Source organism: Neophocaena asiaeorientalis, unplaced genomic scaffold (genome assembly GCF_003031525.2).
Source record: "Neophocaena asiaeorientalis asiaeorientalis breed wild unplaced genomic scaffold, Neophocaena_asiaeorientalis_V1.1 scaffold79, whole genome shotgun sequence".
Classification (NCBI taxonomy): domain Eukaryota; kingdom Metazoa; phylum Chordata; class Mammalia; order Artiodactyla; family Phocoenidae; genus Neophocaena; species Neophocaena asiaeorientalis.
In genome coordinates this window covers 2,993,682-3,064,518 of record NW_020175402.1, presented here as the reverse complement: position 1 = coordinate 3,064,518, position 70,837 = coordinate 2,993,682, and the positions used below count along the sequence as shown (strand labels likewise).

Here is a 70,837-nt window from a genome sequence, read left to right as displayed (position 1 = left end):
GGGCTCTTCCTTGCGGTGCGTGGGCTTCTCTCTCGTTGCGTTGAGTAGGCTCCAGAGCGCGTGGGCTCTGTAGTTGCCGCACATGGGCTTAGTTGCCCCATGGCACGTGGGATCTTAGTTCCCTGACCAGGGATTGAACCCGCGTCCCCTGCATTGGAATGCAGATTCTAAACCATTGGACCACCAAGGAAGTCCCCCACTGATGTCGCTTAATCTACTGTATTTCCCCATAGCATTTATCACCTTCTAGTATTTGTTTACCTATTTTTAATGTGTTTATTATCTGTTCCCCACACTAGAATGTAAGCTCCATAAAGTCAGGGCATCTGTCTTTTTTGTACACTGATATAGCCCTAGCACCTAGAACGGTGTCTGGCACATAGTACAAGCTCAAATAAATTTTGCTGAATGAACAAAAGCTTTGCCAGAGGGTCAAAGATGGGGAAGTAACTGGTTTCCACATAACAAGCCAGTTAACCAGATGGGACTATGAAATCACAATGCACATGTTATTACTATTCTAGATGATTCTGATTAGTCATTCTGTTTTATCCTTCCTTCACTGTTTCTGTTCTTTTGCTGCCAATCTTGTAAATGCTGGTTTTCTTTCTGGTTCTGTCATTGACTCTTTTGTCATTTCCCTCAAAAAAGGTGACCTATCTGTCCTCTCTTGGTTTCAATTACCTTTTTGTCTCTCAAACCTGTATATATCAGGCACAGGTCTGCCCTAGACCTATATTTTCAACTTCCTGCTGACATTCGCTTGGATGTCTGTAGGCACCTCAAACTGAATTCATCTACCCGTCTCACCCTCTTTTCCCATTCTCAATGAGTGAACACACATTTCTCCTTATCATCGTTCTTCTCTTCACACTCTATAACCATCACATCTTGCCTTTTCACCTCAGTCAACTTCTTTCTGGCCCCATTGCCTCTTGAATTCAGGCAATTTGGATTATTGTCTGGATCATTGCACTGACCTATTAACCATTTCCCCTGCCTTCAGGGTTGATGTCTCCATCCTATATCCAGAGTGATTTTCCAAGATGATAATCTTGATTCTTTCACTCCCTTGTTTAAAACTCACCGGTGGCTTCTCAGTTGTCCTCCAGATAAAGCCCAAACTAGTTACTGTGACTTACAAAGTCCTTTATGATTTGTCTACTGCTCCCTTCTCCAGACTCATCTGAGTTAATCTGCTCCCTCTCCCCGTGTCTCACTTCTTTTTTTTTTTTTTGCTTTAAGCTTTTATTAAATATCACCTATTTCTGTGATAGCAACATCTATATAAATAACATGAGGCCAATAAAATTGCATAGGATCCTGAAAGTCAAACTAGTCTCTATCTCCCTGGTATTGTCACAACACTAAGAGGCCAAAAGGAGAAGAAACATGGTATCAGGAGCAATTTGTTTTGTACATCTCACATGGTACAGTTTGTAATAGGTTTATGGAAAAGTCAGATTGCCCTTCTTTTTTTTTTTTGCCGTATGCGGGCCTCTCACTGTTGTGGCCTCTCCCATTGCGGAGCACAGGCTCCAGACGCGCAGGCTCAGCGGCCATGGCTCATGGGCCCCCAGGCCCTCCGCGGCATGTGGGATCTTCCCGGACCGGCGCACGAACCCGTGTCCCCGCAGCAGGCGGACTCTCAACCACTGCGCCACCAGGGAAGCCCGCCCTTCTTTATTTTGACATTTGTTTTCTTTTATCAACATAGATGTCGGTTGCTTTTTTTTTATACAGCAGGTTCTTATTAGTCATCAATTTTATACACATCAGTATATACATGTCAATCCCAATCGCCCAATTCATCACACCACCATCCCCACCCCCACAGCATGTCTCACTTCTAAACTGCAGCCACACTGAACTACAGACACTAGTCTGATGATGAACAGGTGAGGTTTCAAAAGTCAGTTTTTTGTCTGTACGTTGGTAAGCCAAAAGAGACTAAGAAGTGACTCAAATGTCATCTCCTCAGGTGAGCCTTTCCTGAGCAGCCTTCCAGAAAACAGCAGAACCCTTGCCACCACCCATCCTACCTTGCTTTATTTTTTCTTCATAGTACCTGACATTGTTATCTATTTTGTTTACATGCTTACTGTCTTTGCCCTCTAAAAAAAAAAAAAAAAAAAGCTCTGTGAGGGCAAAAATCTTGGCCATCTTGTTCACCATTAAAGCCTTAGTGTCTGAACAGTATCTAGCACATTCTTGGAGGTCCATAAATATTTTTTGAATGAATGTATGAGTGAGAGTCTAAGGCTCAATCACCAAAAGCATTTCTACCAATGAGTGAGTCTGGTCTTTGAAATATAACCATTGATTCTATAAGGAAAAGTTCACATTGAAAAATCTGCTGAGGCAGAGAAGGCTCCTCCCTAGAGGTGCAGCGGAGAACTACAGTACTTGGCAGTGAAGGTATTTGCAGACACCATCTCCTGTAAACTCTGATTCTGTGCAGATCAAAATGGGCCTGAAAGCCAAGAAGCCATCCCCAGGGTGGCTCTTTGCTATACCTGGTCTTTAAGTCCTCAAACTGAACTTCAAAAAGCTAATAGGCATCCAGCCTTGCTGCTGATCCTCTAGGTATAGGCTCCATTTCCTCTACCGCTTTTCCTCATTGCTTGTTGATTGCTGTTAATGGTATAGGGGTTTCATTTGTTGCCTATTGTCCCGGTCCTCTAGACTCACTCCTACTGAAAATACATTCACCGCTGTGCTCAAAGACACTTTCCAGAGTAAAATGTATCAGCTTTTATCCATCAGTCATTTTTATCTCAGTTATGAGATTATTTTAGTCTATAGCTTGTTTGGTAAATTTGTTTCATTTTGGGATTGATGAAGAAATGTTTTGGGAATAAAGGAAAATAAAAGCTTAGTTGAATGTATCAATAATAGATCAAGCTGTCAAACTATAAGAAGATTTCTGTTTGTGTTTGCATATATAAATATCTAACGTAAAAGACATAGAAATAGCAACCTGGGGTTTTCTGAACCTCACACTTTCCTAGTCTAATAGTAAGGCTCACTAGATGGCGATCTACCCTTTCAGGATAACATACCTCTTTGGCAGGGACTTGTTTCTAGAAATAAGTAAACTATCACAAAGACATATGGTTTGATTTATTGTTTTTTACTGAGCCCTTACTCTGTGCTCAGCATGGTATTCTTAGATATAGTAAGAGATACAAAGGAAGTTTAAGACAGTCCTCAGAGAGCTTATAGCCAGAAAGATAACAGCAACAGGCAAAGAAGAAAACTGTAGCTGTCTGCTTTCTAGCCCTTAGAAGGTCCCCCACAGATACTATGTTCAGACATTATGTCGGCACATTTTTAAAAGAAGGGCTTGAAGAACAACAGAAGTGTCCATCAGATGGGAGATAGGAGCCATAATTAGGAGAATTCTCTTTCCCATCTATGTTTTCTTGTGTTTCGATGACAGTATCTTTCTTTTATGTAGGGCCTCGAAATAATAGCATTAACCCTTTTGTGGGGCATACTATGTCAGGCTTCATGTTAATGCTTTAAACGCCTTAGATAACTCAATGCTCGCAATAATACCTAGTAGGTTGTTATGGGCTGAATTTTGTCCTCCCAAAATTCAATGTTAGAGTCCTAACCCCGGGTACCTCATAATGTGATTGTACTTGGAGATAGGGTCTTTAAAGAGATAATTAAGTTAAAATGAGGTCATTAGGTGGGCCTTAATCCAATACCATTGGTGCCCTTATGAGAGGAAATTAGGACACAGACACATAAGAAAGAAGAACATGTGGCCATCTGCAAGCCAAGGAGAGAGGTTTCAGAAGAAACCAACCCTGCCAATACCTTGATCTCAGACTTCTAGCCTCCAGAATTCAAGAAAAAAAATGTCTGTTGTTTAAATCAACCAGCCTGTGTTACTTTGTTGGAGCAGCCCTCACAAGCTAATGCAGAGGTATTATCTCCATTCTAGAGATGAGTAAAGTGAGACCGAGGAAGGAGAAGTTAGTTGTCGAAAATCACACAGCCAGCATATAACAGAACTCAAGTTCAGGGTTTGGTTTATCTGCTGAGGGCTGAGATCACAACATTACAAGCGACTTGACACTGAGGGAGGGAATGTAGACAGACCTTATCCTACCGGTCAGTCAGTAAGCAAACAAGCCTCCTCAGTCTGGTCAGTGAATGCCTCCCAGTCTCACCAGGTGAGAGGAAGGGAAAGCCAGAGAGGCCTGGCTCAACTTTCTTCACCTTTGGGCTCAGAACTCTTCTGGCAGTGGTGGCCATAAGTGGTCAGTGATGCAAATCATTCTTGACTTCATTTAAAATGAGCCACAACTCCTGTCATTCTAAGAGATCTTTCTTTTTTCTCTTTATCCCCCATACCCAAATTCCCTAGCTGGGCAGGGTCCTTATCACATTGTCTTGTAAATGTAGGGCTGGGTAGAAAACAGACACAGAGAAGTCAGCAAATATAAATTTGGATCACACACCTTCCCTTTCGGCCTTCAGGAATGCCTGAGGGGTTGTGGTCCAGTGACCCATGGGCAATGGATAAAGACATTTAGGCCAGGTGTAGAGTGTATGAATTATGACTTGACCCATTGCTTACATCCCAAGGAGGGTCACCATGTCATCAACAAATCAGGATTGTCTAACTTAAACGAACCTACAACCCGATGAGTGGGGGTGGTAGAGCCAGCATGTGCACTAATCATATCTAGACACCTACTCCCATGGTAGGACTGCCTGTCAATCCTCCACTCTCCTAAGGTCCAGGCAGCAGCTGGAAAAAGGCTGAGGAGCTTCCACACCTGCAAGGCAACTCATGGACCACCACAGGCACCCAATATAGGTTGAGATGCTATGGGCTTCAACCTCACGCCAAAGAAGTATGTGTAAATGTAAAGTAAATTAATAGAAATGTTAGTCTAGAATAGGTAGATTAGACATTTTATATTGGAAAGTCTTTTGTTATATTAAATAATCCTATAATAAAAAATATAAAATTTTTAAAAGGCTACCTCTGGTTTGTTTCTATTTCTTATATAAAGCCAACTAAGTGAATACAAAACAATTCACTGCACAGACACTCTGTGGTTTGACACCCTAGAGTTGTTCTTTCCTAGAGGCTTAATTTTTATTTCCTGAACATTTAAGAGACACACCTGGACTGTTCTTCCTGCTTCACCCCAAGCTCCTCAAGATGGTGAATCTGGGCAGCCTGATTAAAAAAATGTAGATTCTTGGGCCTCACCCCCAGAGTTGCAATCTCTGTGGAAGGCAGGAATCTGCATTTTGAATAAACATCCCCAGGAAATTCTGATAGGGAATCTTACTTTGGGAAACACCGTTTTGATTTTTCACTAAGAAGACCCTGAGAGCTGATTCTTAAAGCCAGAATCCTCTGCTTTAGACTCTCAGGGTAATTTATGTCCCATTACCAGTTTTCCCCTGGTAAATCTTTTCAGAGCTCCACAAGGAAAGGCCAGTGCTTATTATGTCCTCCAGAGGCTCCTTCTACATATAGTCCAACCCTCACCCTCCCACAGCTTTCTCTTCTTGTGGAGTAACATAATTTCTCCAGGGTGGCTCTGGAGGGACTGGCGGAGCCATCAAAGCCCCCTGTCTCAAACCTCAGAGAAGACTGGGGCCCTCTGACCCAGATAATGGACCCCTCACAGTTGCAGACCACTGCCAAATACCCCCTTCAGTTGTGACTGGAAAACTGTGTCCACCTCTTGGTGAGTATAGAGCCAAATGACACAACAAAGCCAAAGATCAGAAGAAAGGATTTATTACTTGCAGCAAGTAAGGAGAACACACTGGGGATCTTTCCTAAAGCAGCATCTCCCAGAACAGTAAAGTTGGGGAAGTTTTAAGCTGAGGGTATATGCATATTTATGAAGGGGCTTGGACAGTTGACAGAGTCCAAACTTTAGTTGATTGAAGTCACTAAGGGCAGAAAAGGTCAACATCATCGTCCCTTAGGTTCCGGTTGATCTGGTGGTTGAGTGCTTCAGGCTAACCTTTACCACTGAAAGATAACTGGGAGTCTTCACAACTGATATGTTAGCTTTGCTATTGTTATTTCTCTTGTCTGATAGCAGGTAATGTTTCTGCATTCTTTTGTTCCCTTAAAATCATTAATTACTGAGACCTGTTCAAGGGCAAGCATTGTAGCCAGGATTAGATCACAAATGGTTTAGGCCAAAAATGGCTTTTCTTGGCCTTCCCTGGTGGCACAGTGGTTGAGAGTCCGCCTGCCGATGCAGGGGACACGGGTTCGTGCCCCGGTCCGGGAGGATCCCACATGCCGCGGAGCGGCTGGGCCCGTGAGCCATGGCCGCTGAGCCTGCGCGTCCAGAGCCTGTGCTCCGCAACGGGAGAGGCCACAACAGTGAGAGGCCCGCGTACCGCGAAAAAAAAAAAAAAAGTCTTCTCTTATGTCAAGAAAGCCATGCTTCGTCCTGTTTATCCAGGGACTCCCTACCCTATCTCCTTAACATAACCAAAGCCCCTCAAAGTTTGGGGCAATCTGCTGTTGGTCCCTGACAGGGACCATTGCTAGCCGTGGGAAATGCAAGAGATGAGGAACTGTAGGAATAAAGTAGTCCCCAATTTGACCCGCCACAAGCCCAAGCTGCCTCTGGATTTTCCTGATAAGGAGGGGTTACCTGCTATTCTTCAGGACCTAGTTTATCAGGGTCTGGTCTTCTACTAAAGTTTTGGGCATCACTATTGTAAGGCCAACTGGCCCGAGGCAGGGGAACACAATCAGATTCACAGGTTGCATCAGACCGAAATTCTCCGGACCACCCAGTTCCAGAAACTTCCCTGGAGACATTCCGGACCACCCAGTTCCAGGAACTGACCTGGGGACTTTGAACCCAGCCCAGCCTTCCCGCCTTTCGAGGGGCGGGACTAACGGTCCCCCAGGATACCCGAAAAGACCACCAAATAAGGAATACCCTGCGCCCTCCCAGATTCACCACACCCCTTTCCCTTCTTCCCCTATAAAGTCTTGCCCAACCCTCGCCCGAGTGCGACTTCTCTGGCCCCTTTCTCTCGGACCAGTGAACCTCGCCCGGGAGCGCTCCCTAATAAAGCTCACTTGAAGCTTTCCTCTGTTTCGCCGTCCCGTTTGTTAAGATCCGACCTTACAACTATCAGCTCTCTAAGAACTGGTGTCTCAAGTCTGAGCTCCATTTGACAGTCTTGTTTCTGGGAATATTACCCCCAAACTGGGTTTGCCTCTTGGTGGGTGTCAAGCCAATAGACACAACCAAGCCAAAGATTGGGAGAAGGAGGGATTTATTATTACTTGCAGCAAGTAAGGAGAACACCGGGGATCTTTCCCGAAGCAGTGGCTCCCGAAACAGCAAAATTGGGGAAGTTTTTTGTTTGCTTGTTTTTTAATAGGTGAACCAGATATTTGCATGTTTGATCACATAAAGAAAATATCCATATAGTTAAAAAATGTTATCAGTTGTATAGTACAGATGCCATATAACAAATGTCTAGGGGTTCATCTGAAATTCTTTAACACTACGGACAGAATATAAACCCAAGTTAGGGTGAAAGCTGCTCTTTCCGCAAGCACTTATGCACATCTTTTAAGATCGTCTAGGACAAGTTTGTAACAATGATAATAATACCAAGAATAACGATGATGGTGGTAACAGCTCACATTTATTGAGTTTTTAGCATATGTCAGAGCTGTTCTAAGTATTTTACATGAATTTATTTAATCCTTACACCAACCTTATGAAGTTAGAACCGTTACCTTCAAAACTGGGGAAGTTTTAAGCTAAGGGTATGAGGGGGCTTGAGTAGAGGAGACCTCAGCATAGAATTGGGGCAAAGGTTAACAGAGTCCAAGTTTTAGTTGATAAAAGTCAGGAGGATCAACATCCATCCTCCTTGTGGGTGCGGACCTTACTTCCTGCAGAACTCAAAGATATATTATTATATATATCTCTTGAGGAACCAGGACCCTGCCCCAAGGCAGTACTATTGTTTCTTGACTGCTCTTCCCTTGTTTCTGCATTCCCTCCCTTAAGATCATTAATTACTGAGACCTGTTAAAGGGCAAGCATTGCAGCGCATTGCAGCCAGGCTTAGATGACAAAATGGCTTAGGCCAAAATGGGTTCTCTTATGTTGAGAAAGCCATTCCTGGTTCTCTTTCCCCAGGGACCCCCTAACCTAATCTGCTTACAAAGGTTGCCTTGAAGTCCAGGGTCATTTCTCCAGGATATCTGAATCTCTAGAAATATTCTACCACATTGATAGATGGTCCTCTGTGATCACTCTGGTGTGAACTGAAGGCAGATCACTTCCCCCCCTGCCCCCCCATGGACATTTGTGAATCCAAACATGTGTATTGTGTCTGCCATAAACTTCTGACTTGCGATGATGCCATCTTCCTGGGAAAGGGAAGTGTTTGAAGCTTTGATTCACAAAAATTGGGTGGGAAAGAAGGGTTGAGTCCTATTTAGATCTCTTGGGTTGTTATGAAGGTTGCTAAAGAAAATTGGGTTTTATAGATAATTTAGTTAACAGCATATGTTCCAAGGGAAAAGGCCTTATAGTGGGCCAAATAAAAAAATTTGCTCCAGGGACTTCCCAGTGGTTAAGACTCTGTGGTTCCAATGCAGGGGGTGAAGTTCCATCACTGGTTGAGGAATAAGATCCTACATGGCCAAAAGATTAAAAAAAAATCGCTCCATTATGGAAAAAAGAAAATGGATAGACAATCATTGTTTGATCAGGTAAAGAAAAAAGGATTTCTAGGCTCTTGGTAGAAGACGCTCAGACTCTCAGATAGAAGTCAGTTGGGTAGGCGAGCAGCTAGTTTCCAGAATAAGTCTTAATCCCATTAAAATTCATCAGAAACTTGTTTTAAACATTTTATCAGAAATTTTGCTTTTGTTTTTCCTAGAGTAAAGCTGTGAATTAGATCCCACAGACGCATTTTTCCCTAGATCAAGTTTGGGACAATTTATCTTTTACTATGATTAAATAAGTTTATATTTCTAAAATGTTTAGCATAGTCCTTGGTATATACAAAACTTTAGAAGTCTTTGAGAGCGAGAAGAGGAAGAGAAAGAGAGAAGAAAAGGAGAAAGTTATTAGAAGCTACATATCTCTCTTTTTAAGCCTTAGCGCTTAACTCTTGTTAAGAAAAACTTCAAAATTTGGAAATAGGCTAAAAGGAATTATTGCATTTCTTTTTAATATTCTGGGGTATTGCCTAGCAGGTCCCATCAGTGATTATCCAGTTCTTTAGAGGAGTGTACTTTCATTTCATTTATTATTTACTATTGATTAAAACATGTAAAAACTCTGAAAGCCTGGATGTTAATTTGTAGAAGACTGAGAGCAATGCAAATGCGTTTTGTCCAATGGCAATGCAAAAAAATTTTACCAGAAAAGATAGCCACAAAGATTATGGTTTTATTGCCCTTTGGGCATTAATTTGTTTTCCTTTTTTTCCCTGATTTTCAGTCTTTCATTCTCTCTGTTGAGATGATATCCATTGATCTGTATTTTTTGTTTTGTTTTTTCCCCCTGGCCACACCACACAGTGTGCAGGATTTCAGTTCCCCGACCAGGGAATGAACCCAGGCCACAGCTGTGAAAGCCCGGAATCCTAACCACTAGGCCACCATGGAACTCCCATCCATTGATCTGTTTCTAAGTTCACTGATCATTTCCTTGGTTGTATCCAACCTAATGTTGATCACATCCAAAGCGTTTTTGATTGCAGGTACTGTATTTTCAGTTTGGGGATTTCCATTCTTTCTTTTTCTTTTTTTTTTTTTTTATAGTTTCCAAATCTCTCCTGAAATTTCCTATGTCTTCAGTCATTATGTAGATCTTCTCCTGTAGACTCTAACCAACTTATCAATTTTACCTCAAATTCTTTGTCTGCTAGCTCCAATGTCTGGGTCATTTGTGGGTATCTTTATATTGACTGATCTTTCTCTTTATTACAGGTCACAGTTTCCTGTTTTGTTGAACGTCTAATAATTTTATTATATATTTGACATTGTGGACGATATGTCATAGAAACTGTATTCTGTTATCTTCCTCTGAAGAATGTTGTTTTATTCTCTAGCAGGCAGTTAAATTACTGACAGATCACTTTGACAATGCTTTGTTAGGCAGGTACATTTCAGGAATTGGGGTCTCACAAAGAAAGGAGAGAAATAATAGGGCAAAAATAAGTTTTTGAAGAAATACTAGCTAAAAATTTGGTTTAAAAAACAGTACCCAAAGATCCAGGTAGCGCAACAAAACTTAAGGAGGATAAAGTCAAAGAAAACCACACCTAGGTACATCATTATCAAATTGTTGCAAATCAAAAATAAAGAGAAAATATTTAAAGCAGCAAGAGAAAATAGTTGCATTGCAAATAGGGGAGCAATGATAAGAATGACAACTGATTTCTTATTGGATTGGAAGCTAGCAGATGATGGAACTACGTCTTTAAAGGGCTGGAGAAAAAAGAAAAGTCAACCTAGAATTCTGTATCTAGTAAAAATATTTTTCAAAACTGAGGGTGAAATCAAGATATTTTCTGATAAATCAAAGCTGAACCGATTTTTCACCAGCAGATGCTCACCACAAGAAATTCTAAAGGAAATTAAGTAGGTTGGAAAGGAGTGATAACAATTGGAGATTTAGATCTATAGAAAGGAAGGAAAGGGGGCTGAGTTCCCTCCCTGTTGGTTGTTTGGCCTGGGGTGACTCAGCACTGGAACCCACAGGGTCCTTGGTGGGGCTGGTGGTGGACTCCAGGAGGGCTCAGGCCAGGGAGTGCTTCCCAGAACTTCTGCTGCCAGTGTCCTTGTCCTTGCAGTGAGCCACAGCTGACCCCTGCCTCTGCAGGAGACCCTCCAACACTAGCAGGTGATAAGAATGGAGGTGAGCCTGATGATGCTGAACTGGTAAGGCTCAGTAAGAGGCTGGTGGAGAAGGAGGCGCTCAAGGCTGTCCAGCAGTATCTGGAAGAAACACAGAACAAAAGCAAGCCAGGGGATGGGAGCTCTGTGAAAACTGAAGAGGCTGATAAGAATGGCACTGACAGTGGCAATAACAAGAAATGAGACCTGAAGGCAGGCAGGCCCCCGCCGTGAGAAGCATCCGCGAGAAGCATCCCTGCTCCCTCTGCCCAGTCAATGGACTAATCTGCATTGTGCTGTTTGTGTGTCTCTTGTCCAATCTGTGGAGATTGCCTAATGCTTTCATGATTGATGTGTTTGCATTCCTGCAACACAACAGAAGAGAAATGGAGTGCTGGGACTATCAGAGGAAATTAATTTATGAAGGAAGAATGGCACTGCTTTCAGTTGCCCACAGCCGAGGCTGTGGGAGAGAGGAGTTTGTGTTATGCCTCGTGGACTCAAATTAAAGGCCATGGAAGGGGCCTTGCTGTAAATGGAATACTGCCATTTATATTGCTTAGCAGGGCATTTGACTACTTTATCTGAGGCCAAAACATACACAGAGCTAACGAGTGCTACGATTAAAATGATCACTGTTGAAATGATTATCCATATAGTTAGTCCATAATGTTTCATGTTTGTCCTATGTGGGCTGTTCTTGTTTCATGTAAATGATATATTTTTGGTGAAATGCAACCTTTTCTATAAATGTGGGCAGCATTTAAAAGTTTCTTTTTAACCCTCTTTTGATAAGTCGGTGTGCCATATTGAATGTTTTTCATTGGCATTTGCACATAAAATGTATCATATAATTTTTTTCCCATAGGCCAGAAACCTGTTGGAATCCAGGACTTAATTAATGAAGCTTTGTGCGAGAGAGGATGGCTCTGCAGTCCAAAGTGAAACAGATAAAGGAACTTTTATTAAAGCCTGAGACTCAGGCCAAAATTAGGAGGGAGCTTTTTGAAGGAAGATTCATTAACAACAGTAATGAAGGAAATGATGTTGATTTCAGCGCAATTTTGGCTTAAGCTCTACATTGCTATTGTGGTACCAGAGTTTATGAAGTCTTTTCAGCTCATTAAATAGCTCTTTGGTAAATATTGAAGAAGTGTTCTGATAGAGTCTGCACAACAGCAAGCCAACACTGGTAAGGAATTAACAATTTCTTACCAAAGAAAACTTATTCTGCACTGTTATTTTAAAGCTGAATTTGTGTTTTAGAATGTTTATCTCTATAATATCGAGATTCATTTTATAGAAAGGACTGCTTAATTAGCCATAAAATAAATAAAATATACAGACCGTGGAAAATCATTTACAGACCCAAAAAAAAAAATACAGTATTTTAAGGGTAACTTGTCTCCTGTTGACATGATTTTTGTTTTTGTTAAATCAAAAGAAGCATTGTTCACATGTATCTATGCCTAGTGTTACTTTTAGTGAGACTTTGAATGTTTATTGATCACCAGTACTTGAATGAACATTTTTAAATGTCATTATTGCAATCACTGGTTAAGAATGTTTTATAATGTCCATATGTGTTATTTTTCAATGATCAAAATGTAATTTGCTTTTTCATTTCTTAATGAATGTTTGGGATTTTTATTTTCTACTTTTCAGAAGATAAGCCCCAGATCTTACTGTATCCCTCACAATCTGAATTTGTTTGCACTGGTTCATTTCTAAAGAAAATTCTTGAAAAATTTCCCCCCCATATGATAATCACTGGTAACAGCTTTTCTATAGTCAGTGTAAAATTGCTGCTACTAAGAGATCATGATGGAGGGCGAAATTATTAGAGATCAAATATGTAATCATTTCAAAGATAAAATCCAGTTTACTCATGGATTTTAGCTATTTTTTCACCCGGTAAATTTTGCTACATTTATTTATAAATGAGTTTATGCATTTTCATGCCTCCTAATAAATGTATTGTTTTCCTGTAAAAAAAAAAAAAGAGAGGAAGGAAGGAAGAACAATAGGAATGGTAAATAAGTAGATGAATATTTAAAAATACAACTTTTTGTTCTTTTCTTAAATTTCTTAAATGTCAATTGACTTTAAGGCAAAACTAATAACAGTGTAAGTTGGGATTTTTTTTTAACACATGTAGACATAAAATATGTGGCGTAGACATAAAATATGTGGCAACGACACAAAGGACAGTAGGGGGTGTAAGCGGAATTATACCATTGTAAAGATGTCAGTTTTCTCCAAACAGATTTATTTTTATTGTCCATTATCCAATAAAAATCCACACAGAAGTTTTGAGGAACTTGCAAGCTGATTCTATTATTTTTATGAAGACAAATGTCCAAAAATAGCCACTGCTAAAGAGCAGTTTAAGGTGGGAGGCCTTGACCTCCTGTATTAGTTAAGAAAATGCAGTATCTTAAGTGAAGTAAGTCAGGAAGAGAAAGACAAATACCATATGATATCACTTATATGTGGAAACTAAAATATGACACAAATGAACGAATCTATGAAACAGAAACAGACTCACAGACATAGAGAACAGACTTGTGGTTGCCAAGGGGGAAGGGGCATGGGAGAGGGATGGATTGGGAGTTTGGGATTAGCAAATGCAAACTATTATATACAGGATGGATAAACAACGAGGACCTACTGTATAGCACAGGGAACTATATTCAATATACTGTAATAATCCATAATGGAAAAGAATGTAAAAAAGAATGTATATATATGTATAACTGAATCACTTTTCTGTACAGCAGAAATTAACACATTGTAAATCAACTATGCTTCAATAAAAGAAATTTAGAAAAAACAACAAAAAAACCAACAACAAAAAAGCAAACATACTGACAAACTCACCAAAGAAAACAATAGCATAGAAAAAGCCCCACATGTATATGAAAATTTGACATAAGACAGAGGCAGCTTTGTAGATATTAGAGAAAGGATGAGTGACACCGAGGCAACTGGTTATGCATATAGAAAAAATGAAATCGGATTCATACTTCACCCTACACATAAAAGTTCATTCCTAATGATTAAAAACTTTCATGTGAAAGGCAAAACTTAAAAAAAAAAAAAGCTTCGAGAGCATATCTTTAAGGCCTAGGGATAAGAAAGATTTCCTTAAACAAGATACAAAAAACCTGCTAACTATAAGATAAAAATATGAATAAATTTGACTACATTAAGTAAAAAAAGTTTGTTCATCAAAAGATACCACAAAGATGGGACTTCCCTGGCAGTCCAGTGGTTAAGACTCCACACTCCCAATACAGGGGGCATGGGTCTGATCCTTGGTCAGGGAACTAAGATCCCACATGCCACATGGTGTGGCCTAAAAAAAAAAAAAAAAAAGATATCACGAAGGGAGTCGAAAAACAAGTTGTAAACTGGCAAAATGGGAGAAGATATTTGCAACAAAATTATTGAAACCGAGACAAGATTAACATCTAGAATACTGTTACAAACTACCATAAACGAATAAGAAAAAGACACACAACCCAATGCAAAGACGGGCAAAGACTTGAGCCAACATTTCACAGAACTTATCAACATATGACAAGATGCTCAACCTCTCTAGAAATCTAGGAAATGCAAATTAAGATCACAAGGTACCAGTTTACATCTGCTAGACTACTCAAAATTATGAAGTCTAGTGATACAAAGTGTTGAAGATGTGGATTAAACAGAACTCTCATGTACTGCTGGTGGAAGAGGAAATTTTACAAACACTTTAGAAAATAAGTTGGCATTATTGAATAAAATTAAAGGTGTGCAAACCTTATGACCCAGCATTTCTACTCCAAACAATTGTATGCATGTACCAAGAGATATGTATAAAATATTCATAGCAATATCCTTTCTACTGGCAAAAACTTGGAGGTAAACCTAAATGTCCGTCATCAGGGTAATGGGTAGATTGTAACATGTTTCCAAAGTGGAATATTATGCAGAAAGAAACAGAATTAGGTACAGCTACATGCAACAAAATAGATGAAACAGAAATATAAAGTTGAGTGAAAAAAAAAAGAAGTTGCAGAAGACTATGCACAGCTCATTTATGAAAAGCGGAAAAAACTAGCAAAGCTAAGCACGCATTTATGACAAATTTGTTTTTAAAATGAGGAACATTCAGGAAAATGGTTCCCTGGTGCGGGGTGGGTGAGAATAGAGACTATGATAGGGAAAGAACACAGAGGTAGATTATTAAACAGCACTGGTAATGCTCCAACTCGAGTTGAGTTAGAGTGGTTCAGAGCCATTTTTTTAAATGTTACATATTTTATTTGGTATTTTACAAATACAACACAATGTGGGGGAGAAAAACTCCCGGCAATATGGTTAGATCGTTGAACTCGATAGCTGGCATGCAAAAGACAATGGACTCGTATTTTCAAAGTGCTGAAGGCAAAGAACTTTGACACTAGAATTTTATCTCTGGTTTTACTGTCGTTTATTTATTTATTACATGGGCTTAGTTGTTCCGCGGCATGTGAGATCTTCCCAGACCAGGGCTCGAATCCATGTCCCCCGCATTGGCAGGTGGATTCTTAACCACTGTGCCACCAGGGAAGTCCTATACTGTCATTTAAATACTTGAGGAAAATAAATATTTATTCAAGGTCTCAGAAATGTTGCCATGTAAAGACCTTCTTTGAAATCCCTCCTAAAGTAAGCGTAAAGCAAGAAGAGAACTGAATCCAGGAGAAAGCAATGAGATATGGGGAATAAAGGAGAATAAATGAATTAATAAACTTTATTAGTGTCTAAATAGTGATTTCTCCCCCTTCCCTCCCTCTCCCTCCTCAAGAAAAACAAAAAAACAAACAACAACAACAAAAGAACCCAAAGGTTGCAAACGTCAGAACTAAACTCTATGTGCTCTTACCTGGTAATCAGAGAAATGCAAATGAAAAGAACAATTCGATAATATTTTATATCTGTAATAATGCCAAACATTAGAAACGCAAGGTACTTCAAAGGGCCAGGAAGGATATGGAGGAAACAGGATTTTCCACAAATTGTTGATGGAGGTAGGCATAAATTATGTGTGCTTTCTCCCTGGCAGGCCTTTTGGCTGTACTTAGTTGAATTAAGCATATCTATGTTTGTCCTGTGACTCACCAACTCTACTCCTGAGTATACATACCATCCCACTCCCTCCACTCCCCACCCCCAAAATATCAAAAAGGTCTTTCACACAGATTCATAAGATGTAAGTTGCAGAAAGTTTATTTCATGCTGTGTATATAGCTGGAGCTGCAGGCAAACCGTGTGTCCACCGTTAAGGAGACGGATGAGAAAATGTGGCATTTGATGGCACACTATGCAGTGGTCAGAAATAACGAACTGGATTTACATTCAGCAGTACGGTTCGATCTTAAATATGCTTAGTGAGAAAGTAAGAAGCAGAATATCTACTTGATATTTATGTAAATTTATGTACATTCAAAACATTTATTCTTAAATGAACACTGTATATTTTTCAAGACACTTTCATTCATCCCATCATGTATTCAATAGTATTTTTTTTAATACTGGTTGTCTGCCAGGCACCACTCTTGACGTTGGGAATATAGCAGCACACTAAGCAAAATTGTGTTTTTTATAGAACTTATATTCTGCTAGAAGAAGAGAGATGACAAGGACAAATAAATGAGGAACACAGGATGGAGATCGCGGCTGGAGGAGATGTGCTATTTTATACAGGGCGGCTGTGGAAGTTCTCTCTGATAAGGAGACCTGGGGGCAGAAGCCTGTTTTAAGAGGAACAAGACTGGTTATGTGAGGGAAGAGAACTCCGGGCAAAGAGAACAGTATGTGCAAAGGTCCTGAGGTGGGAGAATGTTTGGCATGTTTTAGGACATTAAGGAGGTCAGTGCATGGCCCGAGTCGAGTGAGAGAGGGAGTTACAGGAAGTGAGAGATGTGGTGGGCGAGGTCACACAGGGCTTCGCAGGCTGTGGTAAGTGCTGAGGGTTTTGCTTGGAACAAAATGAGAATCCATTAGATGCTTTTTAGCAGAGGAGTGAAAACATCTGGCTTATTTTTACAGGATCACCATGGTTATTGTGCAGAGGCAAGACTAGAGGCTGGGAGAGCAGTGAGGAGGGATTACAGTGATCCAGGACACGGTGCTGCTAATTTAGAATAGGGTGGTAGGAGAGATGTGAAAGGCAAATCTTTAGAGAAGAAAGAAAAGCTGCCAGGGAGTATCTTCAAGAACTAGGGATGGGAAATATTTCAAACAAGGTATTTTCAGAAGTGTTAACCATAAAAGAAACAAATTACATTTGTTCCTCAAAAGATACCACCAGGGCTTCCCTGGTGGCCCAGTGGTTGAGAGTCCGCCTGCCAATGTAGGGGACGCGGGTTCGTGCCCCGGTCGGGGAAGATCCCACATGCCGCGGAGCGGCTGGGCCCGTGAGCCATGGCCACTGAGCCTGCGCGTCCGGAGCCTGTGCTCCGCGACGGGAGAGGCCGCAACAGTGAGAGGCCCGCGTACTGCAAAAAAAATGATACCACCAAGAGTAGAAAGACAAGTTGCAAACTGGGAGAACAGAGAGAGTTTTAAAAAGAGTGGACAATTTATTAATAAATGGGTGTGAGGGAACAGGAGGAACCTGAGATGTTGCTGAGGGTTCACGGGGAGGGAAAGACTGGGGAAGAGTAAGTTTAGGTGGAAAAAACAGGAGTTTGGTTTAGTCTATGTTTGGGATGCCCATTAGACATCCAAGTGGAGGTATTGAGGAGTCTGTCGGCCATTTATCTAGAATAGAATTCAGGGGAAAGGTCTGAGGATACACTTTTGGGAGTTACAGTAGATAGAAGGTATTTAAATCATGGGGCTAGATGAAGTCATGTAGAGACCATAACAGCAAGAGAGCCTGAGTCCAAGCCCCGAGACACTCCATTATTTAGCAGGAGGGAAGGTGGTGCGGAGCCAGCAAAGAGGCCGAAAAGGAATGGCTGCTGAGGTTGGAAGAGAATCAAGAGAGCATGGGGTTCTGGAGGCCAAGCGGGGAACCATTTCCAGAAGGAAGGAGCAATAGGCTGTGCCCGATTCTGCTGATAAGCTGATAAAACGAGCGAGGAGGACTGAATAGTTTTGGCAAAGATAATTTAATCCAGTGATGGGGTTGAAAGCGTCACTACTAGAGACAGCTTTAGAGAGACCGGGAAAAGAAGTGGGTAAAGCAAGCAGAGACAGCACTTTTTTTTTTTTTTTTGGTGGGGCTGAAGATACAAGGACTTTATTTCATCCCCCCTACTCTCCATTCAAACAGTAATATAGGGCTTCCCTGGTGGCGCAGTGGTTGGGAGTCCCCCTGCCGATGCAGGGGCCACAGGCTCGTGCCCCGGTCCGGGAAGATCCCACATGCCGCGGAGCGGCTGGGCCCGTGAGCCATGGCCGCTGAGCCTGCGCGTCCAGAGCCTGTGCTCCGCAATGGGAGAGGCCACGATAGTGAGAGGCCCGTGTACCGCAAAAAAAACAAAAAACAAAAAACCCAAAAAACCCCAGTAATATAAAAAGAATAGAGACACACACACACAAATCAGGCCATGAGATTAGCAGCTAATCCCCTTCTCCCTGTCACTCCTGGATCCGGTTACGTGATTGAAGTTTAACTGATGTTTATCCTCACCTCCCCCTGCTTCCCCCTCTGTCCAGGGCTCTGGTCTTCGCTGGAGCTTCCACCACCAGGTGGGAGAAGGGAGGCAGACCTTGGAGAAGCCTGTGTGTGGCAGCTTGGTCCTCTGAGAACAGGTGGGGTGGGGACACGGGGTGGGCTGCCATCCCCTCTCTCTCTTCCAGCCTTCTTCGTGGCCCCAGGTAGCCCTCCAACCCAACAACGTGGCCAGCCCATGCCTGATGGCACCGTCCCTCTGGCCTCTCAATTTCGCCTCTACAGCCCCCGTGAGACTGCCAAACCCTGACGGTCCTCGTGCCAAAGACTCCACTTCCCTCAGATACAGCTCTTTCCCTTAGCAGAGCTCTCTGGCCAGGGCGTCCAACCTCCACAGACCCCTGACCTGGAAGAGTTAGAGGCTAGAAGTTTGGGGCAGGGGTGGGGGCAGTTTATCCCACCTGTCACTCGAGCGGACCATCATCAGCATTATGACAACCTGCCCCAGCATCTCCAGGAAGGGACTGCAGTGGTGACACCTCCCTCAACAGCTCAGGCCACGCGGACATGGGATGTAGCTGCTCTGTAGATAAAGCAGTGAGCGGCAGAGCCCAGCCAGGACCCGCCCCGCCTGCACTTTACTGCCCACGCCCCTCTTTGAGCTAGGAGCGTAAGGCTGCACACACCAGCGCCCCTATTGCCAGACTGGGCCAACAAGGCATAGTCCCCGACTTCCTGGGGCACTTCCTGCAGTGGGACAGTCACTGTGGTCAGGATCTCCAGCCCCCGACCCCCCGAAATGAAGCACCATGGCCAGACCACCCGTGAGGTTGGTGCCAGTCGGCAGCCAGATTCAGCTACCCCAATACATGCAGGTGTGAACCTGATTTTTCCCCTTCAGTATTCTGAGGTCTCCTGGGCCCATCTTTGCACCCCGTGCTACCTCCTCTCCTCCTCTGAGACCCCTCCCCCCAACTTCCTTTTCTTCTTCCTATGAGCCCTGCTTCTCCTTCAGAGGATGCTCCTGTCTTCCGCATCAGTGACTTCCATGTGTGACCCAGAGCATGTGCTTATCCTCCCGCCTTGTCTCACAAAGAGAGGCGATAGCTCCACCGAGGACCCACCATCTCGCACACAGGATAGGGCCCTCCCATTGTGCTCCAGACAGTGGTAAGAATGAGCTTCCAGGGCAGGGGGCAGGAGGTTGAGGAAGACATCTCCCAGGAGCCCACCCCAAGCAAAACTGAGTCAAATCTGGAGTGGAAAGCAGTGTCAGGGGACCTGGACTCCTCGGGCATAAGGAAGTGGAAGAAAAATGGAGCTGCAGAGATCAGCACTGTGGCCCCAGTGCACAGGCTGTGCTCATGGTCATGTCCATGTCCTCTGTGGGAGAGGCTGTCATAGCAGTGGCCATGGCTATGGCCATGGGGCAAATCCTCCATGCTCGTGACCGGGGGTGTGCCCACACCAGATGCTCTTGTGAGTGTGGCCATGGGCACAGGCATGACTGTCCTTGGTAGAAATCCACACCTGGGTGCCTGCGGCTGTGACCACAGAAGTTCTCATGCAGGCCTCCATGACCCTCATGTCTGGTCACCAGAAGCCCCAAGGCCACCCAGGTCAGCAGTCCCACAGCCACCCAGTGCGGGTCCCTGGGCCTCAGGCCACCGAGCTTACCAGAGGGACAGAGACAGTGACTCCACTTGACCTTCAGCTCTATACCTGTGTGGGGTCAGCTTTATTCCACTCATGCCCTCTGTCCACTTCTATGGTCGCTCCTCCATTCTGTTCTGTCCCCACCCTCATTGTTCCCAAGACTCTTCCTAAGAGTATTCCGAAGACAGCACTTTTGAAGAATTTTGCTATCAGGGAAAGCAGAGAGGCGGCCCAGTGCCTGAAGGGGCCCGAGTGGTCAATGGAAAGTTTTTGCTTGTTATTTTTAATGAGATAAATTAAATAAATGAAAGGGAGTGTCTATGGTGGAGATAAAAAGTAGGAGTGGCGATTCAGGGTGAAGTGGAAAACGTAAAATAAGAAGGGGCTCATTTGGTCAGAGATGACGGCGCCATGAACTTGGAGAGAATGGTGGAGGGGCCAGGCAGGGAGGAGAAGCAAACACACAGAACAAAACAAAACAAACACCACCCTCTTCTCCCCTCCTTTATAATGCAGAGCAAACTGCCCAATTCACAGATTCTTCCAGTCAAGGTTGTGAATACTGAGACATAAAAGTTTTGTATCTTTTTTACTCCATATGCCTCCGAAGACAAACTGGAAAGCTAGAAAGAATGCCTAAATTGGTTGTTGTATTTCTCTGAGATCAATTAAGGCACTGCAGCACCTTTAAGAACATCTGGGGGCTCAGGTAACATTCATTCAAGCGATTGAGTTGAGGCAGGAAGGGACCCTCTCTGCTGCTATCTGGGCTGTGATCAGGTAGAGGGTTTCATGTCACTAGAGACCTGAAGGTCATTCTTGTTTTTACCTGCTTCTCCCAAACGTGGGCAGACCGTCAAGAGTCCAGGACAGTAGTATCTGCTGAACCACAGTAGTTTGCCTCTTTGCCAGGAAATTTTCTGTATGGGGAATGGGTGTCCTGGGACAAAGGGCTACAGAGCTGATACAATGGCCCCCTGTGTGTTCCCATCCAGTGGGCCGGAGAGGATTCCTGGAGACATTTTTGTTGGGTTACTGCACACCCACAAATAGCTACTTTAAAAAAGGAAAAGAACAAAACTTCACAATTAGAGGGCTATTTACAAAAGGCATTTAAAAATTAACAGACACACAGATGCTCCTGTTACTTTTTGCAATAGACTTGAAACTGTTCTCCCAGCCTCCAGTCTCTCCCACACCAATCCATTCTGCACATTATAGCAAGATTCATCTCCTTAAAGCACAGATCTGATCTGGTCACTTCCACAATCCAGCACCTTCTGTGGCTCCCCATTGCCCTTTATTTATTTATTTATATGGCCGTGTTGGGTCTTTGTTGCTGTACGTGGGCTTTCTCTAGTTGTGGCGAGTGGGGGCTACTCTTCGTTGCGATGCACAGGCTTCTCACTGCGGTGGCTTCTCTTGTTGCGGACCATTGGCTCTAGGTGCACGGGCTCAGCAGCTGTGGCTCGCAGGCTATAGAGCACAGGCTCAGTAGTTGTGGCACACTGGCTTCGTTACTCCGTGGCATGTGGGGTCTTCCCGGACCAGGGATCTAACCCGTGTCCCCTGCATTGGCAGGCGGACTCTCAACCACTGCGCCACCAGGGAAGCCCAAAGCTGTCAGTTTTTAAAAAGGCAAGCCGCAAGCTGACAGAGGACTTATATCCAGAATACATATAAAACTCTGACCAGTCAGTAATGAAAAAGGAAAGAAGCAAATACAAAAAATGGACAAATGGAAAGATAACTTCATAAAAGATGAAACCTAATGAAATTGAAATGGCCAATGAACATACGAAAAAGCAATCAGTTCCATTAATCATCAGGGAATACAAATTAAAACCATAATGAGCACCCACTGCACACACATCAGAATGAGTGAAATGGAAGATTCTGAACATATTCTAGTGTTAGTAAAAGATGGGGGGCAGGTGGTTAATAAAAGATGGGGAGGACTTCCCTAGTGGCGCAGTGGTTGAGAGTCCGCCTGCCGATGCAGGGGACGCTGGTTTGTGCCCCGGTCTGGGAAGATCCCACATGCCGCGGAGTGGCTGGGCCCGTGAGCCATGGCCGCTGAGCCTGCGCATCCAGAGCCTGTGCTCCGCAACGGGAGAGGCCACAACAGTGAGAGGCCCGCGTACCGCAAAAAAAAAAAAAAAATCCTACCCATTCTTCCAGGTCCTTTTTAAATACTCCCTCATTAACATTCACAAAGTCACAAAGTCTCTGGGATAAGGGTAATTGGTGGCGACTTTACTTCTTCTTTGATTTCACAGCACTTTGGGATCCTGTGATCACTTGCCTGGAAGCATGTGCATGGAAAGAGCAAGAGCTTTGGGGACCTGGGTTCTAGTGCCAGCCACTTCCCATGTGGGTGGCCACGAGCAAGTCCCCCACAGCCATATAGTACTTAGCTACAAGCAACAGGAAGTGACCCTTGATTTCAACAGAAAAGGGAATCAGGTAGTTGCTAGAATTCCTGGAAGGCTAGAACCAGGCTCAGAGATATGGTGCCAGGTGTGATGCTTAAAATCCTACTACAGAACCAGTTTGGTACAGATACCATGGCTGATGTTGCCGGGCACAACTCACGTAGTCAACTCCAATGGGCACTGGGTCTGGACTCAAGAATGCCCCTGCCACTGCTGCTAGAATCCCTGATGTGGCTGCCTCTTGAAGTGGAGGGTGCCAACACACCTGCCACCAGAGCAGATCCTGCAGTTCCTAACCCTTGAGGTTGCCAACTTCTGGATTCCAAGTCTGCAGCACAGGTGTCTGATTGGCAGAGCCTAGGTCATGTGACCTCCCCCTAGCTGCAAGAGACTCCGAGAAAATGAGTGTCTGGCCTTTCCAGTTTTTATAGCAGGAGGTGGTCCTGTCTTTTAAAGTAGAGGACTTCCCAAACACAGGAATGGTCACTGCTGGGGCTCAGAGTAGCCTGCCCAAGATACGCCATGATGGCATATTGATTATTTTGAATTAAAGTTACTTGAGAAACAGCTAGTAGAAAAAAAAAATGATATTAAAGAAAACCTCTCTGACCCCCCTGTTTCTCCCTGATAGTGGGAAATAAATCTCCCATGTGAAGGTATCCTCCTTATACCAGGAGGATAGAAAGCATCCTTATCACCAGAGTTAGGGAATTCAAGGCTAAGAAATCTGTATAAAGAAACATTGTTACTTCTTCATTCATCTGCTACACCAAGCACGAGCCCCTTTGTTCCATTGAATCTTCGCAAATAATTGCTTCTTTGTCTAAAAATTATGTTGCATAAACAGCCTTCTTTGGTCACTTCAGGGGTCCCATTTCTATGAGACCTCCATGAATATAAATTTATTTTTTTCTCCTGTTAATCTGTTTTATGTATGTATATATATATATATATATATATATATTTTTTTTTTTTTTTTTTTGCAGTACGCGGGCCTCTCCCTGTTGTGGCCTCTCCCGTTGCGGAGCACAGGCTCCGGACGCGCAGGCTCAGCGGCCGTGGCTCATGGGCCCAGCCGCTCCATGGCACGTGGGTTCTTCCCAGACCGGGGCACGAACCCGTGTCCCCTGCATCGGCAGGCGGACTCTCAACCACTGCGCCACCAGGGAAGCCCTGTCTTATGTATATTTAATAATTAGACCAGTCAAATGAACTCAACATCACCAAAAGAAGGACACATGTCCATGACATCACCCACAGACAAGCTACCTCCCTGCACCTGTTTCCTCATCCAAAAAACAGAAATAATGATCGCTCTATGCAGGGGAGCTGTAATGGTGAAAGGAGCTGGTGGGTGGGAAGGACCCATCCTATGCCTGGCTCACAGCAGGAGCTTAGTTAATGGTAAACATCATTATTGGTGATTTGGGCTCCATTCTAATGTCTCCTGCACTGCCCGGGGTCCCCAAACCTTGGCTTCTCAGCCTGCTGTGAAATGGGATTCTCTGCATGATATTTCATCAAGTTAACACATTTTCTACCTCACAGAGCAGCCCATCTTTCCCACCATCCTATAGAAGTGAGAACGCAATGTTTGAAGCAGCTCCGGCTTTCCCTCAGGGAACTGTCTACATTGTCAGGGGAAGGAAGTTTCTAAAAAAGGTATTTGTTATCTCTAAACTGAATTGAAATCAACTCAACAAATGTTTGATTTAAACTTTTTTATTTTTAGACATTTTTCTTTAAGCGTTTAATAGCATTTATTGATTCAGTGGCCAAATAAGGCAGCATCTGCTCTGTTAGGAAAGGCACCTGTCAGAAAAGAAACTCAACTGTGCTGCAAGACCCCTGTCTCAGGAGGCCAGCTGCAGACTCCCTGAAAGCAGGGACCATGCTTACTGTGTTTAGTAGACCCTCAACTGGCATACAGGAGCCCTTAAAGGATGTTTACTGAGGTAATCGTCATCAGTTAAAAACAAAACACAACGCTTTGCCTCCCCCTCACCTCTCTACCTCCCCCTTCCATTTCCAAGCTTTCATTTATACTAGACGGATATGTTCTTCTTTCTTCCAGGAAGATTCCACTGTGGACAGAAGAGTTTGGCTTTCAGCGGCCGTGGCTCACAGGCCCAGCCACTCCGCGGCATGTGGGATCTTCCCAGACCGGGGCACGAACCCGCGTCCCCTGCATTGGCAGGTGGACTCTCAACCACTGCGCCACCAGGGAAGCCCTAATCTTTTTTTTTTTAAAGCAGAATACATCTGGGAAACATATCTATGTGGGCTTGAGTCCTTAAATGGCTTTGCCCTGGTTCGAGGCCATCTCATGCCTTGCTCCTTGGGCCTAAGTGGTGGGGGAATGAAGCAGAAATCCTTAGAGCTTGGATGGATTTGGAAACGGCCCCTTTGGCTACAATCATGGAAGCCCAGAGGAGGCTACCAAAGTGGCTTTGCCCCACTTTTGGTGTGGAAGCTGACCCCCGACCTCCACTCGGACACATGGGTAAGCCTGTCCTCCTCTTGTTCAGCTCACAAAAGAATCCATGTTCTTTGAGCCGGGATGTTAGGGAAGAGTGTGATACAACAAAAAGATGGACTTTGGAGTCAAAGAGACCACGGTTTGAGTCTTGTCTTTGCAACTTACTGTCTCACAAGCTGTGAGACTTTGAGCAAGTATTTTTTCTTCTTGAGTTTGAAATTCTCATTGGCAAATGGGAAAAATAATACCTCCCAGGGTTATTGGGAAAAATAAATCCCATGACATAACTTATGTAAAAGCACCTTGCAAAGTGTCTGGTGGATATTTAAACACAGGAGGGAGAAGAGATGTCTGGGGAGAAAGAAATTGCCTGTATTTCTCCAGATATATTCAAGTGAGCATTTTTATAGTGGGATGACATGAACTGTGTGACCCTGTGTCAGTCTTCTTACCTCCTGACCCTCAGTTTTCCCTCAAAAGAGATTTCCCTCAGAAGGAGAGACTCCTAGAGTTTAAGGTTAAATGTCAGAGTGTGTCACTGTCTGTAACAGAATACAGATTTATTACCTTGTTTCCAAGATGCCTTCAACTGTAAAATGCACAACTGGCTAAAAAACAGCTTTTTGAGAGAGAGAGAGAGAAAAAAAATGCAACCTCATTAGTGGACCCATCAATTTTAAGACATATTCTGATTTCGGAATCATTAAAATGGGAACAAGTGTATGTCTTACAATGGAAGAAATTCATAATAATAATGCTGGCTCCCATTTATAAAGCATCTGCTGGGTGCCAGGAACTACCTAAGCTGTTTTACTAAGTCCTTGGCTTGTTACAGTCACCCAGTGAGGCAGACGTTATTCCCATTTCACGTTAGGAAACAGAATACGGAGGGGTCAAGTCACTTTCCCAAGGCCACAGAACCAGGAAATAGGGCTTGGAAGGCAGGTCTTCTTAATTCCAAAATGCTTTCCTCTTTCAGTAGATTGTTCTCCAGGCTGAAGTGTCAAAGAGATGAGTTCTGTCCAGAGGAATGGTTTGTGAATGTGGTACTTTGAATATATCCTGAATCTTTGCAAGGTGACCAGGAAGGGCAGAGGTAACATAAATAGAGTTGTAATCTAATCAGTCTCCAAATACTGGACCTTAGAGGTAAGATGGTAACTGGAGAGTGAGGATTGCTCAGAATCCAAATAGAGGGAAGCCAAGAAATGAGACTGAGTCAAGGTTAATCCAGCCCCCGTGGGGGGGTGTGGGGGGAGGGGCCCTGACCAGACACCAGGCTTATTCCAGGCCCATGGACACTACAACAAGCTTTCATCCTAGATGCCATTCTTCCTCAAGGTCATCCTATGTCTTCGACTTTGACTCTTTACTAAAGAAGTAGACACCTTTGGAGAAGAATCCAGTTTTTCCCAAAACCTTTCTTAGAGGGAGGAATGTGCTGATCGATAACCGTGAGCTAGCTAGCGGTCATGTAGCACTGGAACAAGCTATGAATTAACAAGCTGGGTTGTTGGTGAGTTAGTCCAAGTTAGTCCCCCTGTGCCTGATTATGGGATTGACTATTTTGCTCTACAAAGCTGTGGATATGGCCCTTCCTCTGCTATGACCTCAGGGCAGACCCTCTAAGGAGCATGCCCTGACCCCTGACTCCTGACCAGAAGACTCCTGGGCTATCTGCCTGTCTGTCTGTCTGTCTAGCTATTGTGTTTGGGGGGAGACAGCTAAACCCACAGCAGTGGATTCCCAAAATAGCACAGCTTTTTGGAAGGGTGGCAGCAGGGATATGGACGTACCTGGGGTGGGACCCGGCAGGATGGGGTTGGGGGTTGCCTGAAGCATCAGGGATCGCATAAGAGATGACCCTGTCGACTTGACCGGAACAAACTCATAGTGAAGCTGCCAGAGGAGAAATGTGCTTCTTGGTCTTGACTGAAGGCTCTTTGGACAGTGGCCAAGACAGCGCCCAGGATGGGGGGTCACCGAGTCTCCACGTGGACGTCAACAGGGCTGAAGGTCACAGTTGCAGGGTGTTGGCTGCTGTTGCTGTTTGGGCCCAGGGCAGAAGGGGAGGCTGGCTTGGGGACCTTGGGCTCCAGCTCCCGTCTTGTCCTCATTTTCCTGTAATGAGATACACACGCATGGCTGAGCCTTCCCCCTCATATGCCTTGGGGAACAAGCTCTGTGACTACAGCTCCAGTGATGAAATTAATATAGATCATCGTTAAATCATGTTGCTTAATTGCCAATCACAGAAGCTTACAACTGGAAGGGATCTCAGACATCAGGTAGTCTGACCCTTCAGTTTCTTTGTTTAACCTAGGTTGGATACTTAATTTTATTTTTTTTCCTATTAATGAATGAGTAAAGCAGCAGATAGGTGGCTATTTTGAAGGCAAAATGAAGATATTACGTTTTTTTTCTGTTCAGAGTTGTAATGTGAAGCCTCGTTATGCTTTCTAAGTTTATTGCTAGAAATATTGAAGAACTAGAATAGTGAAGAACACAGTTGAGAAGAGAATGGACTTAAAACATATATCCTGGCTTTCATCTCATACGCCATAAAATTCAATAACTAACAACAATCATTCATTCTAATGTCTACATGAAATTTCATCTTGTTGACCTATCGTGCTTCTTTTTTCAAAATTTCAAATCCTCAGAGAAGTTACACAAATAGTACAACTAATACCTGAATACCCTTCTCTAAACAATTGACAAATTAACAATTTGCCACATTTGCTTTCTTTCTTTTACTTGCCCCATTTACACACAGACACAGACACAGACACACACACAGTTTTTTAAAAACTCATGAACCATTTGTGAGTTAGTTGCAGACATCATGCCACTTCAACACTAAATACTCCTAAGGACAAGGGCATTCCTCAATGTAACCATAACACAATTATCACACTTTAAGAACCTTCCATTTTTGTTGTTGTTGAATTAAAATTTCTGCCTATTCTTTTCTTTTCTTTTTGGCTGCGTTGGGTCTTCGTTGTGGCGCGCGGGCTTTCTCTGGTTGCGGCGAGTGGGGGCTACTTTTCATTGTGGTGCGTGGGCTTCTCATTGCGGTGGCTTCTCTTGTTGCAGAGCACGGGCTCTAGGTGCACGGGCTTCAGTAGTTGTGGCGCACGGGCTTAGTTGCCCCGCAGCATGTGGGATCTTCCTGGACCAGGGCTTGAACCCGTGTCCCCTGCACCGGCAGGCGGATTCTTAACCGCTGCGCCACCAGAGAAGTCCCCCTATCCTTTTCTTTTATTGAAGTATAGTTGATTTACAATGTTGTGTTAATTTCTCATGTACAGCAAAGTGATTCAGTTACATATATATATTTTTTTTCATATTCTTTTCCATTATAGGTTATTATAAGATATTGAATATAGTTCCCTGTGCTATACAGTAGGACCTTGTTGTTTATCTATTTTGTTTGTATCTGCTAATCCCAAACTCCTAATTTATCCCTCTCCCCCAACCCCTGCCTTTTCCCTTTGGTAACCATAAATTTGTTTTCTATGTCTGTGAGTCTGTTTTGTAAATAAGTTCATTTGTATCACATTTTAGATTCCATATATAAGTGATATCATGATATTTGTCTTTCTCTGTCTGACTTACTTCACTTAGTATGATAATCTCTAGGTCCATCCATGTTGCTGCAAATGGCATTATTTCATTCTTTCTTATGGCTGAGCAGTATTCCATTGTGTATACATACCACATCTTCTTTATCCGTTCATCTGTCAATGGACATTTAGGTCGCTTCCATGTCTCAGCTATTGTAAATAGTGTTGCTATGAACATTGGGGTGCAAGTATCCTTTTGAATTATAGTTTTCTCCATATATGCCCAGGAATGGAATTGCTAGATCACATGGTAACTCTATTTTAAGTTTTTTAAGGAACCTCCACACTCTTTTCCATAGTGGCTGTACCAACTTACATTCCCACCAACAGTGGAGGAGGGTTCCCTGTTCTCCACACTCTCTCCGGCACTTATTATTTGTAGACTTATTTTTTTAACTTTTTTTTTTTTTTTTTTTTTTTGCGGTACGCAGGCCTCTCACTGTTGTGGCCTCTCCCATTGCGGAGCATAGGCTCCGGACGCACAGGCTCAACGGACATGGCTCACGGGCCCAGCCACTCCGCAGCATGTGGGATCTTCCCGGACCAGGGATCGAACCCGTGTCCCTTGCATTGGCAGGTGGATTCTTAACCACTGGACCACCAAGGAAGTCCAGTAGACTTTTTAATTATGGCCATTCTGACCAGTGTGAGGACATACCTCATTGTAGTTTTGATTTGCATTTCTCTAATATTTAGCAATGTTGAGCATCTTTTCATGTGTCTATTGACCACCTGTGTGTCTTCTTTGGAGAAATGTCTATTTAGAGACACTTCCATTTTAAAGATGATAAAATCAAAGCACAGGGAGGCTAAATAACTTGCCTGCTTTTGACAGACCAAAGACTGAACACAGGTTTCTCAATTCCCAGCCCACGTATCATTGTAAACAGGATGGGGTGAGTAGAGTCTCCATCCAAATTTCAACCTAGACAAGGGGTTTAGAGCTCCAGCAATGATGCAGAGGAATGGCGGGTAGAACTTGGGGTCTGATGCCACTTCCTGGTTTGAAATAGACCCAAACTGTAACAGCCCAAAGATTTTTTAAAATAACACATGAAATGTTATTATTGCTATTACACGTGTACTGGTGGGAGTATTCTCTCTGAAACGAGATGAACTGGGTCTGAATCCGCGCTCTGCCAATTAGGGCTGAGTAAATTCAGGCATGTTACTTAATCTCTCTGTGCCTGTTTCACACCTATAAAATTGGGGATATAGAAGCACCCACTTTGTGGTGCTGTTACGAAGACCTAATGAGTTAATACATGTAAAGAGCTTAGAACCGTGCCCAGCACATAGTAAGAGATCAATACATGTTAGCTACCCTTATAAAATCATTAATATTATTATAAAAACAATGCAGAAATAAAGAAGCACACCCCTTGACCTTGCAAACACCAACCAACCAACTAACCTACTAGCAATCCCATCATGCAGACATACTGGTTGTTAACACCTTGTGGTATATCATTTGAACTTTTCCTGGGTGCACGTGCGTAACCCATGTGTATGATCATAATGTACGTACTGCTTTAGGGACTTCCCTGGTGGTCCAGTGGTTAAGAATCCACCTTCCAATGCAGGGGACGCAGGTTCGATCCCTTGTAGGGGAACTAAGATCCCATATGCTGCAGGGTACTTAAGCCCACGCACCACAACTACTTAGCCTATGCACCCTTGAGCCTGTGCGCCACAACTAGAGAGAAGCCGTGCACCGCAACGAAGAGCCACTAGCCGCAACGAAAGATCCCATCTGCCACAACTAAGACCTGACGTAGCCAAAAAATAAATAAATTTTTAAAAAATGACATACATACTGCTTTGTAAAATTTGACAATATGTTGTAAACAACTTTCCTCATCAATTTATACATTTCTACAATATTTTTAATGGCTTCCAGGTCTTGTATGATGTAATTGAATTTAGTCTTTTAATTTTGATTTATTCACTGAAAAGAATAATCTTCTAGCAAAGCTGTGACTACAGGTGATAACACATAAGGTGATAACACAGCAGTTACTCTTCTTACAATCAATTTATATGATTTTATTTCCTCTTATTTAGTCCCAGAAAGTAAAGTCGCAGGTATGTGCATTTCTGTATTTGTCACCTCAAATACTCATGTGGTCCACACGATACAACCTAGCAAGGGCTCTCCAGGAGAAGAGGATTGAAACACTCCTCTCTTATCTACAAATTACATATAAGAGTTTACTACACAGCTCAAGGTTATTATCATTGTCATTATATTATTATATTTTAAAAATATTTCTCCAAATACAAAAATATATGGTCACTGTGAGGTTATTCCAGTAGAACAGACAGCAAAAAAGGACCCACAAAGGGTTAGAGCATTTGATGATGGACTCATAGATACTGCTGTGCACATAATAGGCACCCACAAACATTAGTTCCCATTCATTCTGGCATCACTGAAGGGACCAGACAGTTCCAAAGCCCAGGGCATCCCATACCTGTTGTACATCTTCAACAAGATCAGAACCACGGTGAAGATGATGATGACAACCACCACAATGGCAGCAACGATGGCTCCAGAACCTACGAGGAAGAGAGGAGTGGAGATGGCTAACGTGCAAACTGAAATGCAAGGAAGGATTCGGAGGCTGGGAGGAAGACACAACACCTGGCACCCTCACTGGGTCAAGGAGAGGAGAGAACGTGAAATCCTGGCATACTCACTGCTGACCCCAGGACAGAGTCACATCTAGAGTGGCAGTGTACCTCTAACTCCGATGGGACTTGGAGGGCCATATCCTCAGCACCTGCCCTGCCAAAATCCTGCCTTAGGCTAAGTCCTGCTCTTATCATCCCCAAGATAGCTTTGAACTTCTTTTGTGAAATAAAACATCCTTCCTTCTTTCAGATGATATAAAAGTAATATGTGGTTTTTGTAGATAATTTTTTTTTTTCCTACAGGACACACATGGGCAACAACAATAGCCCTGTGCCCTGTGTAGATAATTTTGAAAACATACATACAAGCCAAAGAGGAGGGGAAGATGAAGACCTCATTACCCCAAGAGCCACTGATAGTCTACATACGTATACATTCACCAATGTGATCACGTTTTTGCATACATGCATATTTATCTATCATCTTTTAGAATAATTTATTAATCCTATATCTGAAAATCCATCTTAAGAAAATATTCATAAATATGGAAAAATATGCACTCGATAAAAATGGAACCATATTCCATAGACCGTTTTACAACAAAATACCCTGATCCTTTTGCTATGTAAGTACACAGTTTTCTTCATGACTCTTGAAGGCTGTATAGTACTCCACTGTTTGCCTGTGCCATAATTTGTTTACCAATTCTTTATTGAGGATATTTATGTTGCATTCAATTTTACACTATTAAAAACATGGCTATGATGAATGTCCTTGTAGCTTAATATCTCAGATTCTAATTTCAGTATCAGCTCCCAGTCCCAAGGTCAAATTCTAATATTAGGTTCAAGATCAACAGCCTTGCCAGAATTGATATAGAAAACATCAAGAATCATAAAAAAGCTTCATACTTTAAACCGATCTATTTGATTCTGGGGAATTGATCATAGGGAATAATCCCAAATACAGAAAAAGCTATATGAATGAAAATGTTTATTACATTATTGATATTCTAAATATGGGAAGGGTTTAATAAGGTATAGCACACTCATCCATGAAATATACTGTAATTAAAATAATAATTATGAAGACTATGGTACACTTTCGATGATAGAAAAGTGTGGAATATAGAATATGACATTATATCCACATCCACATATACATACATATACATTATGTTGCAACCATTAAATATGTGCATACAGACATAACATTGAACAAATCATTCGTGGTATGATTCCACGAATACAAAGTTCAAAACCAAGGTAGAATTAATCTATGGTGGTAGAAGTGAGAACAGTGGGTTCCCTTGAGTGGGTGGGGGATAGTGATTGCAAAGGGCACCAGAACTTCTGAAACACTGATGGTGGCCTGATTCTTCATCTGGGGGGCTGGCTACACAGCTGTGTGCACTTTGTGAAAATTCGTCCAGCTGTGCACTTATCATTTGGGCACTTTTTCGAACATATGTAATGCTTTTATAAAAAGTTTACTTAAAAAACAACAATGACTGTGCATTTATTCATAGGAAGAAGGACAGAGGGAAAAAGGGAGGGGGTGGGGAATCCATCATGGAGTTACTTGTTTTTCTTTCCTTCCTGGGGAGTCCAGTGGGTTTTTCAACCTCGGCTGGATAATTCTCTGTTGTGGGGACTGTCCTGTGCCTTGCAGGGTATTTACCAGGATCCCTGGCCTGTACTCACTAGATACCAGTAGCACTTCTCCTCCCACACTCCCAGTTGTGACAAGCAAAAATGTCTTCAGACATTGCCAAGTGTCTCCTGGTGGTAGGGTTGCCAGATAAAATATAGAATACCCATTAAATTAGAATATCTGATAAACAATGAATAATTTCAAAATATTGCATGGTATATCCTTATACTAAAAATCTATTAATTGTTTATCTTTTTTTTTTTTTTTTGCGGTACGCAGCCTCTCACTGTTGTGGCCTCTCCCGTTGCAGAGCACAGGCTCCGGACGCGCAGGCTCAGCGGCCATGGCTCACAGGTCCAGCCGCTCCGCGGCATGTGGGATCTTCCGGGACCGGGGCACGAACCCGTGTCCCCTGCATCGGCAGGCGGACTCCCAACCACTGCGCCACCAGGGAAGCCGAATTGTTTATCTTAAATTCAAATTTAATTGGTATCCTGTACTTTTATTTGTTAACTCTGGCAACCTTATTTAGGGGGCAAAACTGCCTAGTTGAGAGCCATGACTTTTAGTTAAACGAAAACGTATTATTCCCATCTTGCTGACAGTGATTCTATCTACCCTGCATTTCACTTCAGAACTATTTTGAGACATATCTCAGCAGGCCTCTGTAGGTCTCCCCACCCAGCAAGAGCAGGCTAACATGTGGGACCCTGTCCCAAGAGTGACCCTCTCTGGGTCTCCATAGAAGAGCCACATCCTGCCATTAACCCAGCTTCCTGCGAGTACCCCAGCCTGTAGCTGTTTAACACTGCTCATCACTGCTCCATGTGTGTCGGGAGGCCTGTTCCGTTCATGGAGGCATGAACCAAGTCACCTGAGATGACTGAAATGGACCCAAATTTCACCTAATACAGCCAGTTGGTTTTCTGAAGAATGGTCCTCAAATTTTTCCTTCTAGGGACCCCTTGTTCTTGGCAAATGTCTCCCCAGGACTAACTCTTCCTACCTACATTCATTTACTCCTTGGTAAACTGATGGGATGTTTTTGCTTTGCAAAACTAGGACGAAAGTAGCTGCATTTTAAGGTGACTCGTGTAGGGCCATCTTACAAGAGATACAAATTTCCATCACCTTCTAAGCCCCAAAACTCCCTAATGAAAATAATAGTAATAGTAATAATAATACTCACTAGGTACTTAGTATGTTTCATACGCACAGAGGCTATTCTATGTTTTTTACATGGATTATCCCTTCTAGCTTTCACACCTACCTATGTGGCAGCATTGTTAATATTCCCATCTTATAGATGAGGAAATCAGGCCCAGAGCAGTGAAGTCATGTGCTCAGGGTCACGTAGTTGGCAAGTGGTATATCACGGAGACTGAGACCCAGGCAGCGTGTCTCCAGGGCCCACGCTCTTGACCTCGACACCAGGAGCTGACCACAACACCTGTCCCGCCCTCGCTCCCCTGGCCGCCAAGCTAAGTTGACCTTACTCTTGTACAGAAAGTCTTCTCCTCTGGTGGTCATGTTCAATGAGAAGAAGGTGGTACTCCCCAAAGGGGTAGCTGTGGTCATCTCGACCTGCTGAGAAGGAAGATGAGATATCATTTAAAACCAGAGTAATCTTTGTAACCCCGGTATGACGCCTCTTTTGGTCTTCATCTGGGTGACGGGAGAAAATATTTAAGCATGCAGTTTCTCTTAGCAGCAATTAAAGATAAGGCCTTTTACTATACACTATGGGGAATTAAAAATAAGGTCTGACATTTGTAAAGAACTTCATTTTTCAGAGCAGTTTCTATTTATTCAACTCCTCCTAACTATGTTTCACACAGAATGTCTAAATTGATCTTCTGGAAACTGTGAGGGAGGTTATCGTTGCCATTTGACTGATGAAACTGAAGCCCCCAGTGCCATGTGGAGCCCCAAGTTTACCTAGAAGAACTGAACGCTGAGCGTCTACTTCCCACGCTAGTGGGGCTTTGGCCACCCCACAACCGTGCTTGAAATTGTGTTCCTGCTTTCAAAAGCTTTACAATCTAAGGAGGAAAGAATAAAAGCAAATGAAAAAAATTATGGTTACTTGATTATTAAGCAGTCAGTGACATGAGCCATCGGGTTGTGAAGAATGATTTCAAGAAGGAGATCAATTTGAATGGGTCTTGAAGGATGAGTGTGGTCTGGGGATGGGGGTGGAGGAGAGAGAACACAGGTGTGGTTACGCAAAGCCCTCAATGGGAAGAGAGCATCTCCCATGCACAAGGCTGTCTTCACAAATGCCATCTGTCAGCTCACTTAATGCTCTCAATCATCACATTTTGCTGCTGAGAAAATGAGGCTCAGAGTGGTTGAGTGAATCGACCAAAGTCACACAGTTACGAAGACGTGGAGCTCGGCCCAAAGGCAAACTCCTTGCCTCCGGAAGCTCACATTCTGGTGAGAGTGAGAGAGACAGGAGGTTTGACCATAGCATTCTCCGGCTCAAAAAACAATCATCTCCCCGGTACCCACACTTCTATATCTGGCAGTGAAAGCCCTTCACTGGCTGTTTCCACCCTCCATTTCAGCCTCCTGGTTCCTCCTACCAACCTCTGCCCAATTGCTGGGACAACGGGCCACTCCATCCTCCCCCGTCGTTCCTGGTCTTTGCTGTCTCTGGGCTGCGGCCCCAGGCTTTGGCCTCCCAGGTCCCCCAACTCTGCCAGCGTATGATGGAAACAGGGGTCAGCACCCCTCCAAGCGGGGTCAGGTCATCTGCAGCCAGGCTGGGGGCTCTGGTGGCTATGACCTGTTCCCCTGCCAACCCTCCCAACAAGGGCCTCAGCCTCAGAATGACCCTGTGTGGCCAGGCCCTGTTGATCCACAGGATAGGCTCTGCCTTTACTTTCTCTGCCCTCCTTTAAGTCTTGAGATCCTGCCTAAACTACTGCTCCACCCCCAGCTATGTCTGTCCCCTCCTCCCAAAAACCCAATCCTCAGGACTTTCACAACTCAGGCTTCCTGAAGGACGTGTCTGTGACTCTGATGTCCCCATGCCGGCCAACCTTTCAACCTTTCAGCCTGGCTGGGCTTCCTGTCTCCTGACTACCTTAAACAGAACTGGGTTGCTGGCCATGCTCCATTGCCCGCTCCCCCTCCAAAAGGAACAGAACCTTCCAGACTCAGCCCAGTCACCTTCAGGAAGACTTCCCGCCAGATAGAATTAGCGATGCTACCCTCCATCCTCCCATAGCAGTGCCCTGCAAAGAAACACCACCACAGCTTGTGTCTCAGTTGCTGTGTCTGGCAGTCAACTTTCCACGTTCATTGTCAGGTCCTTGAGGTAGAGACTGTTTCTGGTTCTTTTCACTCCTGTCTGGCTCTCCTCACCTTTGCCAGTGGAAGGACTTGAGTGAGTGGCTGAACCTCTCCCAGCTGGGGTTGCTGTTTGTAAAATGAGGTAGCTTTTCCCAAGGGAAATGAGGGATCAAGGTTAAGTATGGAAAGTGCTTTTAAGTGCTCAGTAAATGGTAGATAGCCCTCAGGATTTTAGTGGGTATCAGTGAATACTTGCTGAACTAATTAGAGACAGGAGCTCAAAACAGAAAAAAAATTCTTTCTATAAAAATAGGTATGGACCAGGCTTCCCTGGTGGCTCAGTGGTTAAGAATCCACCTGCCAATGCAGGGGACACGGGTTCGAGCCCTGGTCTGGGAAGATTCCACATGCCGTGGAGCAACTAAGCCCGTGTACCACAACTACTGAGTCCACACGCCACAACTACTGAAGCCCGTGCGCCTAGAGCCCGCGCTCTGCAACAAGAGAAGACACCTCAATGAGAAGCCTGTGCACCGCAACAAAGAGTAGCCCCCGCTCGCCACAACTAGAGAAAAGCCCGCATGCAGCAATGAAGACCCAATGCGGCCAAAAATAAATAAATAAATTTATTTTTTAAAAAAATAGGTATGGACCAATTTGCGAACATGGAATAAAATTCTTCCCCAGCCCCCGACCCCGACTCCTGCTCCTAAGGAGAGGTGGCTGAACCCCTCCCTCAACACACACATATACACACTCCCCATCTCAGCATTTGCCCAGACGCTCTGCTTCTATCCCCACCAACATCAAGCTGAGGACACTCACCAGTAACGCTTTCTCACAATTCCTTTTAAACACAAAAAAGAGAGAAAAACAAAAATAAAAACAGAAAGAAGAGGCAAATAGGTGGCCATTGGTCAAAGGTCATTTAAGGAGAGAGACATGGCATAATCACTAGATAAACTAAACCCTACCATGGACACATCCCCCGTTAAACCAACATGCACAAAGATGACGGAAGCCACCATCCGAGTGTCTGCCACATACCAAGACCTTGTGCCAGATATTTTTATCCATCCTCTGATTTAATTAGCAAATGCCATGTAAAGTAGGTTTTCCGCTCCCCTCGTTTCAAATGAGGACCCTGAGACTTTCCATGCTCATACAGCCTGGAGGCTGCAGGCTTGGCATATGAACTTGGTTCTGCAAACTTCAAAGACTACATCCTTCCCTCTACACCACCTGCCCCTGGTACACCTCGGTGGGGAGTTGGGGAATGAACAGTCACTACAGGAACCTGCACACATGCACTCACAGACACATACCGACCAGTAATGGAGCCGCCTAAGGCCACCAGGACACAGGCTCCTCTGCAGGTCCTTCAGGGTGACCTCCTGGGTGCCAAGTTCCAGGTGTGACTCCTTTTCAGATAGGCCCGGCTACTCTTCTTTCTGAGAGAACAGTGAGTAATCCCAGAGCATATCGTGCCCCATCTAAGGACCGAGGGCTTTAATTACGTCTCTGTTCCTGCCACATCAGAGAAGGTGGGAGGGAGGGTGGTGGAGCGTTGATGGCCAAGGATGTGGGTGTTTTCATGTGTGGGGCCTCTGCAATTCTTGTTAACCAAGTGAGATCCAGCAGGGGATTTCAGTATCAAATGTGCCCATGACCGGGATCCATGGCCACAGAAAATGGGGGAGCATACAGGGAGGGTGAAGCTAGTTTTTACTGACAGAGGTTAATTTAATAATTAATAATAATAATATACTATGTGCCCCAGGCACTGCATTCAGTGATTTATGTGGGAGGTCTCATTTAATCCTCATACCTTTCTGGTTAGGAGGGTGCAGTCACTGTGCCCACTCTACAGATGAGGAAACTGAGACTCAGATCAGAGAAGAAATCAATCTAAGCTCACAAGGCTAATATGTAGCCATGCTAGGATTCAAGCTAGGGTCTGTCTGATTTCACAGCCCCTTCTCCATAAACTCTCACTGGACTGCCTCCCAGTGAATCTGGGGACCAAATCAGTGTAGGGCTTTGATGAGAAAAACCTCACAGGCTGTGGCACAGAGAGCCAGAGCCCTTGATCTAACCCTGACCCAGACTGGTCCTACCTGACTGGTCCCTGACCTTGCCTATACTCTGAACCTGTCTCCAGCCGAGCCTTAATCTCATTTGCAGAATCTATAAGAAACTTTTTCCTTGGGTTGTTTACAAATGGCCCCGTGTGGAAGGTCAGTTTGGGAAGTGATGGAGGATCATGAACCTCACTGAACCACCCCTCTCTGACTGTTCCTTGGTTACGTGTAAGGGCCATAACTGGAGGATAAATGTTGCAAGACCCCACCTGTCCAAAATATTTCCCCCTTCTGCTCTGCCCCTGCGGTACCCTCCTTCCCTCTGGCCTAGCCTAAAAGTTCCTCCCTGGATAAGACAGCCCAGATGCTATCAACCCTGGCAGACCCCTACCCAAACGTCCAACTATAGCTCAGAATAGGTAAGCCATGAATGCCTGGGACCCACCAAAACATTGGGATCGATTTCTCCCATTCACCTGAGAGATGGGAGATTCAGCATGACTTGGTTTCTCCCACAGACAAGAACCTCACTACTCCCAAGCAGTCCCTTGATAATTATGTGTTCATTATCAGAAAATTAACTTTCATTTTGGAACCAAAAGCTCTCCCCTTGTGATTTTAACCCATTCGTCCTAATTCTCTTCCCACAAAGGTAATCTGCTACTTCTTACACATGACAATGATCATGCTTAAAAGCCCTTCTATGTATGAAAAGTTAAGTTCTATGAATGGTACAGTTACGGTAGCTGAAATCAGCACATCAATTTTACCTCCCACCAGTAGGTGGCAATAGCAGTTGGCTATAGTATGTCCTTTCGGACTTAACCAACAAATCGTTGGCAAATGTCCCGTGAACCCAACCTGTTTCTAAGTGGAGGCGCTTTCTGCCCTTGAAAACAGCAACTGTATGTTCTCTGATGATTTTCTTCTCCGGGATAAATATTCTCAGCTCCTTCAAACAATCTTTAGGGTGATAGTCTCCCTCATGGATGGCTTCCTTGTTTCTCTGTATGTCAATGTCTTCCTTAAATATAACACCCCAAACTGGATACATGACTCCAGAGGGGGCCTGAACTCTCCAGAATGACATACAATTATCAGACCTGAGCCTGAATTCTACTATTTACTAGCTGTGTGACCTCCGTCAGCTTTCTTCACTTCTTAGTTTTCTGATCTGTAAAACAGGAATTACAAACTTCATAGGGTTGTGTGAGAATTAAATGAGATAAAACGTGATATATTCAGCACAGTGGCTGCACACAAAACCTATTGATATTGCAATGGATTAATGCAGACAAATAGCCCATTAGCTTTACAGGCAGCCACAGACCCTGCTCCACCCAGACCCTGCTGGGACCCCCGCAAGCCTCTTTCTGACTTATTCTTGTGCTTGTTTACGGTCAAAGCCCTAAGATCGGTAAGTACAAGGGCTTCCTACACTCAAAGTGCTATGGAACTAGAAGGCAATAACGGCCGCATTACGCACGGTGACGGTATTATGATGAGCTGCGGTCCAGTAACCAGGACTCCATTACACTCATGCGCAGCTGTCTTTTTGAACTTAAGGGCAGGACTTTGCATTGATCCCTGTTAGCCGTGACCTTGTTGATTGGGCCCTCAGGAGAGAAACTCCAGCTCCTGCTGGGTGGCTCCTGAGAACTCTTGACAGTCTGTGACAGAGCATGTTGTTTAGGAACTCAGGACCCAGCAAGGGCTTCGGGGTCAGGTAGCCCTGGGTTTTATTCTTGGGCTCCCTGCTGACCGGCTCTCCAAGCCAAGCCACTTCTCTAGGCCTCAGTGTTCTCATTTATAAAGCAGGAATAACACTCCCTATCTTGCTGGGTTATGGGAATAAATGAGATGTTATAACTGTCCAGCACAGTGCCTGCTGGATGGTGGGTGACGGGTGAATGTCCATCCCAGCCTCTCTTCTCCTTTCCTTCCTGTCCCCAGTCTGTGTTCTCCCTCCTCTTCGTGGAGACCCCAGTTCTCCACCTGGCCAAGTGTTTGCTGCATTTGCTCAAGCTCAAGTATGAACAGGGAGGTCAAGGAGCCAGGCCATGAAGGCTGATGTCCCAAGGAGGGGATCTGAGGAGGGATACCTCAGAACTTCCAGAGGTTTGACCTTCTCCTTCATTTCTGCTGAGGGTAGGGACAGAGGAAATAGTGAAACCACCCCCAGGGAGGCAAAAATCCTAATGGGACTGGTAGGGCAGGGGGGCTGCTGGGTGTAGCAAAAGAGCAATAATGAACTCATAACTTGGGGTGAGAATCAGGACACCTGGGTCCCCTTTGTTACTCTTTGCCATACAACTTTGGAAAGTCATCTCCCCTCCCTGGACCTTGGTTTTCCCACCTGTAAAATGGCCCAGTTTGGAGATGATCTCTAAGGTCCTTTCCAACTTGTGGTTCTATTGCGTGGACCAGCCATTCATAGCTTACCTCAAGAACCAGTGTCTCCCAAGATCTCATCTTTCTTTGTAGCTACCTGCTTGGGGGATATTGGGAGACGTGTGTACAGTTCAGGCTGGAAGGCAGGTGAGACTAGAACAGGCCGAGAAGAACTCCACAGAGGGGTTTTGACATGGCAGCAGCATTGCACACGGGACCCCTAGGAACCTCCAAATGCTCTGTTGACTACATAGTAACCCCAGTCTGCCTGAATCTTAACTGGCCCCTCCTACACCCTCCATTCCTGTTGGGTTCCACATCATCTCCCCCCACTCCATCTACCCTGCGTGTGCTTCGCTCTGTCCCATTGTGTGTCCCAGCTTCCAAAGGTGGGGTCTGAGTTGGCATAATGTCATCTTGAACTTGGGGCCAGACACAATTACGTACTGAATACATGTTCCTCGTGGTTGGTTCCCAGAAATTAGTAAGACCATTTCTTGTTCCCTTCATCCATCTACTTTTCCATCCTCCCATCCACTCATGCACCCACCCACCCACTGGGCACGCATTCATCCTCCCACTTGTTCTGTTCATTTTCCCTGTCATTCATTCAACCAGCGCCCACCATGTACACAGCTCTGAGACGATTCAAAGACGGGCCATGGGGATCATGTACCTAGAGTTCAGACAAAGAGGATGAGAAACGGAATTATTTCCTTTAAGAATCTTTGCTGAGACTTCCCTGGTGGTGCAGTGGTTGGGAATCCGCCTGCCAATGCAAGGGATGCAGGTTCGAGCCCTGGTCCGGGGAAAATCCCACATGCCGCGGAGCAGCTGAGCCTGTGCACCACTACTGAGCCTGTGCTCTAGAGCCCGCAAGCCACAACTACTGAGCTCGCATGCCACAACTACTGAAGCTCACGCGCCTAGAGCTCGTGCTCTGCAACAAGAGAAGCCACCGCAATGAGAAGCCCGCGCACCACAACGAAGAGTAGCCCCCGCTCACCACAAATAGAGAAAGCCCACGTGCAGCAACCAAGACCCAACGCAGTCAAAAATTAAAAAAAAAAAATTAAAAAGAATCTTTCCTTCCATCAGTATTTAGTGGGGCTCATCCCCCCTCACACCTGGTCCAGCCTGATCAGAGAGGTGGCTGATCAACATCAGATTGAAGTCCTATGGAAAAGGCAGTGGCCCGTGGCTCTGGAAGTTGGGGTTCCAGGCCCACCACATCTACTAAGTCTTATTTACCCATCTGTCAATTTCTGGCTTGAACATCCTTTGATTCTTATTTTTGTGGCCCACATTGTAAAGAAAGGTGTCTCAAGGAGCTTCCAGCCCAAGACCTGAAAGTCTGATAAGTTTCACGGACAAAGAGTTATAAATAGAAATACCAGATGAAACTTGTCACAAGGCAGATTTATACCTAGTGCCAATAGGGTGGCACAGGCCGTGCCAGGAGTCAGTGGGAGGAAGAGACCAGTGGGTATCCTGGTTGAGACTGACCGAGAGCTGGAACGTGACCCATGCCTTCCATTTGCCCCTCAGTCTTTGGGCTCAAGCCAAGGGCCCAGCCACGCAGTCCTCAAACTACACCTGAGTTCCTACATAAATCTTCAGGTGTTCCACTGTCCCCAAGGGAAATAGGCACAAGATTAAAGAGTTTCTGCCCCTAAGTGAATATGTCAGAGGAAAATAATTCCACCCCGACATTCTGATCAGGAAGGAAAGGAAACTAACATTTAAGGGGACGCTAATGAAGACTCAGGCGCTGTGCATTCATATGTTTTCTCATTTAACCAATACGACAAGGCGGGTCTTTTATCTCCTTTGCTGGGTGGAGGGAGGCTCAGCGCTTCCCTGGTGGCGCAGTGGTTGAGAGTCCGCCTGCCAATGCAGGGGACACGGGTTCGTGCCCCGGTCGGGGAAGATCCCACATGCCGCGGAGAAGCTAGGCCTGTAAGCCATGGCCACTGAGCCTGCGTGTCCGGAGCCTGTGCTCCGCAACGGGAGAGGCCACAACAGTGAGAGGACCGCGTATCGCAAAAAAAAAAAAAAGAAAGAAAAAGAAAAGAAATGGAGGCTCAGAGAGGTTAACTGACTTGCCCAAAGTCTTACAGCAAATGAATGGAGACGCTGACTCTCAAATTCAGATCTACCTCCAAACTGTGGTGGCTGCCAAATCTTCCAGGAGGTCAACAATTTTCCTGGGGGCACTCCGAGGGTCAGCAGCCCTGCTGCAGCAGGACCCTACTCACTATTTTTACTACATGTTGTGATTTTGAGCCCAAGAGTTACCATAAAACCTCAGAGAATGGAAGGGTTTCTCAAGTTTGGCACTGTTTACATTTGGGCCAGATAGTTCTTTGTTGTGGAGGTATCTTGTACATTGCAGGATGTTTAGCAGCGTCCTTGGCCTCTACCCACCAGATGCCAGTAGCATCCCCCACTTACAACAACCAAAAATGTCTCCAGATGTTTCCAAATGTCTTCTTGGAGGCAAAGTTGCCCCTGGTTGAGAACTACTGGAGTTGAGTTATGGGCCTGTCTCATAACAGCTTCCTATCCTTTCTCTCCATAAAGGTCTAGACAAACAGGAAAATGTCCAGCCTGTACTTAACATGTGTGGGTAGGCAACCAATAACAGAAAGGATGATGGCAATTATGATGCCCACAAACACAGCAGCTCCCATTTAGCAAATGCTTACTGTGTGTCAGTTACCGTGCTAAGTACTTCATACATATTTTCTCACGTACCTGTTCTCTATTTTCCAGATAAAAAAGGCGTGAGGCTCAGAAAAGTTAAGTAACTCATCCAAGGTCCCAGTACTAAGGTATGGCAGAGCTAGGATGCATTCGTTTCCTATGGCTGCTGTAACAAATTACAGCTTAAAATAACACAAATTTATTTTCTTATAGTTTAGAGGTCCAAAGCCTAAAATCACACTCACTGGGCGAAACTCAAAACGTTGGCAGGGCCATGCTCCATTCAAGGCTCTAGAGAAGACCCTGTCTCCTTGCCTTTTCTACCTTCTGTGGGCCACCTGCATTCCCTGGCCTGTGGCCCCTACCTCCCTCTTTATTATTATTATTTCTTTTATTATTTTTTTGGCTGCATCGGGTCTTAGTTGTGGCACACAGGATCTTTGTTGAGGTGCATGGGCTTCTCTCTAGCTGTGGCGCGTGGGCTCCAGGGCATGTGGGCTCTGTAGTTTGCAGCACGTGGGCTCTCTCGTTGCGGGGCGTGAGCTCAGTAGTTGTGGCGCGCGGGCTTAGTTGCCCCACGGCATGTGGGATCTTAGCTCCCCAACCAGGGATCAAACCTGTGTCCCCTGCATTGGAACGTGGATTCTTTACCACTGGGCCACCAGGGAAGTCCCCATTGTAGCATCTTCTTATCTCTCTCTCTGACCTCTGCTCCCAACCTCACATCTCTTTCTCTCTCTCTGATTCTCCAGCCTCCCTCCTATAAGGACCATTGTGATTACACTGGACCCACCCAGGTAACCCAGGATAATCCCCCATCTCAAAATCCTTAACTTAACCACATCTGCAAAGTCCCTTTCGCCACGCAAGGTAACATAGGCACAGGTTTGGGGGGTTAGGATGTGCCTATCTTTGAGGGGGCATTACTCTGCCTCATATATAGAATTCAGACTCTTATCTGTTGGACCCCAAGGTTTGTATTCAAACCATACCCGCTTCCCCTGCCCTGCCTGAACAGACACATCCCACAGGCCAGGTGCTGTGGGGAATGCGGAGGTTGATCAGACACGTTCAGGGAGTGGTGGTCACGAGCACACATCAGGAGGTAGTACGTGAGAGGTGCTGGTGCTGTAAGAGGAGCAGAGAAGGGGTCCTGAAGACACTGGGCCAGCTAGGTAGGGGTGTGGGGCATGGGCTCAGGAGGCAACGGGGCAGGCCTGATTCCATCCCTGCTGCACGAGCTGATTTCACATGTCTCAGCACCTACTTCCAAACTAACTACGAATACATCTGCAGTTCATCCTGTCCTGAAGGACCACCCTACTCCAGCCCTTGCCTGCCAGGATTCGGTCCCATCAGTGGGATTTATTCGCACAATTAAATGGTGACCATTCTCAATTTTTCCTGTCCAAATCTCCTCCCTGCTGAGGGAGCTAATATATAGGATTCAGACTCTAATCTGTCAGACCCCAAGGTTTGTACTTAATCCACTCCTGCCTCCCCTGCCCTGTCCTGCCTGAACAGACAAATCTCCTCCCTGCCAAGGGCTTAGAATGTCTTTAGTTTTATAAGTCCACTCCCTGCCCAGCTCTGGTTTGCAAGGATGTCCTTTGCCTGCCTGGCCCCTCCATGAGCCCACCCCTCCCTTTACAGAATAGAGAAACCACACCGAGTGGGTGAGCAGCGCTCTCCCCCGAGACAGGCAGAGACTTCTACCTCCTCCAGCAGCTCTCAGGCTCTGCAGTGACTCAGAGATGGTTTCTCTGGGCCCAGAGGAAGATGACAGGTAAGAAGGACAAACTCTGGTTTGCTTCATCCTGGGAGAAACAAAGTGTGGGATCTATTTTTGTCTTTTAAAAAATGCAGGAGGGGGCTTCCCTGGTGGCACAGTGGTTGAGAATCTGCCTGCCAATGCAGGGGACATGGGTTTGAGCCCTGGTCTGGGAAGATCCCACATGCCGCGGAGCAACTAGGCCCATGAGCCACAACTACTGAGCCTGCGCGTCTGGAGCCTGTGCTCCTCAACAAGAGAGGCCGCGACAGTGAGAGGCCCACGCACCGCAATGAAGAGTAGCCCCCACTCGCCGCAACTGGAGAAAGCCCTCGCCCAGAAATGAAGACCCAACACACCCAAAAATAAATAAATTTATTTTAAAAATAAAATAAAAATTAAAAATGCAGGAGGGAATTCTGGTCCAAAAGAGCAGATGGAACACAAGTCTTCATCTCTGCTTCCTTCTGAAATCCCCCATGAATGACAGTAAAGGAATTCAGACGTATGGATCCATAAGGCCAAAGAGAAAGGAGAGACGACAACCACATTGGAGAGAGGCCAGTCAATGTTCGAATGCTGGAAAAGCTGATGGCTGAGTGTGACTTGGCAGCCTGGCAAAGGCCGAGGCTCAAACCTCTGGCCAACTAAATTTAAATGAAATTAAGGAAAATTAAATGAAATTAAAAGCTCAGTGCCTCAGTCGCGCTAGCCACATTTCAAGCGCTAACATCCGCTGGGGCTTGTGGTTCCTGTATTGACCAGTGTGGGTCTAGCACATGTCCACCACTGCGTAAAGTTCCACTGGATGGCAGGGCTCTAGACGCTGACCATCCAAAGTGCGGTCCTTGGATCAGCAGCGCTGGCAACCCTCCGACCCTGCTCGGAAGGCAGAATCTCAGGCTCCATTCAGACCTGCTGAATGGGAATGTGCCTTTTATTTAGCCAGATTCCCAGGTGATTCATAGGCACATTTGACTTTGAGACTTAAGGAAAAGGAAGGTGGTGGTTAAACTCTGGCTGAAAAATAGCGTTGAGGTAAAGTCCTGCATTGTGGGGCTCATCTAGCCCCTTTAACCCCCTGGGCCACTGGGCTTAACCTCCAGGCAGGAAATTAGAGGCTCTTGGGAGACTGACCAGCTAAAGAGAACAGACTGACAGATACTGATTGATGTTACATGATCCTCCAATGAAATGACCAGGTTCCTGCCAATCAGCCAATGGGGAGGCCACTAGCTGATAAGCCGGCCCCCACACCCAGAGCTTCCCCTGAACTTTTTTTATTCAACGAGTTTCTAGTGGCTTAGTCTTAAATAGGAACAGATAGCTAAGGGTCAACAGACCTCTGAGGGTACAAGCCTCAAACACGATGAACAGACAGCAAACATATGAACAGAGGGAGGCGTTTAAAGCAAATAGAGACAGAAGGGCAGAAGGGCCCTTCAAAGGGCAGAAGAAAACTTCGACATCCTCAGAGAGATGAGATACTACATTAATAAAACAAGAACAGAATGCTATAAGAAAAGAATATTCCAAGAACAAGAAAGAGTGTTAGGATATTTAAAATGTGATCAAATAAATTTAAAAATTCAATAGAATTATTGGAAGATAGTTGAAGAAATGTCTCATAAAGTGGAACAAATAAAGATTGGGAGAGAAAAGGGGCAAAAACAAATTACTCCAGGAGTAAGTGATTAAGCAGAAAAAATCAAGGGGAGGAAATTATCAAAGAATACCTGGAAATTTCCTGGAAATGAAGGATATGAATTTTTAGAATGAGAAGACTCACGGAGTCCCCAGAAAAATGAATAAAAAAGATGAGTGGGACTCATCATCATGACCTTTCAGAACACAGGGCCTAAAGAGAATATCCCACACACATCTATAGATAATCAAAAAAAAAAGGTCAAATACCAATAAAAGGATGAACACTCAGATGAAACCAGAACAGCAGTGGATTTGATAGCAGCAGCAGGGAAGCTCTGAGATAACTCTCCAAAGTTCTGAGGGAAAATACCTCCAGCCTAGAAGTGGACAGAAGCCAAACTAAATATCGAGAGTAAGGGTAGAAGAACTACATTTTGGGACATAGGAAGCTTCACAAAAAATCCACCCCACCCCACGCACCTTTTCCTGGGATGCTCCTGGAGGACGTGCCCCACTAACGTGGAGGAGCGAAGGAACATGAGAAGCTCAAGGGACCCAGGGATCGAGGAGTGCCCAGGGCGGCGCCCCGCAGCAGCCTGGGGGTAGCCAGTCCAACTAGGGGGAGGAGGGAGGTGCAGGGGGATTCTGCCAGCCAGGAAAAAGTGAAACTGGTAGACTTTCTATGTGTCTGTCCAGAGTGAAAAGAGATCTACGCTTCCGTTGGAGAGTTTGGGGGATGAACTTATGATGGAAAATTCAGCTCCTCCAAAAGGTTTAAGGAGCTAAGCTGCTCCCTTCTACTCCTCCCCCGACAATTTCTCTTTCACTCCACACACCCTCTGCGATGGCCCTAGGAGGCAACTCCTGTGATCAGAGGATTTGGTGGAAGCCAGACTGAAAACTGCTGAGTCCAACACCTTCTCCTTACAAACGGGGAAGCTGAGGGCCGGCGGGGATGCCCAGGGCACACAGACTGGAAGGTTCATTGGTAGTTCATTTGGTACGTTTTCCAGAACTCCTTTCTGATTCATTCAAGACAAGATCAGTAATAACAACAGCAAGAACCAAAGACAACCCGAAGGGACTCTGGCCCGTGAGCACGAAGAGGTACCACCGGGCCCTGCGTTTCCCCCTCAGCTTTGCCCTCAACCACCCTGCTTGGTAACTGCACTAAGTTTCTAAAACACACCAACTGAGGTTTCTGAGTTACTTCTCGTTGCCACCTATGAAAGCAAGAACATAGAGATGTACCTGAGTTGTATACACCATGGACAGGCCACTGTGAACCTCTGGAAGAAAAAAAATTGGGGGTGGGAGTGCAGGGAAAAAACCAAGTCTCCTCGGAACCAGGTGCCCTGACCCCCAGTGCCCCTGGCTAACTCCTTATTATTATTTTTTTTAAAGAACCCAGGCAAATGCCGTCCTACAAAATCCAATCATCTGAGTTTACCCCTAACGCTGACCTTTCAGGGGCCTCACTTTGATTCTCGGCCTCTCCCTCCTCCTTTTCCAAGGACTTGGTTAACCTCAAGGTCTTTGTAATGAGCGAGTTAAGGATGTAAACTCTGTCTGGAGCACCTGCACTTCACTACAGAATTCGAGGGAGCCTAGTTCTGTGTAAGCTTTTATCACGTGACGTTCTTTCTTTGAGTCTTGGTGTCCCGGGCTATGGAGCTCATTACATCACCTGTTCAGCAGGGTCACCACCCAAACCCTGAGAGGGAGGTCTGATGTAGGGGGCGGCAAGAACCCTGGGCTGGAAGTTAGGAGCCCAGGGTTCGAGTCTTACCTCTGTTACTTGCTTGCCGTGTGACCTTGGGCAAGTCACTTGTTCTGTCTGGACTTCAGCTTGCTCTCTTGCAAAGTGCACGGCGGGGATCGGTGACCTCCCTCTCACGCTCCTTCCGTTGTGTGACTCTCCCGCCTCCCAGTTTGGTTCAGGACGTGGCCCCTCACCCTCCCCAAGGCTCGCCTGCCTCCTACACCTTCCATTCCAGAAGGAACAGCCCTCCCCTTTCCTGCCCGAGCTGGGGCCTGGCAGGCGCTGGGCGGCAGGCGCTGGGCGGCAGACAGGACAGGAGGCGGGGGAACAATCCCGGCCATTCAAGCTGCCCATGGGGAGAGCTGGCCCGCAGCCAGTCACAACAGGCCCCGAGATACAGAGGGGCGTTTGTCTGGGAGACCCACGGTTTCATCTAAACCTTTGCGCTCTCTCTCCTCCCTCCCTCTCAGGTGGCAGCGCCAGCCCCCAGCTTTGCTAGGAGGCAGGATGTGGATGCTGTGCAGACCTGAGCAGCCCCTCTAAGGGCTGGGAAACGGGCCAAAAGGCGGAAGGTGGGAAAGAAGGGCAGGGGAGACACGTGTGCAGGGTGGCCGCCCGGGGCGTGGCCACAGGGAGGGCAGAGGGTGGGGACAGTGTGTGGGGGGCACAGGAAGGGCTTTGGACAGGGCAGAGGCAGTAGGGAGGGTTCAGAAGGAGGGGCTGGTTCCCCACCCTCACTGACTGGGAGGAAGGGATTCGTGAACAAGATGCTCCCTTCTCCTCCAGCCCTCAGTCTCCTCAGCTTTAAAATGGGGCTGGGAATTCCCCGGTGGTCCAGTGGTTAGGACTCCATGCTTTCACTGCCGAGGGTACGGGTTCAATCCCTGGTCAGGGAACTAAAATCCCATAAGCCGCGCAGTGAGGCAAAAAAAAAAAGCTGGTTATCCTGTCCTTATGCTGTAAATCAAATCAGATGATGAACCTGCAAATAGCGTGGCCTAGGGAAGAAACGAGTTTGGACTCAGGTGGACCTGGGTTCAAATCACACCTCTGTCACCTCTAAGTTATAGGTAATTATTACCCTCCATGAGCCTCATCTTCCTCATCTCAGGGAAAAAAAGATGTGTGTGCAGCCAGACAAGATCATAAGGAACAAAAAAGAGCAGATGGGACGTACCCTGCCCCAAAAATGCATTTGAATGAATGAAGAATTAGCCAGGGCTGCAGTGTGGCCACAGGGCTGCTTTCACCATAATAAAGTTTCATGGGCTCTAAACAGTTTATTTTTTCTGATGTGATAAAAAAATGGAAACATTTTCTTCTGCCCTAAAATGGGATTCCCCTCCCCGCCCCCGCCGATTTTAAAAGAAAATAAAACATTTCAGGGGCCCTTGAACGTCTTGTGGGCCTTGTGTCTGCTGTGCCCGGCGGAGAAGTCGGCCTGATGTTGGATCAGGGTCTTCTCAGTGCTGACCTGTCCTGGGCAGAGCCCCCAGTGCCGTCTCTGAAGAATCTCCCGTGGATCACTGATGCCTCCCACCCCAGAGCTGAGCCCACGGTCCTCCAGTTTTGCCAAATCTTCCAGTGTCAATGCAGTCCAAGCCCTGTCACGCGAGGATGATGGGCCCCAGCAGCAGGCAGGTGTGGAGGCAGGGAGAATCCAGGGGCCCTGGGTGTGTAAGCCGGCCTGGCTCTCAAGGAACTGGGGTGGGGGACGATGGGCACTTACCACTCACGGTCACCACCACTCCCTTTTGGGACCTCCTCTGTGTCTAGCACTGTGCTTGGGGCTTCACGTTCATAATCTCATTTACCCCACGTCACACCCATTCCGCTTTACACCCAAGGAAACTGAGGCTCAGAGAGGCCGAGTAACTCACCCACTCACAGAGCTACCAGAGCAGGCTTGGGACCCAGTCTTCTGCCTCCCCAACCAGGGGCCTCCCATCACCCACCCCGGCCTCCTTGAAGAGTCAGAGGGAACATGAAGCAGGCTTTGAGGGTGTGCGGAACACGCAGGGCAAGTGTGAGTCCAGGATCCAAGGAAATACGAAAGTGAGCAGGAGAGCGTTGTGGGGAAGGGAGTGGGTGTGCCAGGGACTGAGCGTGCCAGGGGCACCTGGGTACCCCGGGGGGTGGTGGGCTGTGAAGGGGCAAGGGCAGGGGCCAGCGTGCCAGCATTTGCCTCCACAGGCCAGTGTGTCTTGAGCCAGCAAGGCGCTTGGCCAGGCGGGGCTACTGCAAAACACGCTAATAGGTACTTCATTTTCTCTCCAAACTGCCCAGAGCCATGTCTGTTTAGCTACAAACCACAGCAGATGCCGTGCTGTTCAGGGAGCACTGCCTGCCTTGGGAAAGAGAAGCTCAGAGTCACAGAGCAGGATGCAGCTGCTCGCGGGCCAGGGACCTCGGGCTCTGACGTTTGCCAAAGGAGGGAGATTCTTAGCTGGGGACAGGGTGCCCGTCTCCACACCAGTCACACCACAGCCAGGGGGAGTGGAGTGTGCCCTGAGTGTGACCTTTCCATGCCAGAGTGGAGAGGATGGAAAGGGACTCTCTGTCTCAAAGCCTATCGGCTGCACAGCTACCCCAGAGAGCTTTCTAGCAACAAATCTGACCGTGCTGACCTCTGCCTAGACCTTCAGTGGTCTCTCACCAGCTAAGGCGAATGAAGTCCAAACCCCTCAGCAGGCCTTTTACCGCCCAGCAGCATTTAGACCTGTGCTTGCCAATATGGTAGCCACATGCGGCTATGGAGTCCTTGAAATGTGGCTGGTCTGAATTGAGATGTGTTGTATGTGTAACATACCTGCGGGAACTCAGAGACGTAGCACAAAATGAAAGAGTGTGAAATACCTCAGTAGTCTTTAAATATTGATTAGATGTTTGATAATATTGGGATATACAAGGTTAAATAAAATATATTATCAAAATGTAAGTTTCTATTTACTTTTTTAACGTGGCTACTAGAACATTTAAAATTACATATGTGGCTCATTTATCTTGAACAACACTGATTTATACTATGTCCTTCTCTCTTTGCTGCCTCTCCTATCAACACTAGCTCATTCATTTGTTCATTTCTTCATGCATTTATTCATTCAGTAAAAATTCATTAATCTTAAGCTACATGCTAAACACTGGAGACAAAAAGGAAACAATATAGGCCTGAGCCCACATGGAGCTTATGAACTATACTTTAGAGATACCAAAGAGCTTGTGTTCTACACACACATATCGCATAGCATTACTTGCCTCTGCTCATATTCATGCTTCTCTCTAGAATGACTTCCTAACCCAGTCTGCCTGGTGAACTCCTATTTATACTTCAAAACCCAAACCATCAAACACTTCAAGCACTTATGTCAAAAGTTTCAATTAAAAAAAAAATCTACCTCATACAGTTTGTTCACTCCCACCCCTACTCCCTGCTGGGGTTCTGAACTATTAACTGTGTGATTATGCAATTTTACTATCATGTCAGTTTAAATGTCACCACTCTAAGATTATCCCTTTCCCCCCAACCCCAGGAATTGTCTCACTTACCCTCTTTAACCTTCTTCACAGAATAACCACCAGCTGAAACTGTCTTGTTTGTGACCCATCTAACCCCCAGATCCTAAGCTCTGTGAGAGCAGGGTGGGAGGCCACTGGGAGGTCAGCGTGCCAGCATTTGCCTCTGTGGGCTGGTGCGTCTTGAGCCAGCAGGGAGCTCGGCCAGGCAGGGCTACTGTTTTTCTTGTTCAGAGCTGACATCCCAGGGCCTAGCACAGTTCTTAGCACCTAGTAGGCACTTAGAAAATAAAGATGATGGCATGATGGCTGTAGAGTAGAGGGTGTTACAACAGAGGCTCTGGAGCCAGACTGCTCGGTTCAAATCCTGCACTCAATTAGCTACTGTTATCACCATCGTCATTGTTATCATATGTCTGCTTTCCCCCTCTTGAGGGCCCAGGCAGTGTCTTGGGCTTTGTCATGCCCTAGCACTTCACAGAATCTGGTCTCTTCCAGTGTTCCCCATTGCAGGAAATGTCACTGCCACTCACATAGCCTCTGAAGCCAGAAACCTAAAGTCACCGCCTGTCACCAGTCCTCCACCCCCATCATCAAGCCCTTTCAGATTTACCTTCACGTCTTACACATTTTCTTACTAACCTCTCTCATCCTCCCTATCCTCGTTCAGGTCCAGGCTTCTGTCTTCTCTCACCTGGATGCTGCAATAGCCTCCCAACAGGTCAAGGCTGCCTCTACTCTGGGCCACTGCAACCCTTCTCCACAGCAGCTCCAGCAATCTTTAAAAACCTCAAGACTACTTCAGACTAGAACTTATGATGGTCAGCAAGTCCCCTGTACAGGATCTGGATCCTTCAGACCCCTCCAGTCTCCTCCCTGTCTGAGCTCTGCCCTCTGTCACTCTGTCCCATCGCTGCCACAGGGTCTTTGCATATGCCAGAGCACTCTTTTCTCATTTATTGACACTTCTGATACTTTAACCCAAGCATCACTTCAAATTCCCATGCTATGCACTCTCACAGCCCTGTGTCCCTCTGTCTCCACTGGTTGTAGTTATCACCTTCCATTTGATGAATGGTTGTGTCCCATATCAGACTCTGAGCCCCATGAGTGTAGGGGATGTGTCAGGTTTTTTTTGTTTTTTTTTTTTTTGCGGTACGCGGGCCTCTCACTGTTGTGGCCTCTCCCGTCGCGGAGCACAGACAGGCTCTGGACACGCAGGCTCGGCGGCCAAGGCTCACGGGCCCAGCCGCTCCGCGGCATGTGGGATCTTCCCAGACCGGGGCACGAACCCGTGTCCCCTGCATCGGCAGGCAGACTCTCAACCACTGCGCCACCAGGGAAGCCCAATGTGTCAGTTTTTATTCACCCTTTGAATCCCTAGTTCCTCAAATACTGCTTGGCACATTGCAGGTATGAACACACAGTTGTCAAATGAAATGAACCCCCGTTAAGTGAATGAGCAGTGGGGGGTTAATAGCAGCTGACTGAACTGCCTCATCGAACAAGGACCAAGCACAGGCCATGGGTCTTGTGCTTTCCCACCACATGGGGCCGCTGGTAATGCAGACATGACATTAAGAGACAAGACAGGCCGTGAGTGCTATGGAGCTCGGAGTGGGAGAGGGTGCTGAGCAGGGGGCCGGGGAAGAGGGCGTGCTGCCTGGAGAGGCAAAATTTGAGTGGCACCATGTGGTCATTAAACCCTTGTGCTCAGGGGTCAGTGATCTGGGTCTGAACCCCAGTAATATAATAGTAGATTATATTTACCTGTCTCTAAGTGCCAAGCCCTCTGACTGCTTTATGTCTATTTGATTGTCTCATCCTCCCGAAGAGGAAAGCACATTGCAGTTTAAATTTTTTATAGAGGACACTGAGGCCCAGAGAGGTTAACTAACTTGTCTAAGGTCACCAACTGGGATGGGATGTGAACTCTAGGAATCCGACTTCAGAGTCTGCTCCACATTTGAAGGCTTGATGATAAGAATAAGCATTTGATGAGCTCTTACTAGGTGCCAAGCACTTTTCTAAAAACTTTACAAGTGGGGCTTCCCTGGTGGCGCAGTGGTTGAGAGTCCGCCTGCGGATGCAGGGGACATGGGTTTGTGCCCTGGTCCGGGAGGATCCCACATGCCACGGAGCGGCTGGGCCCGTGAGCCATGGCCGCTGGGCCTGTGCGTCCGGAGCCTGTGCTCCACACGGGAGAGGCCACGGCAGTGAGAGGCCCGCGTACCGCAAAAAAAAAAAAACAAAAAACTTTACAAGTAAGTTTTTATTTATATCATTTTTATTTTTATAACTCGTTTCGTCCCATAATTTTATTTCTTTCTTTTAAGTAAGCTGGGTATCATTATCTCCATCTTACAGGTGAAGAAACTGAAGTCCAGAAAGGTTAACTAACTTGCCTGAGGTCACACAGCCAGCAAAAGTGATGAAACTAGTTAGAACAATGCAAAACACTTAGAGTTCATTCTTTTAACCACTCCACTTCACAGCTTCTGCTCTATGAAGGTGCATTAGTATTATTATTATTTTGCTGGGATTTTGTCAGGTGGAGAAGGGAGGAGTGACATTCTAGCTGGGAAGAACATTGGGTGTGAAGACTGGGAGGTGGGGGTGAGTATGAACACTTTCAGGAAGGAAAGTGTGAGATTGGTGATGGGGGTGGGACGGTGAGGGTCCCAGCACCGTGGAGCTGAGTGTCCAGGGAAGGCCAGAGAGGAGATTAGATGTGAGGGATGTTTGGGGATTAAGCTATGGAGGAACTTCCTCCACAGGGAGATGCAGGCATGTTCTGCTCTCTCCAGGATCCCTATGCCATGGATTCCATGTGAGATGTTTGAAAACTAGAAGCCTCAGAGCTTCTGACCTGGCTCTGCTGAGTGTCCTTTGGGAAGTTACTTAACCTCTCTGTGCCTCCATTCCTTTTCTGTAAAAGGGAGGTAATAAACAGAACCACTTTCGTTGGGTTCCTGCTTGAGTAAAATGACTTTATGCATACAAAGCCCCGGCAGAGTTTGGCATAAAGCAGCCCTTTGATATCTCATTTCTCTCCCTTCCCCAGCCTCTAGGACGACCTCCCCAAATCCCCAGCCTCACCAGAATCAAGGCTAAAACCAACAGCTGATCGAGAACCACTAAGGTCCCTGGAGACCCCAGGTCAATAAGACGAGGAAGCAGAGAAGCAAATATCAAGCTATCCAAAGTGTGTCCAAGACTGAGGAAAAAGAATAATTATAATTTATTTCCTTCTCCTTCTTGCTGTGTCAACTCAGGGTTATATAACTGAACTCTGCGAGGTAGCCCTTGGGGCCGCCAGGAGGCAGGGTTGGTGGTGACATAAGTAAATATTTCTCTGCTCTCTGCCCCGGGCTCGGGTTCTGAGCAAACACCACAGCCTGAAAGGGAGGCCATGACAAGGAGGAAGGTGGGTGAAGAGTGAGCTCTGGGCTGGGACTCAGGAGACCGTGTTCCAGGCCTAGCCCTGACTTGAAGGACGTGGAATTCAGGCTACGAGTGATCTGGGAGGAGAGATTACAGTGTGAGCTAGGGAGTGGCGGGACCCTCCCTGGGGAGAGAATCCAGCCTTCTCCCTGCACCCTGGCCTGGCATTCAAAGCTCTCTCTCCTGCCTTCTCCCCCATCCCATCTTGGAACCCACACGCTACGAACCCTGGCTCTTTGGGACTACTGAGTCCCCAACGCCCCCCAACAGGATTTGTTCCTCTCCCGGGAAGTCCTCCCCTTCCCTCAAAATGGTGGTATGGTGCGGGGGACAGAGGTGTGGGGTTTGGAGTCAGACATGGGCTTGAATTCCGGCCTGAGTGGCTTTGGGCCTGTGACTTAACCTCTCTGGGCCTGTTTCCTCATCTGTAAACTGGGCTTGGTGATTCCTGTCTTTTTCCTGGTTGCAACAATCAAATGAGATAACAATTGTTAATAAGTGCCAATTACTTAGCCTTATCGCATAAACGTGTGAAGGTTTTGCATGCATAAGTCATTTAGCAATGCATGTCAAGCCTCTAGAAAAGTGAGTGCCTGATGCACAGTGGGCACTGATAAATGCTGCTTTCCTTCTCCAAGACCTGCCCAAAGCAACCCCGCCAATCTCAAGTAGGTCGATGTCTTCTGAGACGTCACAGCATCTCATAGGTACTTTGCTTACAGCATTTATCATATGAAAGTGTTGTAATTAGTAGACAGGTCTGTCTTCCCTTCTATTCTAGGAGCTTCATGGGGAGTGAATTCACGCACACAGAGAGGCTGCGTGGAAGAGATGGGCTTTCGCAGATGCCCTAGGACGGGTTGGCTTTGAACATACACTGAACGCTCTGGGCTCTGGCTCCCTGAGCCCTGCTGCCGACCATCAGGGGCCCTCGCTCAGCTCCCTGTAGACTCCAGGGCTAAGCCACACCCTCTTCTGGGTGCTTACGGGGCTTGGACTTGGCCCTGCACCATAATTTTTTAGTCCAAACCCAGGACACTTGTCCTAGCAAAAGATTTTGGGTCCATGAGGAGTCCAAGAGGAGATCTAGAAGCTACAGAATGAAGGTAGAAATACTGGAATTCGCAGGATAGTCCAGTGGTTTATGAATCGTAGACTTACTTCCACGATGCCTGGCCTGGTCATGCACCTGGCATACGATAACTGTCTAACAAATGCTTAGTGGATTGGGGGCAATGTGTTTTTTCACTCCATCATGCTGCTGGGATATTCTACTGTAAAGGAACAGAAGCTACCAGCCTGCTTCCCTGGGGACCCACTCGTTGCAGAAAGAATTGCTGAGACCTTGGCTTTCTGCACGGTGTCTCTCCTTCATTCCAATACCATCAATCGCTTCTGGCTGGTTACAGAATAAAGCCCTAATTCTTCGTCTCATCAACTAAGGTATTCCATGAAACTTTTCCAGTTTTATCCACCAGCACCCGTCTCCTTCTTTTCTCCCCGGCCCTAGGCAGGGAATGAGTGACTTCCTGTCTCCTAAACTCACCCATGCTTCCCAGCACTGGGAAGCTAGCTGCACAGTATTTCCCATCCCACTGCTCACCGCTGAAGAGGTAGAATCTATTTCTCCACTCCTTTGAATCTAGGTGGGCCCTGTGACTGCTGGGACCACTAGAATATGGTAGAAGTGACACCGGAAGTTCCAGGCATAGCCCTTCAGTGGCAGCTTCTGCTTCCTGCCTCTCAGAATGCCTGCTCCTGGAAACCTCCTTCTTGGAACCCAGCTGACATGCTGTGAGGAGCCCAAGGCACGTGCAGAGGCCACAGGTAGATGTGCCCCAGCTGTGCTCAAAACTGACAGCCAAGTGTCACTAGGCAGCCACATGAGTGAGCCACTGGGGGCGCCCAGGCCAGCTGAGCCTTCAGATGTGAAGATCTGACCGAGACCACGCGACAGACAGCATCAAGGCACTAAGTCTTGGAGTAGTTGGTTACACAGGGATAGATAATCAGCACACTGGCCTTCGCTCCAGTGCTATCTTCCCAGTACTACACCAATCTAAACCTTCCTCTGTCATGAGACCCAACTGTCCCCTCCTCCCTAGGTCACCTCTTCCACCTCTGACTACTTATAATAATTGTCTGCACCAATCACAATGGCTTTGCAGTGAGATCCCTGGACCTACTTTTCCTTTAAAACATTTAAAAGTGTGCTCTAAACAGAAATGTTCTATCATTTCTGAAAATGGAAAACCAATGTCACTTGCCATCAACAGAAAGTAACAAAATAAAATAGATGAAACGGATCAATGTCATTAAACTCTAGCTGGACAGTGTTACCTCCCAAAGTGTCTGGGCCCAAGGCTGGTCCTCTGTTAAAAAGATGAGCAAGTGTTGTAGCCAGACTCTGAGTTCCAGAATCTGGGTAGTTACAGCATACCAGCTTCCGGATTCCTGGATCACATGGCCATGGTTGTGTATCTTTAAATTCAACAGCTCCGGGCAGCCCTTGTGATTCCTTCACTTTCCTGATTACGGCAGGTGCCATAGCTCTCCAGTCTGGCCAGTTCTGTATTGTTTTGGAAGCCTCCAGCCTTTCCAATATTTTAAAAGAATTAGGTGCATAAAATCCCTTCCTACCAAAAATGACGAGTTCTGCTTCTGTTTCTTGCACTGACCCCTGACTTAAACACCCTGGCTTCCCATAGCTCTTGCAGCACGTCCTGGACTTGTTTCTTTTATTATTTAGGTATTTCCTTCATGAGTATGTTCAATGTGGGTCTCTGTGTATTCCACCTTCTAAGGCTTTATTTGCCTAAGAATATTTTTAGTATGACCTCATGTTTGAATGACAATTTGGCTGGCTTTAAAATTCTGGATTGAAAGGGTTCTTTTCTTTCAATTCTTATAATAACATTACTCTGACTCTGGATCAAGTGCTGTTACTGAGATGTATAATGTCAATTTGATTCTTGGCCCTTTGTAAGGGATGCTATTTCTTTGTCCTTCCTCTTTGTCCGTCATATTCTCGATTTTACCATGATATCTTTGTGTGGATTTTTCTTTATTTCTACCGTTGGCTACTCCATGAGTCCTTTCAATCTGAGTTCATTCATTTTCCTTTCATTCTGGAACATTTCATCTCCATTATTTCAATTCTTCCCTGTTCTCCATTTTTCTTTTTCTCTCCTTTAGTGACACCTACTTCTACCCACCATCTCTTAGGTTTTCTTTTTCATTTGTTCTCTCTTTGTCTTTTCCTGCATCCTGGGACAGTTCTCAATCTGATTTTCCTCTTTACTAGTTAGTTGTTCACTTATATCCAACCTGATATTTATACCATCTATTGTGTCCTTTACTTTAAAGAGTATATCTTTCAGAGCTAATCTTTTGCCTTGGTTCTCTCCTGGACTTCTTGTCCTTGCGTTATTTTACAAATGTCTTCCCTTATCTTTTTAGGCATAATTATCGTGCTTTACTTCAAAATCTTGGTCCATCTACTTCAATCATTCCGCTTTAGATGACATATGCAGCTTGATTTATTGTCTTTCTTGTATAGTAGTTGTACTTCTAGGGCATCTGATTATTTTCGTGGGTGAATTCATGTCCCCCTGTGGGTATTTGCTCTTAGTCTGGTAATGTGCCCTGGGGGAGAGCCAAAGGCATTAAGAGGAAAAAAGATGAGCCCCGAGCCAGAGAGCCACACAGACTCCTTCAGCCACCTCCTTCCTGTTGGCACTCTGCCTGTGTGTCTGTCAGGCTTCACCTTGGAGTTCCAGGGAGAAGCAGACTTGGCAGGAGGTACACTGCAGGGATCCCACAGGCTGGGGTGGGTGGTGGGGTTGGATGGGCATTGATGCAGGAGTGAATGCCTGAAGCTTGTCCTGCTTTGATCAGTCCCTTATTCCAGCAGGGCTTTGAGCTGCCCCAGACTCCCCCCAGGGCTGTAGCTGTCAACTTCTGCACTACAGAGGCAGGAGGTAGTGACTGTCCCAAGACAAGGAGCAGGGACAGGAAGTGGGTAAGCGTCCTAGAGAGCAGGACAGTGGAGAGGTCAGTCCACCATTCATTCATTCCACACTGAAAGTGTGTCTTTCCACACTGGAAGTTGTGGTGGGTGACCGGGAGACCGTGGGAAATGGACCCTGCCCTCGGGGAGGTCATGCTCTGACAATGAAACAGGGAAGAGCTAAATCTGACTACAGATTGGATCTGTTTAACCTTTGCTTTCAGTTGCTTTTGTTCATTAAAAGGATATTGTCTATACATAATGGCCTGCCTTGGGGAACCCTGCCCCTCTTCCTGAATGTTAAACCAAAGTGCCTTTGTTCAGGGAAACATCCCGACGCTGTCCACCTGTGGATGGCTGCAAGAAAGAAGAAATTAACACGTCTGGTCACCGAGGCTGGCCATTCCAGAGGCATCTGCAAATCTTATGGCCTTTTTACTTTACTTCCTCACCTCCTTCCCTTCTCTGTTCTATAAAAGAAAATGGCATCGGAACCCAATAAGTTGGTTTTTCGGAGACATTTGTCTGCCATCTTCTCGGTCTGCCAGCTTTCTGAATAGTCATCATTCCTCACCTCAATGTCTCCGATTTATTGGCCTGTCGTGCAGCGCAGAGAGAGCTTGGACTCAGTAACTACAACGGTCTAGCAGACTCAGCTCAGTTCCCTACTAAGGTCCCTATCTTGGCACCTCCTTTTGGGCACCTCACTTGGTCTTCCTAAGTCTCAGTTTCTTCATCTGTAAAATGGAGATAAGACAGTTCATGCCAAGTGATTAGCAAATGCCCAGCACATTGAAAGCTCTCAAAAATATGAATTACTGTTGTTATTATTACTATGACCAATGATAATGTTTCTAGGGATTAGGTAGCAACTTGGAGCTGCTCCCATAAGATAAATGAATCCCCTTTTGTCCTCTGGGCAAACCAGTCACCCTTTAGGTCTGAGACTGGATAGAAGGCCAAGACGGGGTGTCTAGAATTTCCACAAAAGAGGATAGAGTGGTCTTGGCTCTTTGAAAAGTTTTGGTCAAGAAGTAGCGAGGGGCTTCCCTGGTGGCACAGTGGTTGAGAGTCCGCCTGCCGATACAGGGGACACGGGTTCGTGCCCCAGTCCAGGAAGATCCCACATGCCGCGGAGCAGCTGGGCCCGTGAGCCATGGCCGCTGAGCCTGCGCGTCTGGAGCCTGTGCTCCGCAACGGGAGAGGCCACAACAGGGAGAGGCCCGCGTACCGCAAAAAAAAACAAAAACAAACAAGAAGTAGGGAGGCAGAAGGTGGGAGTTTGGTGGGGAGGTAAATAAAAAACCCAAGTTACATTTTCCAGAGACAACTATTAATACCACCACAGGCATTAAGATTTCAGATAACTAGTCCGTTTTCTACAGTTTCTTGCTTTTTTGTTGTTTTTTTTTAATTGCTAAAGGGCAGTACAGGGAGGAGGTTAGAACTTCCACAGCAGCGTGGGCGGGAATCTCAGCCTTGTTTCTACCTAGCCTCAGGGCCTGCATCTCTCCTGGGCCCAGGAGACAGTGCCAGGGCTCACAATACTTTCCGGGGCTCACAAAAATGTTCTCATTTCTGTCAAAATCAGAAGAAAACAGGAAATTTTAGGTTGGAGAAAATGTTTTAATACACCAATGCAGTCATTAATATAACTGTTAATATGTTTTAGGGAGGAAGGGGTCCACGAAGGCAAAATTGCATCGCTGGTAAGCTCTGTGGCCACCAGCAAGTGGTCTCTGAACCTTAGCAGGGACCGAGGGAATAATACTACTCACTTCCTGGGCTGCCGTGGGTGTTAAAGCGACTGAGGCATGTGGAGCATTTAGCGCTGTGTGGGCACCAGCAAACACAGGCTCTCAGCAAGCAGTCGTTAACCACTTATTTCCCTCTGAGACCTGCAGGCTAAAACCTTAGGGAACTTGGAGGAGGGTTAGGGGATTAGGGACAGCAGCAGGGGAACAAGTTACACAATTGCTTTTTATTTTGTACGACAGACTGAAAGAGATCATCCCCAGTGGAGGAACAGATGGAAGCTTCAAGGCCAGGCCATGTGTGCCGGAGTCTGCCAGAAACCAAACAGCAGGAAAAAGAGCTGAATTCCCAGTGCAGGCCCGAGGCAGGTGTTAGCCTTGGAGAATGAGTGAGTGAATGAATGGTGAAAGGATTCTGGAGGAACTGAAAAATCCTGAGGCTTGTTGGCCCTAAAAGTTGGCTCGACAGGTCCCAAGACACAAGCTTCTCTGAAGGGGAAGGGAAACTAATGTTTATTAAGGGAGGACCACGGATAGTATCCTCTTTAATACATTGGGAAACTGAGGCTCAGAGAGGCGATGTGGCTTGACCAAGATCCCACAGCTCAAAAGCAGAGGCCTATGTGCCTGCTCTGTGCCCCATCCTCACTGCTGGCTGAGGCTGCCCTGGATGGAGCGAGGTGTGCTGGCAGTCCAGGGTCTGCACGGCTCCTTGAGATGCCAGGAGCTTCTAAGACCGTCCCCTCCACCTCCTGAAGCTGCCCGGGACGTACCATAGGATCTGGCAGCCCCACTGAGGGCCCCAACAGCTCAGGAGTATCTGGCCCAGGCAGGAGGCCCCTCACAACAGGCCTGGAAGCTGGCTGAAGAACAGGCCTCTCTGTCTTAGAGGCTGGCACACCCTCTTTTCCTTCCTTAGGCCAAACTGCAGCCAGCACCCCCAGGAGTTTCAACAAACCACATGATAGGTTCCAGCCCAGCTGCCACTGGCCCTACCCCCTCAACTCTTACCTACACCCAGCCCTGCTCAGGAATCCAGAGACCTGCTGGCAGGCTCTGGCCTTGGCACAGTCCCCTTCCCCTCTTCCTGCCCCCTCCTGCCCACCGAGGATCTTTCCTCCTGATAAGGAATTCCTCTGAAAGAAGGCAAAGAGGGATCCACCCTACCAGATCCCAAAGCAAAGAGTGGGATGCCAGAAGCCCAGATGTCAATGACTGCATCAGGAGGCCAGATGGATGGAGATGGGGAGCCCAACAGGGCGGTGTGCTCAGCGCTTGGAGGTTGTCCAGGAGAAACAAACACGCCGCTGCTTCTGGGCTGCCTTCAGAGGCTCTCGCATGGCAGCGTGCAGGGGGCATCTTAACACAGGCACTGCTGGCCAGCAATACTTAGCCTAGTTTAGAGAGGTTCCCATTTTAGATTACTTTTCTCCAATATCAAACATACATCTTTTAAAAAGTAAAGTGAACATACATAATTTGGGGTCTATTTTCATCATATGAGGTTTTTTGTTGTTGTTTTTTTAATTAAAAGGGTTTATTGGGCAACTTAAATCCACTTTACCATTCTTTTTTTAACCTTCCATTCCATGTTATTGGAAGATTGGAAAGTAAAGAGAAATGTTGCAGGATTTACAATTCCCAGAGACTCTCAAAGCCCACTCTAGTGACAAAGCACTTGGATTAGGAGACTTGAGGTCTCCCCTAACCCTCCATTGACCGAGTGTATCTCATCCTCTCTGGACCCGTCTTCTCACCTTTAAATGGAGGGAGCCCTCTGTTACCTTTAAGGGTCTCTGTAGCTCCTACCTTCTGTGACCCTGAGCCCCAGGAGCAATGGGATGGGGATCAGCCTGGATGTCGCTTTCCTCCTCTCAAAGCCCCGGGGGTCTCCGGGGGGCTGGCTGTCAAGGGCAGTAGGGCTGGGAGCAGCAGCACAGTGCCTAGGCCTCCCCCCGAGGTGTAAATGTCTACTAGTAGTGGATTCTTCCCTGAGAAAAGACGCTGATGGTGGCAGGAGAGAGGGTGGAGGCACAGAACCTGTGACAGGGGGACGTACCCTTCAAGCTGTGAGGTGGGGATCAGACAGGGGAAAAAGAACTTGTGATGCTTACATCAGTTCTGTCAGGGGGTGCTCTCCTCTCTCGACGCCAAGAGTCCCAGTCCTCAGCCCAGGTTTGTGCATTCCACAGACATTCACTGAATGCCTACCACGTGCCAGACACCGTCGTAGGTGGGGATGAAGCAAGGAAGGAGGCAGGCTTGCTCCCTGTTCCCATAGAGTTTACAGTCGGTGGGAAACACAGACATTAACTGATTATGAGCAGTTATGGAAAGTGCTAGAAGGAGAAGCTTTGAACTCGGCTCTTTTGAGATATAGCGCCTCCCGTCTCCTCTTGATGTGTCCCCCCAAATCTCTCACCTCCACTTCAGATCTTTGCTTCTCATGGACTCCTAGTCACCACAGGGAGATGGAAACCCAATGAGGCTGCCTGCCAGGATGTCAGACAGGCTGACAGGCTAACTTTGCTAAGAGTGGCTCCACCTCAAGTTACATAGCTCCCTCCCAGCCCGAGGCATCAGTGGCCACTGTCCACAGGGGTGATAACGGGTGTGCAAACCGGCCATGGGGATAAGCTTTGAATCCACTGCAGCAGATTCCCCCAGAGACCCAACACGTTCCCCTAGCCCAACTCACTGTGAGCCTGGCTCAGCACACACATAGTTGGCCCGCCTGGCACCACACTGCCCCCTTCAGCTACCTCACCACCAGCCAGGAGACAGCAGGACAAGGTGAGGAATGTCCCACCCCCACGAAGGGGCCATGGGAGTCCCTTTCCCTTTTCATCTTCTGTTCCCATCAGGTACCCACAGTCCTTTGCTGTGTCTTCCCCCCTGCCCTGCCCACCCGCCGCCCCTTACCCCTGTAATTTGGAGGTGGACACTTAGAGGATGTGAGAAAGGTATTTGACCTACCTAGAGTTCCAGCTCCTTCATCTACGCCCATGTGGCTGCTGGGACTCAGGATTCCAGGATTTTGTGTGCCCTCCCTACCTCTGTGCTCTGGATGAGCTTATCATATTACTCCCCTGCCCCCCATAACAGGGGGTGCCCCAAATCTGTTACTCTGGGCTTATCTTAATCTGTTACACTGCTCCATCCACCTAAACAACCATCTCCTACATCATCCCATCTGTTAGGATCTGATCATCTCTAAATTCACGGCTATTTATTGACTACTTACCACATGCCAACTGTTGTACTACATACTCATTCATTGTTCATTCATTCAACCAATATGTAGTGAGACCTACTATATGCCAGGCACCATATAATGGTGAACCAAATAGACATGGCCCCTGCCCCCAAGAAGCTACAGCCTAGGGCTTCCCTGGTGGCGCAGTGGTTAAGAATCCGCCTGCCAATGCAGGGGACACAGGTTCAGGCCCTGGTCCGGGAAGATCCCACATGCCGCGGAGCAACTAAGCCCACGCACCACAGCTACTGAGCCCACGTGCCACAACTACTGAAGCCCACGCACCTAGAGCCCGTGCTCCGCAACATAGAAGCCATGGCAACAAAGAGTGGCCCCCACTCTCAGCAACTAGAGAAAACCGGCATGCAGCAACGAAGACCCAGTACAGCCAAAAATTAAATAAATGAATGAATAAATTTATGTATTAAAAAAAAGAAGCTACAGTCTAGTGGAAATTAACAGCTTATATTTACGGAGTGCCTATAATATACAGACCTTGTACTAAGCACTTTATATGGACTACCTGACACTCTGTCAAAGAAATTGTTTCACTTACGGAGCAAAGGGAACTGTAGAGAAATGCAGGGTCCTGCCCAAGACTAAGTTATTGGCACCTAAGGGGCAAGGCAGGGATTCCGATGCCCAGGTTGACTGATTCTAAAGCACCAGCACTATGCTTTCTTCCCCACCCCTACTCAATCCCACCTCCTCCAAGCACCCCTCCAGATCCTCGTCCCAGACTAGATGGCTTCCTTGGTCCTGCTAAGCCTGCTCTAGTATTTGACACACCCATGTCCTCCTCCTGCCAGATATCCAGCCCACAGAACATGTCCCCACCTCTTTCCTCTGGAGCAGCTAGTCCAGTGAGCCACCCCGGAGCTGCTGAGTTTGCTGATCTGAGCTAGAACACTGGTTTCCTCCCCCTGCTGTGGGTTTTCATCGCAGATCTTCCTCCTGGAGGGGTCTCCGCACAGGGCTCACCCATCCAGACGCGCATTTCACAGATGAAGCCAACACAGGTCCTGAGTGGTTCAAAATCCCTTTACCTCCTGGCTCGCCGAGTCCGCTCCCTTTTCTTCCGGGGAGTCTCGGACCCTCAGCCGGAGGCTTGGTGAGAGGGGTGGGACAAGGAAACGACCTGCCTGCTGGATGCCCGTAATATCAACCCCCCAAACGCAGGCTGGCGCTCGGGGCACTTCTCCGCGAGGGTCGAGCTTGCTCGGCACTCCGGGCACCTGTACTTGTGCCCCATCCCCATTTCCAAAACCCGCAAAAGGTGACCGATATCCCTCCCTCCACCCCGGCCACCGCCCACCGCCCTCGCGCGCAGACCCCAGGCACCCCTTCCAACGCAGGTGGGGGTGGGACTGGGAACTCCTGCCTCTCCCTCTCCTGTCACCCTACGCCTCCTACCTGCTCGGGGGAGCCCTGCGCTCCGGCCGCCGCCCGCTCCGCCTCCCGCCGGCGCCACCACAGCAGCCCCAGCTCCGGCCGTCCGGGATCCCGCCCCCGGCTCCGCCCCGCCCCGTGCAGGTGATCCCGGGGAGGGGCCGACTTGCCCCCACGGTCCCTGCCTCGGGGGCCGTCCTGGGGGCGCCAGGCTCGGGACGCTGGCTGGGCGGCGCCTCACCGCAGTGTCCTCGCGCTTCTCCTGGCCTGGGTCCTTCTTGAGATTCCAGTTCTGGCACACCCATCCCCACCCCCAGGCGCTCAGCGCACCAAGGCCACGTCTCCCAGGTCAGACTTCTGCCAGGGCAGAAGGGGAGAAGGGGCCTTACAAATAAACCAGGCCGGGTGTGAGCTGCAGGGGGCTTGTGTAGGTGTCTTTTTTTTTTTATTTATAATATTTATGGCCTTTTCTTTTTTGGCTGCACTGGGTCTTCGTTGCTGTGCGCGGGCTTTCTGTAGTTGCAGTGAGCAGGGGCTACTCTTCCCTGCGGTGCGCGGGCTTCTCATTGCGGTGTCTTCTCTTTGTTGCGGAGCACAGGCTCTAGGCACGTGGGCTTCAGTAGTTGCAGCACACGGGCTCTATAGTTGTGGCTCATGGGCTCTAGAACGCAGGCTCAGTAGTTGTGGCGCACGGGCTTACTTGCTCTGCGGCGTGTCGGATCTTCCCAGGCAGCGGCTCGAACCCGTGTCCCCTGCACTGGCAGGCGGATTCTTAACCACTGCAACTTTTTTTTTTTTTTTTTTTTACATTTCACTGAAAACTTTTTATTAGCCTTTTGGATAGAAACGGGAATTTATTTGCCAGAAGGATGATCCCATCATACTTCTGCTGGAACCAGCACATGGCCTCCTCTTTGCTGATTCTGTGTTTGGCCCCAATGCAGCCTGTCCTGTGCTTCTTGTCTACGATGCTGAAACCTGGCCTACCCAGCACCACACAGAAGTCCAGGCCGTAGATACCAATGCTTGGGTCATATTTGATCCCCAGATCGATGTGTTCTTGGATCCCAAAGCCAAAGTTTCCAGTGTCTGAGAAGTTATTTTTTCTTAACTCATACTCTCGCACCTTCAGACCTTTCTGCAGGATTTCTTCTGCCTTGGCCCCACGGACTGTGCAAAGGACAGCAATTTTTTCATTTCTTCTGATGCCGAAGGATCTGACGGTGTATCTAGCTTTGGAGAACACAGGGGTCTGGCCTGTGAGCTGCTCCAGCACCTTGGCTGCCCGGGTCAGCCTGTCTCCACTCTCCCCCACGCAGATGTTGAGGCAGAGCTTGCGGATGCGAAGTTCCCGCATGGGGTTCTCCTTCTCCCCTTGATCCTGCGCCATGACGGGAAACAGGAAGAGAAAGTGAGACCTCTCTTTTTTTTTTTTCATATTAAACTTGTAGTTTTATTCAGGTTTGATTTTTAACAAATGTGTCGGGGAGAGAGCCCACAGGAAAGGGTGAAGCCCATGGGGGCAGGGCCCTCCCAGATGCCTGAGGAGGGGGCAGATCCCCTCCCCTCTCCTCCTCTTCCCTTCCCATCTAAAGGGATTTGGGGAGAGACATAGGCAGGGGAGGGGGCTGGTCCCCAGTCTGTGGGGGTGGTGCTTGGGAAGAAGGGCTATTGGGGAATAAGGGACCAGACCAGGGATGAGTGGGGGAAGGGCACAGAATCCACAGCTTTCTGATTCCAGATTGAATTAAAAAACAAAACAAAACAAAACAAACCGAAACCACAAGCAGCACCCGCCCGGTCTCCCCCACCAGGGCTGTAGTGCGAGGGGAGAAGAGGAGGGGCAGCTTCACCAAGGCCGTGGTTCACTCACTCCTGGCCAAGGGAGCAGGGTGAAGGGCAGGGGCTCCCTGGCAGATTGAGGGTGTAGGGGAAACCAAAATAAAATGTCAAATAAATTGTGTGGGAGGAGTCCAGCCAAGGGCTGGGCCAGAGCTGGGCCAGGCTCGGGGAGGGGGCCTCTGCAGGCTGGAGGATCACTGCTGCCACCACAGCCACCCTGGGAGCCAGTTATTTGGCCACGGCCTTGACTGCAGCAGCCGCGTCCTCTGTCGTGGCAGACAGCACCGTGATCAATATCTCTTCTCCACCACCGTACTTCTGCTCAATCTCCTTGCCAAGAGCTCCCTCAGGCAGACGGAGGTCCTCTCGCACCTCCCCGCTGTCTTGGAGCAGTGATAGATACCCATCCTGGATGCCAATCAGCTGGAAATCGTTCCTTTTGATGCTGGGGACATCCATATTATGAGTTGACAGGCAGATATCTTCATATTTCTTCCCAGTATAGATGTCAAGACCAACCAGATGGACCTTGGCATGACCGTGCTGGCCAGTCTTGGAGGCTGACATCTCCACAATCTTACATGGCCGGCCTTTGGGCACCACAAAGCCATTCTTACGTAAAGCTGAGCGCTGCATCGGGAAGGTGGCTGAGGCCCCCGCATCTCCGGTCTCGAAGTCCAAATCATCTGCCATTTTAAGAGGCTTCGATTCCAGCTCGCGCGAATGCACTGACTCGACCCCGTTCACTCGCGGCGAGCCCAACTGCTGCCTCAGAGCCCGCTGCCGCCGCCGCCGCTGCTGCACACGGGTCTTAATTAAGTGGGATTGTGCTAATTTGATTGAAGGCTTTGCGGGGAGGTTGGGGTCTAGACAATCACAGAATGTTACACCAGGAGGTTTGCCAGCTAGCAAATGTCAAAAACTCCGCCCTGCAGAATCCGGCAGTTTCCGGCATCAGACTGGTTTACGGCTGGATCCCTGGAGCCCAGCACTCTATCCCGGGCACACAATGGGCCCTCAATTAATATTTATAAAAAGAGAGAAGAGATCTTAGGGGGTCTCTTAGGGGATCTCCCCGTTTACAAACAGGAAACTGAGGCCCAGGAAGCAGAGGTAAGTTGCCCAAAATCACACAGCAGGGGAGTGACAGAATCAAGAGTACAGCCAGGTTTCCCCATTGTGTTTTCAAATTATTTCTAGAAAGTGTTTGGTTTGGGGCCTAATGCTTTGTCACTGGTGCCTGTGAGATGCTATCAAAGCCTTGATAACTTCCTCCCAAGTTGGCTGAAAACAGAGAGAGCCCACTGTGTTTTAACAGGCAACTCAGGTGGTGTTTATTAACAAGGATTGATTAAGAAGTGAGATTCTGTTACTCACTATATCGTACACCTGTAACTTATATAATATTGTATATCAACGGTACTTCAATAAAAAAATGTGTAATTCTGTGATTCTACTTTTTTTTTTTTTAAGTGAAAGGTTTACTGAGAGAGATACACATTCCAAAGGCAGAATGCTGTCCATCTCAGAAGGTGAGAGCAGCCCCAGGGCATGAGTTTGTCCTGGAAAGTGAGAGCAGCCTGTGATTCTACTTCTCACCAAATACATGAGACACAATCCTTGGCTTCAAAGAGCTTCTCTGTGGTGGGAGACGCAGATCTGTCCACAAAGCAGAGGCTGTGAAGGAAGGCAGAAGGCAGAGAGGGCCCCGTGGGAGATGCTCTGGTCCTGAGACCCGAGACCTATGAGACCACTTCAAGATACCTCCAGAAGCTCTTGCCGGCTTGTGCATGGGGTCAAGGGCTCTGTAGTCGGATGGTCTCAAGTTCCAATCCTGACTCAATTGCTTCCTAATTGCAAGGCAGGAGCGGGGGTTTTTTTTTTTTTTTTTTTTTGCGGTACGCGGGCCTCTCACTGCTGTGGCCTCTCCCGTTGTGGAGCACAGGCTCCGGACGCGCAGGCTCAGCGGCCATGGCTCACGGGCCCAGCCGCTCCGCGGCATGTGGGATCTTCCCGGACCGGGGCACGAACCCGCGTCCCCTGCATCGGCAGGCGGACTCTCAACCACTGCGCCACCAGGGAAGCCCAGGAGCAGGTTTTTTGTTGTTGTTTTTAACCTCTCTGAGATGCAGTTTCTTTCAGTTGGATGAAGATAGTATACTTCCCTCAGTATAGTTGTGGTGAGAATTAAAAATGCGATAATGCTTATAAAAGTCTAGATAAATGGAAGAATTATTATGCTAAGTGGTAGGCGCTGGGGAGGTAGACACACCAACACAAAGGGGACCTTGCATCTCTGTTAGGTCCCCCTCTGAGGAATTCAGTGGTCTTCAGCCTTCTGTCATCCATGGCTCTACCCCACCTTCTGCTTTCTCCCTTAACCCAGGCCAACCAAGCCATAGGACACCTGCCATGTCAGAATGGCTTTGCACACACCTGCCATGAGGGATTCGGGAATGAAACTCTGAAACCAAACAGGACCCTGTAGGGCCTTCCCTGGTACAAGTCCGTCCGTGTCCCCCACTTCTTGTTTGGCCTTCCCTGGGCTCCAAAGAGCAGACTCAAGCAGTTAATGATTAGAAAATAGAGTCAAAGGACCCCTAGTTCCTCCTGAAGGGATATAGATAACAATCTGACACATATCCTTGAGTTGTCCCACAGAAACTAAGACCCCGTCTCACCTGCTGGAGCATGGTGACTACATGCTGACCACAGGGACACAGACCTCAGACTGCTTGGAACCAGAAGGCTGATGACTGAGACTTGAAAAACATCACCTCACCAGCAGCCAATCAGAAGAATGTCCATGAGCTGATCATGTACCCTGCAGCCCTACCCCTAATGCTACTTTCAAAACCCTTGCCTGAAGGCCAGGGTAGTTCAGGTCTTTTGAGTACTAGCCGCCCATTCTCCTTGCTTGATGCCCTGCAATAAACACTGTACTTT

The 70,837-nt window shown here is 46.7% G+C and overlaps 3 protein-coding genes and 1 pseudogene across 7 annotated transcripts; all 4 read right to left on the bottom strand.

Annotated features, from left to right (window-relative positions):
- Nucleotides 1-18,957: 18,957 nt before the first annotated feature.
- On the bottom strand, nucleotides 18,958-20,348 carry LOC112414384 (zinc transporter SLC39A7 pseudogene; annotated as a pseudogene).
- A 5,299-nt stretch (nucleotides 20,349-25,647) lies between these two features.
- Nucleotides 25,648-66,136, bottom strand: NCMAP (non-compact myelin associated protein). 5 transcript variants are annotated; one of them, XM_024766581.1, is made up of 6 exons: nucleotides 66,074-66,136; nucleotides 65,498-65,682; nucleotides 34,965-35,068; nucleotides 34,523-34,613; nucleotides 31,213-31,297; nucleotides 25,648-27,233 (listed from the first exon to the last, which is right to left on the bottom strand). In XM_024766581.1, exons 4-6 carry the CDS (start codon nucleotides 34,602-34,604, stop codon nucleotides 27,092-27,094), a joined length of 309 nt encoding a protein of 102 aa, XP_024622349.1. In that variant the 5' UTR covers nucleotides 34,605-34,613; nucleotides 34,965-35,068; nucleotides 65,498-65,682; nucleotides 66,074-66,136; the 3' UTR covers nucleotides 25,648-27,091. The 5 variants fall into 5 exon arrangements, with proteins under 5 accessions (XP_024622349.1, XP_024622350.1, XP_024622351.1 ...); XM_024766582.1 differs by lacking the exon at nucleotides 66,074-66,136 and having other exon boundaries at nucleotides 65,498-65,840; XM_024766583.1 differs by lacking the exons at nucleotides 34,965-35,068; nucleotides 65,498-65,682 and having other exon boundaries at nucleotides 34,523-34,610; nucleotides 66,074-66,135.
- A 718-nt stretch (nucleotides 66,137-66,854) lies between these two features.
- On the bottom strand, nucleotides 66,855-67,487 carry LOC112414320 (60S ribosomal protein L11-like). Its single transcript, XM_024766777.1, has one exon. The coding sequence runs from the start codon at nucleotides 67,485-67,487 to the stop codon at nucleotides 66,861-66,863; it is 627 nt and encodes a 208-aa protein (XP_024622545.1). The 3' UTR covers nucleotides 66,855-66,860.
- A 445-nt stretch (nucleotides 67,488-67,932) lies between these two features.
- On the bottom strand, nucleotides 67,933-68,788 carry LOC112414321 (eukaryotic translation initiation factor 5A-1-like). The gene has a single exon (XM_024766779.1). The coding sequence runs from the start codon at nucleotides 68,582-68,584 to the stop codon at nucleotides 68,120-68,122; it is 465 nt and encodes a 154-aa protein (XP_024622547.1). The 5' UTR covers nucleotides 68,585-68,788; the 3' UTR covers nucleotides 67,933-68,119.
- Between the last annotated feature and the right edge of the window lie 2,049 nt (nucleotides 68,789-70,837).

Bases quoted from the DNA above. Each gene is read 5' to 3' on its own strand.
- NCMAP (XM_024766579.1), bottom strand. From the start codon at position 34,637: ATGATATCTCATCTTCCTTCTCAGCAGGTCGAGATGACCACAGCTACC. The intron at 31,298-34,522 runs GTAAGGTCAACT...TCTTCCTCGTAG, and splicing joins AGAAGACTTTCTGTACAAGA to GTTCTGGAGCCATCGTTGCT. The intron at 27,234-31,212 runs GTATGGGATGCC...ATCTCATTACAG, and splicing joins TTGTTGAAGATGTACAACAG to GAAAATGAGGACAAGACGGG.
- LOC112414320 (XM_024766777.1), bottom strand. From the start codon at position 67,487: ATGAAAAAAAAAAAAGAGAGGTCTCACTTTCTCTTCCTGTTTCCCGTC.
- LOC112414321 (XM_024766779.1), bottom strand. From the start codon at position 68,584: ATGGCAGATGATTTGGACTTCGAGACCGGAGATGCGGGGGCCTCAGCC.